The 72,089-nt window shown below is 41.7% G+C and overlaps 4 protein-coding genes across 4 annotated transcripts in view; all 4 read left to right on the plus strand.

Moving 5' to 3' along the window:
• Window positions 1-11,810: 11,810 nt before the first annotated feature.
• LOC310877473 (uncharacterized protein C14orf132) lies at window positions 11,811-39,522 on the plus strand. Its single transcript, XM_083791348.1, has 2 exons — window positions 11,811-11,922; window positions 38,904-39,522. Exons 1-2 carry the CDS (start codon window positions 11,896-11,898, stop codon window positions 39,138-39,140), a joined length of 264 nt encoding a protein of 87 aa, XP_083647474.1. The 5' UTR covers window positions 11,811-11,895; the 3' UTR covers window positions 39,141-39,522.
• Window positions 39,523-64,198: 24,676 nt separating this feature from the next.
• LOC310877370 (B2 bradykinin receptor-like) lies at window positions 64,199-66,384 on the plus strand. The gene is made up of 2 exons (XM_083791198.1): window positions 64,199-64,404; window positions 65,097-66,384. Exons 1-2 carry the CDS (start codon window positions 64,385-64,387, stop codon window positions 66,130-66,132), a joined length of 1,056 nt encoding a protein of 351 aa, XP_083647324.1. The 5' UTR covers window positions 64,199-64,384; the 3' UTR covers window positions 66,133-66,384.
• Window positions 66,385-66,429: 45 nt separating this feature from the next.
• LOC310877371 (B2 bradykinin receptor-like) lies at window positions 66,430-69,082 on the plus strand. The gene has a single exon (XM_083791199.1). It carries the CDS (start codon window positions 67,568-67,570, stop codon window positions 68,612-68,614), a length of 1,047 nt encoding a protein of 348 aa, XP_083647325.1. The 5' UTR covers window positions 66,430-67,567; the 3' UTR covers window positions 68,615-69,082.
• A 2,021-nt stretch (window positions 69,083-71,103) lies between these two features.
• Window positions 71,104-72,089, plus strand: part of bdkrb1 (bradykinin receptor B1) — a gene marked incomplete at both ends in the record, with an annotated part of 1,095 nt that continues 109 nt past the window's right edge. The window contains one exon of the mRNA XM_083791644.1: window positions 71,104-72,089. This exon is cut by the window's right edge and continues 109 nt beyond it. Coding sequence (XP_083647770.1) covers window positions 71,104-72,089 — 986 coding nt within the window.

Genomic DNA, 72,089 nt, shown 5'->3' on the forward strand with positions numbered 1-72,089 from the left:
TCAGCTTTTAAACTTATATTGCAGATTAATGTGACTTTTTGAAATTTTTATAATGGAAGTCAAAGTGATTTAGATGTGCACGCACCCACACACAGGCTATATTCAACTGCCAATATCTAAAGGAACGGAAACGAAGTATTGCAGTGACACACTTTCCCCCCCCGATAAGGATGGAGACTCTCGTTCTTTCTTTCAGGATGTTCTGAGTTTGCATTTGTGTCATGGGGAAAAGAAGAAAGCGCTGGCGGTGTGGCAGACTGTTCTAGAGAAACTCTGGCAACGTTAATGAGTTAAATGTCAGTGATCACTGAAGTCAGTAACTCCAGTGGGTGACATTAGCTCCCCTGTATTCACTCACCTCACTGTAACCATGGGTGTGTGTGTGTGTGTGTGTGTGTGTGTGTGTGTGTGTGTGTGTGTGTGCGCGCACGCACACAAAAGGTTGATGACCTTTTCAGTGTGCTGCCATTTAATAAAGACTGACAGCCTTTTAGAGAACACTAACCATTCATCTGGACTCCTAGATTAGGCCTTCCAGCTAGACTACACACTGATCAAATCATTGTCCCCAGCCAGTTTGGCAGTATAGGCTACCAGCAGAGAACACAAAATCAATATTTCAGTAACAAGGATTGTAGATATTATTCTGGAAAAACATATCCAAATCATACCGTCTACCATCTATTTAAAAAGAAGAAAACGTGATATTGAGATTCAGAAAAAAACAGTTCAAACTTATTTTTTCAGGGAAAGTACATTTGGCTGGCGGAAGGAGATAATGTAGGAAGTGTTTTACATGAGTCAAGCCCCAACACACAGCACACAGGGAAGGTTCACCAAGAGTGCTCAGCCACACTCATTTGGTGACACGTTTTATGCACCACTGCAGCAAACACGAGAAATGCATACCGGAAACAGTGCAGCGGGGATAAAAGCAAGCATACCGGTATCGGGCACACGCAACCACTCTGTTCATCTGTGGCAGTCTATCATCCACCCAGCCTCATGTTCCTCATATTAAATATGAAGCAATTACACGGCTACTCAATCTTGCACATGAGGAGCTAAAAAGGGTTCCGGGGGTTTCCGCCCTCGGGGAAAAAACTCCAGCAACAACTGATCATGTGGGGATTTGGATATAGGCTGTGTGTGTGTGTGTGTGTGTGTGTGTGTGTGTTCTCTCTCAGAGAGCCATTATGTACTAGTAAAGCTGCGTTCGGTACTAGTACAATACTAGTTTGTGCTGTGCCAGTTCTCGCCGCGCCCGTTAGCGCAATTCTCGTCTTTGCATTGACTTTGTATGTAATCGCGCCACTCTAACCATCCAAGTCTGAACGCACCTTAAGAATTGATGAATTGACAAGTTTAACCACTTAAGTCTTAACCCTATACACAAACTACAGTATACTTTGTCGCAAGATGTATAGCAAAGATAGCCTATCTAACACCTCACAAAGCATTGCATCATGAAGTGTTGTGGGCTTAGACATCTGCTCTTTTTGCTCCTTTTGTAAATTTTTGAAAAATGATGCCAGGTTGAAAGTCGTTAAAACCCTGCCACCCTGTTGGCCAGGGTGGCGTGAGGAAAGGCCAGTGTGCCACCAAAATCAGTACTGGGCATGATGATGATGGGGCGCATAAATGTGCTCAGCATGGGCACATGGAACATGGGGACAATTTATTTATTCATCTTCCCCCTCAATTCAATCATATGCAAATTCCTCTCGAACAAAGAAAAATACAAGACTTATTTTCACCTGACAGTGAGGAGTTTTACCAGAAGGGCATAATGCTCCGCTCCCTAATGAACAGGAGCCCCAAGTATAGGAGTCGCTAGTGTAGTGACAAAGAACACAAACAGCTTCCCACCTGTAAACACAGCGAATTGTGATTGCTGGACAAGCCAGATGCATCCAATGCTTTGTGTTTTAATTGTTGTTGTAATTACATTTAACCATCTACTGTGAGCTCTATATATTTTGTCATACGACAAATAGCGAAAATTATGATGCATTGTGAGGTTAATGGTTATCGATTGCTGGCCATTTTTAAATGCGGTTGAAATGTTTTTATATAAATGGAAATACATATTTGAACAATTCGAAATTTCCCAAAATATGGATGCCATGGTTAATGTTATAAAAGCTATATACTGTACAAAGGGATTTCAGATTTTTTATTTTAGATGATGAAATGAACACCCTACATGGGCACTGAAATCCTTAACTTTAATACTTTCAGCGCCATTGCCGCACATCTAGTTAAATTGAAGCCTATTTTTTGACACTACGCTTACCGCAATTGCTGTTGATTAATGGCAATTGCGCTTTTATAGTGCATCTTGGCATGAATGTGCTATTAATGTCTTGGACATTATTTAAGTGTAGATGAGGGATATACAAATCTGGGGCGTTAAAGCTTTTCAGAAAAGCTTTTGCTGTCAGATTTAATTTCCCTGGTGCTGGTCCCAAACAATGACATGTCAGATCATGAAGAATTGTACTTAACTAGTTCTAGCATGCCATTTATGAAAGCTTTTATCTTTGACAAAAGTTTCACAGTGACCTACAAATTACTTGGGCAAAAGGGCATTGGTTTGTGAGTGGGCGCCTCACCTGTCATCTTTCCCCTGTGAATGTTCCCAAGATGCCTTGTGACATTCTTTATGGTCCATCAATGCTTGCTGCAAAAGCCATAACCTAGCCTAATGTCTCTCCGATACGTGCCATGCACACAGACATTGCTTTGTTGGGAGTCAGCAGTCTGAATATGTGATCCAAGTATTAAGAGGAGTGGTGGATGTTGAGAACAAGACGTGAAAGGTGAGGTCATCTGCTACTGGTGATGGCAGGGGATTGCAGATGCATGTTGGCAGTTACATATTAAGACTCCAAGAGATGGGCGCCGTTTATGGTTTATGCCAAGCAGGGAGTACAAAGCCACATCTGACACGCTGTTTGGGACTGCCAGGGTGTCAACAGACGGACAATCAGACACTGACAGCCAGGCAAAGCTATTTCTATTAACTCACATGGGGATTTCTGTGACCCCAAGGGATAAACTCTCCCTGTCTCTGCAGTGACCCATGCCTTGTAGCAAGATGATGAGGCAAGCACAACTGGCCCTGCTTTGATCAGGACTACTTCTCTCCCTTCCAACAAAAAAGAAAGCCATAGCATGTCATGCAAACACTCTTCACGATCCACTCACTGTGTGTGTGTGTGTGTGTGTGTGTGTGTGTGTGTGTGTGTGTATTCTAGGGTTCAATTTATCAATCTAATGCAAATTACAGAAAATGTAATTTGTTCTAATCGTGTACATCTAACTTTGGAATTAAACTGTTCAAAAGACATGAGACAAAATTTGACATACCTCATGAAGCATCCTAACTCTTCACTGCATCAGACAATGTGCAGATTCCCAGTTGCCACCTATAAAGACAGAATAGGCTATGTTTAGATTACACCTTCAGGGCCCAACAATGTCAGCAGCAGTATCAAAACTGCAGTACTAAACAATTTTTGAGTGGCGCAACCACTCCTACATCCAGCAATGTCCGTGTACCTAGGTAGGTAGGTACCTGTGTGTGTACCTGTATGTATGTATGTATAAGTGAGCACGAGTATGTTACTTATTTATACCAGTAGGGGGCACCAGAGTACAGAGAAGAAATTGGAACGATACAGAGAAGAAATTGGAACGATACAGAGAAGAAATTGGAACGATACAGAGAAGAAATTGGAACGATACAAATTGGAATGATACAGAGAACCAATAGACGGGAGTTGCACCACTCGGTTCACACTGGTGTGATTTTTAGATTACGAACAAATTAATTTTGCGTTTAGGACTTCTATGTTGTGTGAGATAAAACATGAAGTATATATATAACATCATTGCATATGTCATTTTAAAGTGAGAATGGAAAGACAAGTCACGTATCATCTGGTTCTGATGCACATGAAAGTACATTTCTTTCAGGCATTGTAACATCCTTCCTTGAGCTTGTTGTTGTATGTCAGAGTGGAGTGAATCTCAAGGCATTGTGAGCTTGTAGATCTACAAAACCAACCAAGCACAAGCACTTTGGTGTTCTCAGTGTAAAACCTTATGTGGAAAGGTATTGTTCCAACATAATTATCACCAAAGCTGTATGTATACATGATGTGTGGAGTGTGGTCAACACGTGCAGCGCATAAGAAGGGAATGCGTATGGAATGGATGCACAGCATACACAGAAATATACCTTAATATTTTATGTTAAGAAGAGAGTGTGTGATTCTTATAGCACTTATTTCATAGAGGTGACAATGTCTTATCTTGGATGAAAATGACTTGTTTGCATGCTCCACAAGACATACTGTGATCTGTGCTGCAGATGAAAGAATACACAATGTTATGGTGATCGCCTCGATGAATTTAAGATGATGGTGTTACAGGTTTTTCTATAAAACAATGTATTTTTCAGTTTTTAATATTTGTATTAGTTAAAAAAAAAAATCACATACAGTCACATACTTTACAAACCTTTACAAAAAGACATACTTTACAAAACTGACCAACAAACAAAATAAATAAACAAAAAACATTGGGAAGGAGGGGGGGGGTTCCTCCAGTTCATCTACGCCATCATCCACACCATACCATAAAATCGAAACAAAAAGAAACGCAAACGAAGACAGCCACAGTATTGCACATGCCTTAGGCCCGTTCACATGTCCCAGTTTTTTCCCTTTCCCCCCCTATCCTAGGTCTATCTATCCAATCAATGGGGCATTGGGCCTTTAGAAGGATCCGAGAAATTTTGGCAGGAAAATAATCTAATAATGGGGCCCACACCAACTGAAAGGAGGCTTCGTTGCCTCCATGCACTGCACATACTGTAGTCTCTCATGGGGGAGCACACCGAAGATCTCTCTATACCACATTTGTACAGTTGGAGGCTTATCCTTAATCCAGTTTATCAAAATGCATTTTGAACAACGTATTTTTTATTTCTATGGCTTAGTATTTAATAGTGGAATAGTATTGTCAAAATAATCATGCATACAGTAGCGTGCGAGCAGCATGAGTGGTTCACACATCACATGCACGCGCACCATTATATGGGTTACTAACTACGTGACGTGTCAGGCAGCTGACCAATTTGGCAGTTAGTTTAAAATAGTACAAATAGCCGATCTATACAAGCTAACAACGTGTCGATGTAGATTGGCTAGTTGAACAATTGCAAAAATACGTTTAGGGATAAGGGGTAAATGTATTTACCTAAAATAGCTTATCTACAAGCCTGACGTCGAGACACATTTAGTAGATTTGTTTTCACTGAATGTATGCCTTTTTTTGCAGTATGTTCGCCTATTATGATGTGCGATAGGGATGCTATATGGTTCAAGTGGTTAAATGGACAGGGAGTACTATTTAGCAGAGCCTAAATGACCCTATGGGAGCCAGCCCAGGGCAGAGCCAGGAGGGGAAAGAAGCGTACCACCTATGTAGACGTGCTGCGGTGCGACAGCTTGGCTGACAACACTGCAGAGCTCAAGAACCCGATGTTGGATAGGAATTTGTGGAGGGCAGCGATCCAGGAATCCCGAGTTGGTGTTGGCTAGACCTCACTCTCGCAGCAAGAAGAAGAAATGCCAAAATCAAACGGTAATATTTACACCTCGATTTGCATTATGAATCAAATGTTTTACAATCTATACAGTGAGATTAACTGACTGAATTAAGTTAAAGGGATAGTAGCCTATAATCAATCTGTGAACCTGAACTTTTTTTGTATTACACTTTATTTGAACCCATCTGCATTGGTCTATCTGCTCTTCTATTAAGACATGTGAACCCTGGTGGACAGTGGTGCTATTGCCTGAAACTCAAAGTGTAATATCTCTTCACAATATTATGTTCCATCTTAAATCAGTGGTAGACATTTTGTCCCAGAAAGAACATAGGTACATTTTAAGGATTGCAGCTTCAACACCAAATGTGTCATATGAAATAATGTTTAACGGTCACATGCCATGCTACCAATTAGGCCATATTGAAGATAAAATCTGATCCCTTGTCTGTTGCAGAATGACCCTGACCGATACCATATTGTTATCCATAAGGTTTATGTCACACAGTGTACAACAAACGCAGTAAAGGAAATTGAACCACAAATGGATTTCTAATCTAAAAACAACTGCGCATTCCCTGGTAGATTTGATCAGTGAGATAAATAACGCATCGTCCTTGGGTGCGTGTGATGGCAACGCGGCCCTTGACCTGTGGGGTGATGTGACTCCTGGCTAATAGCACTCATGACAGAAGAAAACAGCGTCCTGTAGGTCACAGCAACAAGGCAATCCCAGGAGTAAAGCATCACAGGAAAAGCATGCACGCACGCTCAACTGAGTGTGAAATCAAGAATGCATTAGGAGCAACACAATCTGGTGTGAAGCAGTCAACAAATTGCCGGTTGCCTACTGCCTTGCTGTCAGTCACATACTGTACAGTGAAGTCAGATTGATCATAGCTACTGAACACAGTATGAGTACAGTACGCTACAGATAGTCGCTACATTTTTTAAATAATATAAGGCTTTGCTACTATCTTCCATTTGTCAAATATGTGTATGTACTATATGTGATAATGCAATTTGCTACTTGTGAGATGATATGAAGCTTGAGCTTTGAGTGGTATTACATTACATCCACAAACGTTGCCCTTCAAATGTCTGTAAAAAACCCAAACTGACACAGACTACAGTACCATACTTTCCTCAGAGAAGAAAGAAAGAAATAGCATAGATCACATCATCAAAAATAGGAAAAAGAGATGGGGGGGGGGGGGGGGGGGGGGGATATTTTCTTAACACTCATCAGTTTGTTTGATTGATTGATTGAAAGTTTGTAGAATGGGTACAGTTCAACGAAAGTACAGGTCAATACAAAAACTACAATACAACTACAATAAAAGCATTAAGACTCGTTTACATCAGGGGTTATCAAGCCGTGGGTCGCGACCCCTCAAGGGGTCGCCAAATTATTTTGGGGGGTCCCCAAATTATTATTTATTTTGCAACCGAATGGCTGGAAAATGGAAATGAAGAGTTTACATAGTACACATAGCACATGCATACATTTCCTTAAAGGTGTAGGGAAACGGTAATGGTGGGCATTTTATTTGGAAGTTTCAGACGGTTTCAGCTTGAAACACTGCTCTGAAGTTTCTGAACCAATCAGAGCGTCGCATCCCTTCAGGCGATGGGACGGTAGCTAGGGACGGTAGCTATGCTATACGCAGGACACATGGTGTGTGTTTGTTTACAAGTCAGATAGTCAGCCAGCTGTACCAGTTTACCGTTATGTGGCTTATATCTACCCTATAATGTTTTCAGATACATATTTTAGCGTGATGATTAAGTTGAAACCGAGTAATACTCTATCTGGATGGTATCTTGAATAGGAATAAAAACAGAGGATTTCTGTAATCAGTAGCAGCTGTGTTGGACCGTGTTGGACGGATGTGCAGATATGGAAGCTTCATTTTTAATCGGCTTTTATCGATGTGGGCCTCGACACGTCATCACGCAGTACGTTTTCGTTTTCAGGAAGTAATTAAAATTCGATTTTTATGGACCTTTGATATAAAAATACACAAAAATTAAAATGTACCAAAGTTTGGGCATCCATTGTTATGTAATGCTCATATGAAATCACGAATCACGATACATGGCCAAAGCATGGGGTCCCCAGCCAAAAACGTTGAGAACCCCTGGTTTACATCAGGGTTGGTCATCACTTCCAGTTTCACTTGTTTATCTGGTATCCTGTACGAGTCCTCTCATGGTGTGCAAAGCAATGTAATATTCACTGTATCCTTGCATATTACCCATGGTCAAACAAAGTGTATGTACGTGATGCATTTCTATATCAGCAGAGCATTAATTATAAATGACCTGCCTTGTTGCTACTGTACAGTAACTAAGACTTACTGAGAGTACATTAAGTTGAGAAAATGGCTGAAAGCACAGGTGTGTGTGTGTGTGTTTGTGTGTACATGTGAGCATATGGCTTTAGGTGCAGATGTGCTGTACAGTATACTTGTAGGCATATATGGGCCAACCATTTTCCCATCTGCCCATGACATTAGTTTAAAACCCATCATGTGTGTGTGATGTTTCATGTATTACAATTTTGATTCATTAGGGATTTTGATTGATTGTTTTTAACATCAGCTGTCAGTCAAAATAACACACACAAAAATAAAAATAACACTCAAGAAAAACAATAGACATTTTTAAGAGAGAATGACATGGACTTGGCCACGGAGGCCTTGAAACACTGTGTGTGCGTGTGTGTGTGTGTGTGTGTGTAAGTAAAGGATTCAATGTATCAATCTATTGCAAAATACAGAAAATGCTACAGTAATAATAAGCTTTGCCTCAATATGATTGTGAAAAGCATTTTGACCGAGTAGTTTAGTGACAAATTATTGTTCCAATGGTGCATCTAATACATCTAATTTTGGAATTAGACAATTCAAACGACACGGCACAACATTTGACATACCTCATGAAGCATCTTCCCTGCATCAGATGCTGTGCAGATTCCCGCTGTGCAGATTCCCACCTAGAAAGACAATAGGCTATGTTTAGATTTCAAACATAAACCAAATCAACCAAAAAGGTGTCTAATCTATAAAAAGACATGAGATTACGCCTTCAGGTCCCAACACTGAGATGCAGCATGTCAAAACTACATATTAAACTTTTTCACATTACAAATTAGTTTTGCGTAGGACTTCTATAGATCACGAAGTCTGATGTCAATAACGGTAGAGGGCGCAAATCCACAGGTTCATGTACTTTTTATTTGATTGTAATCCCCATAGGGGGATTTTAGACCGCCTCATATGAACTGTTTGAAAAATAAACATGTCACCCCGGCCGTTACACTCATATGGATATGAAGAATCAACTGAATGAGAGAAAACTCTATTGTTACTGCTACTGAATTAGTTACATTTTCACTAGAAACAGACTATCATATATGAGTGATGAGCAAACGATACAAAGACACCTCCCTGACAATAGCGCAGAGACAGCTTGTTTATTTTTGGACAACAATGCTTATATATGAAACAATTTTAAGATGACTCCATGTTATTCTCCATAGAGAAATTACTTCCGTGAACCAGGGGATGAGCGAGTGACGTCAGGACTTCGGCGCTCTATGGGAGAAAGATAAAACGTGAAGTATAGTGGGCGGTAGTAGATCAGCGGTAGAGTGGCCGGAAGAGCTGTGAGGTTCCAGTTCCATCCCGGGCTCCAGCGTTAGTGTCGAAGTAGCCTCGGAAACCCAGACATTTTTATTTCAGTGTCGAAGCATCCCTGAACAAGACGTTGAAGCCCCAATTGCTCCCGATGTGCAGATTGGTGCCTTGCTGCATGGTTTCCTCCGCCATCGGTGTATGATGTGTGCGACTGTGTATGGATAAATGTAATACACAATCTAAGTTATAAATGCACCATTTACCGTTTACCAAGTATAAGTAATGACCAAACGTGAAGTATAAGTAAGATTATTGTAATGACATTTTTAAATGAGAATGGACAGACAAGTCAGGCATCAGTGAGGCACTCGGTCCTAGTGGTAAGAGGTGGGACTGCAGACGGACCCGTGGAGTTATGACTAGGAAACCCCATACAGCTGGGGTTTAACATTGAGCGCCCGTTTGCACTTCCGAATTTTGGACACCAAATGTTGGTGCCCAAATCTAAAAAAGAATGCAGAAGTAGACGGTTATTTTCCGGGTGCTTCAAAACGCCACTGAGCAACTTTCACTGACATGAATAGCGGGGGACGCGGCTATCGCTCCAGTTCAATCTATATCCTTGTGTGTGTACAGTACATGAAAGGCCTGACATTTTTTCAGGCATTGCAAATTTGCAACATCCTTCCTTGAGCTTGTTGTGTGTGCGCGTGTACGTGTGTAGAGTCAAATCCAGAGTGTTCATTTAACAATCCAGATTCCAGACGGTGTAAAAATGGTCCACACATACAGGCCTGACAAGATAACACTCAGTCACCTGCAGGCATTCATAGACATTGAGCAGGCAAGACTATGCAGCAAAATGCAATTTGAGTATTCATTTGACTCCTGACCACTTTTACACTCTTAGTTCAAAATGTATTAAAGCGCAAATAACATGCATTTTAAAACTGCTTTTAATATTTAATATCATACTGTCTATGTCCCTCAAACTTATTTCTAATGGTTTGAGCCTCAATCACCACTCTGATATAACCAGGCCTTGTCATTTCTTTCTGGACAGTTTTAGCTGCAGTACCACAATGTCCTGAGGTGGTGGGGTGCTGATATGCAGATTATTTAATATTTGAGTCATAATACTGATGCTAGATAAACCCAGGCTTGTTTCCATTCCATGCCAGCTTGGAAAATCAACAATGGTGGACATTGTAAACAAAGTGGAAATGCACATTTGGAACTGAAGACTGAAGAATAGGAGGAATTATATAAGTAGGGTGACATTGATGACATCACGATGAGGCCAAAATCAGTTGAGCTGTTCCTGAGAGCAATTTCCATTAAAACACCCATATGATATGAAAGCCTGATTGTTCAAAATTGGTTATTTGTGGGGATAGAAAACACATATGGGAGCCCCAAAACCACAATTTTATGTTATAGGTCCTTTAAGCCTTCACCTCATTTCAGATGCGTTCTGCAATTACAGACAGTAGAAACATGCATGTAATTTACAGGCACATGCAGCCCAGAAACACAGTTTGCTACTTTGCTGCTTGTCATTTTTTATTTTGTACATTATATTTTGTATGCCGGGTCCCGGGATAACACACATGTCCCGAACTCTTCTCCCTTCTGGCTCCAAATCTATGGAATGCACTTCCCATTGCAATCAGGACTGCATGCAGTCCTCCACCGTAGTCTGAAAACCCACCTCTTCAGACTCCATCTTAGCCTGTAGCACTTGCCCTAGCCTTAACGACCTAACAGGCGTATGCAAAGTCTCAATTTATGTAACTTAGATAGCATTTTATGTAGACATACTGTGGCACTCTATGCATAGTTTCATTATATAGATATTCCACTTAGGTTCTTAGCAGGCTTATGATTGTTGATGACAATTTTGTCATGTATTTGATATATTACCATGTTTTGTATTTGTTTACTGTAAACACTCTGGATTAAAAGTGTCTGCTAAATGCCTCAATTATAAATTGTACAAAAATGAATAAATGCAGCAAGAAGAAGTAGGGAATAAAGAAATAATCCAAACCAAGAGGGAGTGTGTTCTACAATAAATGTGAGCCATGTACAACTGTGGAGACCTTTATGTACTGTATGCAAATCTGGCCCTCCAGAGTTCAATTAAAACTCTGGATTTGAATGTGTGAAGTAGTAGGTACAGTAGCATAAAACCTGTACAGCATTTTACCTTGATTCTTCATATCCTACATTGCATTGCATGTAGCAGACAAGATAGGCAATAATACAGTGATTCTCAAAACATTAAAGTTTGAGAACGTGTGTGTGTGTGTGTGTGTGTGTGTGTGTGTGTGTGTGTGTGTGTGTGTGTGTAGGGACTAGGGAAGAGAGAGAGAGATTCTGACTTACTTACTTGTCGCCCAATGTGCATGGTAACTGCATGTCCCTCAGTGCCTCCTCTCCTCTGCTGACTTCTGTTATATCCGTTTGCTTCGCTGTGGGGAAACACAGCCACAGCCTCCATTTCTTCAACATGTTCATTACTTAAAAGTCGGTACGAACTTGGGGAGAAAAACAAAACAAAACCGCGGTTCCAAATGAGATAAGCATTCACCCATATATTCCGGGGTGCCTTGGTTTGAACGAAGCAACAGTATGGACCTGTCATTCATGGCTGCGCAGGTAAGCTAGATATTTCATTTTTCCTCAATCAAGAAGACGAGCTTATCTAAACTTATTTTTGCCCGTTAAACACGAATTATTAAGGCGTGGCCGGCGTGGCACGTCAACAAGTTCCTGTTGTCGAGGCACCTGCGCGCGTTGTCTGACCAGCTGACATCAATCGTTTTTAATTACGGGTTGTTGGTGTATGTTGTTTGAGTAAGCCTTTGTTCTCTACCGTATACCTTTTTACAACTAGAATTTTACTACCGCCTGTGCGACCTTTTAAAACAGCGAGGACACGTGCCATATGCATGGCACGCGCAGTGCGATTGAGCGCTGCATGTTATTTTGACAGCATGTGTTTATTTCGTTTTTGTCTGAAAGTAGGATATACTCTTTAAGAATTAAACAGAATGAGAAAAGCATATTATTTAAAACTTGTGACGTATTGTTTAACAGCACGTTAAAAAAAACTTTAATAACGACGCGTGAATTATAATTTTCTGATCAACACTGTTGTGCATAGGGCGGCTTAGCCCTGGTCCAAGGCTTACAGCGAGCCTCTCTCTGACGCCTTGTGGAAGTACCTTCCACAGCCCTCTGGTCATATTTCCACTCCCGTGCGCTGTTTTTCTAATACCAGCAAATAAACAAAACGACGAAACCACTCACCGAAACAAAGCCTGCTAGACCTTGGTAAAAGTCTATTCTCGAACCTGGGAAGCGTCTCAGGTCCCCAGTTTCTCTCTAAAATGCACTTTGTGCCATTTTAATAACGCAATGTACCCTGAATTTAATTGGGTAACGCTATCCTACACTCGCGAACCGCCAGTAATGTGATCCTGGCGGTTCGCGAGTGTAGGATAGCGTTACCGTCCTTAGATTCAGGGTACATTGCGTTATTAAAATGGCACAAAGTGCATTTTAGAGAGAAACTGGGGACCTGAGACGCTTCCCAGGTTCGAGAATAGACCAAGGTCTAGCAGGCTTTGTTTCGGTGAGTGGTTTCGTCGTTTTGTTTATTTGCTGGTATTAGAAAAACAGCGCACGGGAGTGGAAATATGACCAGAGGGCTGTGGAAGGTACTTCCACAAGGCGTCAGAGAGAGGCTCGCTGTAAGCCTTGGACCAGGGCTAAGGGCGGCTACTACTATATTTGTTCCATATCCATATGATTCAAATGTTCTATGGATACCGCTATTATCAATAGGCCTATTATGACGTGTGAGAGAGCAGTTAAAGTTTTAGATTTGGGGTAGGCCTATTATTAAAAACAACATGCTGTGACTTTGGGAGGAGCATTTTGCATTTGGGAGCAAGTTTGCTTTTATAGTTGGTGGCTTTTGGAAAACCTAACCCTAACCGGGTTTCTGAATGGCGATGTTTCGGAATGGGGGTCTGTCAGCACCCTTCGGTTACAGTTTCTGGCCTGTTTGTCATGTAGTGCCAATGCCATCCAGCTCCTCCTCTGCCACCTGTGTACATTTTCCAAGCTCCAAGGTACCATTTAGAAGCCAAAATGAATTTCAAGCTCCAGCTTGACCTGTTTCTCAATGGCGTAGCTGCATGTGAGGCAATATCAACTATAATGGAAGAGTGGTTTAAGATGTGTATATTGATTACTTTGTGGTTATTTCATGTAAAAAAAAACAGGGGTCATGTTAAAAAGAGGTCAATAATTAAAAGAGTTACTTAAATTACTCCTTACTCAGCTTACCATTGTAGATGTAGAGAGTGTTCAAACTCATTCACTTGCTGAAGCGAAACAGTGTTTCACTCAGGCTTGAAAAGTTGCTGTATGTGACATTTATTAAATTCCCCCTTTGTTAAATTTCCCAGGTTGGACAGGCATTCAACCCTGCTCCAATTTTGATTCTCGAGACTCCCAGATTCATGTAGCCACTTTTCCACATTGACAAAATTACAATTGTCTCTTATTGTACTAAAATTCCTTTTCACATTTACAGTATAAAATATTCACATGGCTGCCTTCACCTCATGAATTTCATTCTTTCACAAAAGTGGAGCCTAATTTAAAAGAAGTTAGATTAATGTAAGAGCTTGTGAGTCAGGCAAAAGTCCCCAGTCTTGAAGATTGACTTTACAGTGGGTGTTTCAATGTCCATCCATCTCAGTTATGCTCTACTGCCTGCAAAGTGAAAACCACTGGACCTTTGCCGTCACTTTCTCTAAAATATGACAGATAACAACATAACTTCTCTATTCTGAACAAAGAATAAAAGTTTTTGATGAGGCCAACTTTTACATTAATACTAGTGATTTGTTTTTCTGTACTGTTGAATGAACAATGGAGACAGGGAACACAATACTGTCCTTCGGGTTAAGGGAACAGATAATATGCAAGAAATAGGTAAATCAATGCCTGAATTGAATGACAGAATTAGGCATCTTGAAGGGAACAATTTAGTTTTCCTGTTTCTTCACCCTGCAAGACAAAACATTCTGGGAATGCCATTTTACAGAATGCCCAAATAGTCGCCGTTTATGCTGTTAACTTAAATGGCCCATATAGTTCTTTCACTGTCTGCATTCATTCCTTTCCTGTTGTTGACAGTTTTGTCTAATAGAAAGGCAAAGTAGCTAAATAGATCGAACAATGTGAGCTTTTGTGTGTCCCGAATGATTTGCATATGGCAGCGATGCCTCGCTGGTTACAAATGAAAAGTGCATACTTCATTAGTTCTAAAGTGGCGTCCTCAAGCATTACAAATTACGAAACATGGATTAATAGGTGGGCGTGGGAATCACAATACAGCTGCCGAATATAAAGTTGAGAGCAATGAGGCACTCTGTTCAGTCTGTTGTCTCCGAAGTGACAACATTGAAATGTTTATTAGAGTTTTCAGGGAGATTTTATGAGTCCCACTTCAACAACGCTAGGAGTTATTATTTTGTAATTTTTACAAATTGCAGCATTTACATAACTCCCATTTCATCCTTATGGTTATATTCATGTAGAAAATGTATCTGAAAGAAATAAACACAATTCTAAATATGAAAACTTTAATATTGGCAAAGATTTATGCAAACAGTGCAAAGTATGCAAACAGAACAGTATAGGCCTATAAAGTAAATTGAATAGCACCAAAATAAACAAATAAAATAGGAAGTAGGATCATAGGCTAGTGTTAACCGGGCCAGGTTCAGTGCAGGCAGGCTCATGGTACACAGAAATAGGATGAGTATGTAGCTGCTTAGTGGGCTCAGGACAGGCAGGTTGAAGGGCCACAAATCCAAGCCTAATAGACTGCTGAGCTGTCTACCAGCATTAACAGAACTGGACTGCATAAAGTCTCTGAGCTTTTCATTGTTAATATTAAGGTGGGGAACAAAATGACTCACCCATGGCGTCTCATGGAACCACCGCTGTTGAGTGGAAGCCTCCTGGTATAGTTTGTTATGCTGGTTAGGGGGAGAGGCCATGAGGTGAGCCACCACCAAAATCGTCCACCCTCCTCTGGAAAAGTTTTAGCTCTGCTGGGTTCATTGTGGCCAGATCATTCTGTGACGGTGGCAGAAAGTTGAACCCAAATGCAGAGCAAAATTAAGATATTTATACACAATTGGAGATTGTGGAAGGTTGCATGGAAAACAAACATGGAGGATATGGAGAGCAGTCCAGGCAGGCAGTAGAACAGGTGAGCTGGGTTCATGAAAGGTTGTGCAATGATCTGGCGATGAGTGGAGTGAAGACCAGGGTTTAAATACTGTCAGGGCTGAAGAGTTGATGGCCGGCAGGTGTGTCAATTGAGTGCGATGAGGTGACCACAGACAGGTGTGCCAAGGCTGGAAGCTGGGAGGAAAGCCGATGCCCACACACAGCCACAGTATGGCAACACAGAGCCACATACTGTGACATTTTAAAGTAGGGTGAGATCTTGCAAAATGATCGTGTCCATGGATTATTTATTTTTTTACCGCTATTTTGATTTTATTTGTATTATTATTCTTGTTACAGTACAGTGCTGAGTACAGTGTCCCAGGGACCCCCGGCACGGGACACGGATGGGGCCATTATCAATAATCTGCGCTTGGGATGCAAAACGCACCCTATTTTTATCTCTAGGTTAATAATCCCAAGAATATGCACATGCATACCTGTACTTTACATATACCACTCTCTGACCACACGTTTGACCATTAGCCTATAGGCTATCTTATAACAATTCAAGCATGTTCCCAATTCCCATACAGTAGCCTACAGTTTTTATTTAAGCCAAGGTATACAGTACAATAAATCATTGGTTCTCAACCTATGGGTCGGGACACCCAGGGTGCTCTCCACATGATTTTCCCCAGATTACTGATGTGCAGTGACAATTGTGTTAGTTCATTATTTTGGTGGGGGGTCACAGCCTGAAAAGGTTGAGAACCACTGCAGTAAGTCATAAGTGATATTGATCTAGCTCTATCTTATTATGTCTTGGGTCGGAAGCCTAGGCAGACAGAGTTAACATTTTGACTGGGGGTCCCCCAGGGCTCTATTGTCCGCTCTTTGCCAAAAATAGTAAATCTTATAGAATCGCACAGTGCTTTGCAATGCATTGCAATCGGCTATTTTCGCTAAATGTTCACCCCATAATAGTGTAGGGTTCATGTGGTGAGACAGGGATCCAGGCTTGTCCAGTCCTGGTTCTGTTTGCCAGTTTCAGCCATGCTTCAATTGACAGATCTGTCACATAGAGCAGCATCCCCCTAAGGCCATGTCTATCCAGGACTGCAACTGGCCTATTCATCATCTTTGCTGAGTGGGGGACACTGTCACTGTCTCTCTCTCTCACATGCACGCACGCACGCACAAGCATAGTCAGCACTCAATCACACAATATTCAAAGGCATGGTGTTTTGTATTGTGGTTTGCTTATGATTTATTGTTCTGGTTTTGGAGACACTCTACCTCACTGGAGCATCCATCGCTTTCTTCTCTTCTTAAGAGTTTCACCTGCCTCGTTAAAGAGAACAGACAATGGAAGGATTGAAGACGGGATTGAGGAAGAGGTTGACTCTTATAAACTTATAAAGGTGTTATTATAGTACCAGTGCATTTCCCACCATATCCTTCTGAGATGTGTCCAATGGTGTTTGCTATCTGAATGATTGTATTGCACACATCTCACATCCAGCTCCCCATAATTTGCCTAGTTACAGTACATCTTATTCAAACTCTCAGACAATATTGAAGGAATAGTTCCAATCTGATTAGATTTACACCCATACTGTATCCAGCAGGTGACTAAGGAAAGAGTATGACAGATAAGCAATGTTAGACCTGGGAAAGACGTACAGTATGTAATGAACAAAAGGCAATGGTTGGAGATGCATTAACTGTAAGAGAGCAAGATTAATTTTGCATAATACCCCTGGTAAAATGAATAGATAAAAATGAAAGTTCAACAGTTCACAGACCCGGTTATTTCCCTATTAAACATGCTTTAAAATGGCAGGAACCACTAGCCCAGTTATCTGGCCAATTCTCATTCTGTTCCATACTGGCTAAATGGCATTACATAATCATGTTATCTCGATGCACATTCTTCATGCTGAGATTGACTTGTCTTTTTTTTGCTGGTCTTATTTAAAGGGTGTAATAATGGCACTCCAGTCTTTTCATCTATACGTGTCATGGAGTTCATGTCTCTGGTGTTTTGAGTGCTTTCTGGGGAGTTTCTTTCATATGTCATACAGTATACTAAGTATCTTTTTGATAGTTTTGAACATTGAGAAAAAAATGCCTAAAGCAGACCAGAGTGTGCAATAAGCAACACTCTGGTGTGTCGATCAATTCAATGTGATCCAGTTGTCTTTCACTGCTGTCTATGAAGTGCCTATTGCATTTGTACTTGAAATCTGAACATTTATGTTCAGATTTATTTATGTCCATTAACGTTGTAAATGGGAAAAGTGCGTAAAACAGGTTGAAGTTCCGTCATGACAGACAAGCACCATGAGAAACATGGCTAAATCGTCTCGTATACTTAATTAAAAGCCAACTTTCCGAGGGCAAGTGAACGATTGCGTTCCAGATTTCATTCTTTGTTTATTGATTTTTCTTTTCAACATAGTATTTATTCACTATGCAATTATTCACATATATCCCCCCCCATACCCACATGGCAGCACAAACTAAACAACATTTTCAAAGAAACATCAGGATATGTCCATAAACACATAAATAACCTGATTTAAAAATCCATAACAAGTTATTTGCAAGCTCTCACATGTGCCTTAATGGCAGTGCATTATCTGTCTTTAAGATAGCATTGGAGATAGAAATGCCTTAGAACGAAAGTGATCTTTCAGAAAAGTTGCATTTAATATTGGCGTACCGTAATTGGCTACTTTACGTTCTAAGGGGTTGTACTGTGTATGGTCCGGGAATAGCCAGATCACAGCTTAGCAGAGCTGCAAGAATCCTGCTTTCAGGTTACTTCCAATCCGTTATTTGCTGATGCGCTTTCATTGTTTTGGCAATTATGAGTATCTTAGTGTTTACCAGCTGCCTGTCAATGACTGTAGGTCTATAATGGCAATCACAGGAGTTGGTCAGAATAATGAGATGGCAGCCTGTTTAGCTACGGTATTTCCTTTCAAAGTGGGGAATCATTATCTCATGTATGCTAGCAATCGAGTAAGCATACTGTAGGTAATGGTGTGTCTGTATTTCACACAGATCACTCTTGCTGCAGGGGTCAAGATTATGAAGAGCCTTGCATGCGAGTTCTAGTCGAAGAGGACTAACCCATACGACTGATGCCTTCGTTCGTTACAACATATTTGCTTCACGGTCAACAACATCTCCCAGTTATTTTCACATGCGAGTGATTGCATATTGAATCAAAGTCCCAGAGAGAGGGAAGACAGATTTAATGGGCTGTGACAGGGAAGAATGAAGTAATATTATCAGTCCTCCTGATAGGCTCCCAAACCACCTCACCACATGATACATCTCATATTACCGTACTGTACCTCTGATATTCAGCATGTATAAATAATGCATTTATCCATGCTGAGAAACTTTTGGTAGCATCTCCTTTTGATTTGCATTACTTGAGGTATTATTCTTGGCATAACTGCGATTCTGATGAATCTTAGACATTTTGCATATTATTGCACTTCCAACATTGCCTTTAGCCATCTTGGAGATGACTTATGCAAAGCACATAATGGTGGTGAATGTTAGCCAAATGCTTAATAGCTGCAAGTTATTAGAGGATGGTACAGATACAGACAGTAAGAAATTAGAAAATCAAGAAACAGTGATGAAATTATGTAATTGCTATATGTCAAATATGATGACAGCTCATCTGATCATTGCTGTAAGTGGTAACCTATTGCAAACATTACAATGTGCCATTTCAGAAATTGCCAGTATATAATTAAAGGACAACATAAGTGAACGCGGATGTATAAGTTTAGCTTTCCATTTTAGCTCCTGGAGCCTGCTACAAGTACAACCCCTGAAAACCTTCCATGCTGTCAGTAGGCCAAGGAAGCAACTCTCAAATGAGTTTATGTTATAAATATGTAACTTTAAAAAATGTTATAGTTGCAGTCACAGGAATTGAGCTAACCGCCCGGGCCCATACTGTGGTCTTTCACTTTATTTCTGTCTCTCACCATTCCCTTCCATTGCAAAGGGGCTGAACATCAAATAATGTATTTGTCATCTCTATTCTCTGTGCAAGATTTGTTAGAAGTCAGGCATGAAGACCCTGCCTTCAATCATCTATGAGTAGCAGCAATCTACACTATTTTTGCAATCTGGTCACAACTCATTTTCTGAAACTAATGTCTTTATCCTGGATTATGTAATAAACTCCTCTGGTACAGTATGGCAGTCTGATAACTGATTGTATGGCAGTCTGACTGTTCACTTGTGGAGACTCAGTCTGCTAATACAGGTTCCCAATTGACAGGTTCCATTTGTTCCTGCCAGTGCTCTACGAAACGTAAATGACTTCCGTCTCCTCTGTTTGACTCTCACATCTGATCACATTTTTACATATGCATTTTATATACCAAAGAAATCTTAAATATTCTGTTGGTGTTGATACATATACAAATGCGTTTCCATGCTTTGTTGGTTAGTACAAGTTTATATTTGTTTACCTATTCTGATGATGAGATGGGTGCGTATAATTCATCTTATGTCAAAGATTTACAGGAATTTGTGACTAATTCACGTCTATACTCATGTCTATAAAGCTTGGAGCCTGTGTGTCTATATGATAATGTTGCATTGAACTCCCTCCATCAATGTCTGGTCCCTGAGCACAATGTGCACCATGTTGGCAATGCACATTTATCTCGCTCTCTGGCTAGTTTCCATTAAAATTCATCTACATCTTTTCACCGGATTTCCCCCTATCCCTTTCCCCATTCTCTCTCTCTCTCTCTCTCTCTCTCTCTCTCTCTCTCTCTCTCTCTCTCTCTCTCTTTCTTCCACCCTTAAGCTATTTATAGAGAAGTGAAGCGGTGAAACAATACGTTAGCTTATGAGTTTTCTTTCTTTTCTTTTTTCTTTTTGAACATTGAAATACAATATTGAATTGCAGGTCTGCAGGAAGAGTGCTGAGCTTCTACAACCTGTAGTGTGACAATGCAACATGATCACAACACTGTGGCATGCAATATGCATGCTACATATTCGCTGTAGTGTCTGATGGCTGTCTTGCATTCACAGGGTGTTTTTTTCTGTAAGATACACTAAGCTTGTACACGTAGTGAAATAACGGTCATGTAATTAGTACTAATTACCATATAAACAACCGTTTTTTACGGTCCTCTGTAAATTAATTTCACCCGTGTTTTAAGGTATCTTACCGATATACAGTAGGCTACTCACGCGTGTGTGGCTGTGTACGTGTCCTGTCTGCCTCCTTCTGTGTGATATATCCATCTTAGATTGTGAGAAACGGTGCGTACGTCCACTGAGTCATGGACAGAATAGCCATGTACAACTACAAATAAAAAACAAACAAAAAGCATAGTCTTCAATATAATTGAAAACTGTACAAGAGAGTGCAGCTTGTATTGTGTATCTGTATTTATATCTGTGATAATTGTATAATTTGCCTTTTATGTATGCATACTACAGTATACACATGCCACTTCCCCCAAGACACTAGCAAACAAACACTACACACGCATGCACGCGCACGCACGCACGCACACACACTTCACACTTGTGGATACATACCATGTAAAAAATCATCAATGGTTAGCCTATACTGTACCTATACGCTCCCTGTTTCCCAGCCATGCTACTGCAAGAACTGTAAATGGGTCAATATGCAGTAGAACACCCATGATAAATTCATGGCACCCCATAGGAAGAATGCATAACCATTCATAAATGTTGATGTCAACCTACAGCATTATAGTTGGACCACTATATGCAATGACATAATAATTTAATTTAACAGCGATTGTGGCAAGTTAATGCACGGTGTGGAGCCATTTAGAGTGAACACATCACGCCTCCAACCAGAACCTGTATCCTCATCACCCAGCAGGTGGTGAGGAACATTTTCACCATCAGCAACTTCCTGTTATCATCGTCCCCACCACATTTATTTGCTCACAGTATGTTCACTATGTTGCATCAATAAATCTGTATGACAGATAAGATAAAGTACAGCACAGTGGCTTCATTAAAGGACATAAATTGCAACACATACTGTAAGAGAGAGAGGGAAACGATGTCAGAAGAGGTTATCTTGAGCTGTTGTTATTATAAGCAGATCTGACATTGAGCAAAGTCCAGTCTTTCATTTTGATGATGTTTCCAGAATTAATTTCAAAACGCATTCAGAAGTGAAAGTCATTCAGCACTCGCTCTTTGAAGCGTTGTGTAAAATGTTGCGTTGTGTAAAATGTGTGAAAGTGAGCAACTTGCACACATGCAAGTTGCTGATAATGCTTGACACTGCCTACAAAGTAATCTTCTGTTAACTTTGTCCACACTCTTCATCTGTCTACTTTGTAATGATTGCGTTGCGAGAGTGCATGTGTTCTAGCTCTAGCTAACACCAGCTCAGGGCTCCTGAATCACTGTCCTCCACACTCTCCTATCTAGGATCAGGGTCTTGAGCTCTACAGTGTCGTTAGCTAAACTGTCATGCTGCAGTGCATCTACGTACAGTAGTTGGTGCACATCTTGCCTTTCCTGGCTTTGCCCTGGTTTGGCTCCCACAGTGTCAGTCTGCTTCCCACTTGTTCCGGCACTTCTGCCTGACGCACTGCGCAGCCAGCCTCATCCTTCTCTCTCTGACTTTGTCTGTGACCCATGGTAGGTCCCTGTAGAGCACCACATTTCTGATTTGGTCCGTCCATGTGACACTTATGCCATTCGTAGCATTCTTATGTAGACTCCATCCAGGACCCTTTCCTTAATCCTGTTGTGCTGATGGAACCAGACAGTGGCCTTGTGGTTAGAGTGTCCGCCCTGAAATGGGGAGGTCGGGGGTTCGATCCCGGCTGGGTCATACCAAAGACTATAAAAATGGGACCCAATGCCTCCCTGCTTGGCAATCAGCATCAATGGGTTGGATTGGGGGTCAAATCAACTAATGATTCCCTTCCCCTAGGGTAGGTAGTGGGTACCCTCACAAAAAACATGCAATAATCCTGGTCTTTAACTGCCTCCCCCTGGCCAGCCTGATGGAGGGGAAAGGAGCTGGTTGGAATAACATGTTCCTTCCACGCACTACGTCCAACCAGGGAAACTCCCCCGTCAGGTGAAAAGAAGCAGCTCCGGACTCCTCAACTCATGCATAGAAGGAAGCATGAGGACTGCCCAGGATTACATTAGATAATTGACACAGGGGTGAAAAATGGGTTAGAAAATCATGGGAGAGAAAAAAAAAAATATTGGGGAAAATAGCAGACCTAAAAGCTTGTAGATCAGCTGTTCAACAATTGTTTGACAATGTTTCACCAGTTTTTATAGTATAGTTTGTTGATTACTTTTGATGTAATGGCCTTTGTATTAATAAGGTCATTAAATTGACACTTAACTGTCATCTGGGCATCCTCTCAAAATCCCGACCCATCTGATTTATGTCATGACATGCCAGTAGCACTACAACACACTGCTTGTACATCAGCTATTTTCAGTACACTACAGTGTAGTGATATACTGTATATTTGGCTGTGAATCGTGTAGTGACTACAGCTACACGATGCACAGCCAAATATACAGTATATCATGCAATATGTGTGTGTTTGTGAAAGTAACCATTTTTGAGTGGATGATGGTACTGGTAATGATGATTCCCACACAGAATTCCAGTCTTTAAATAAATAGATAAAATTGAACATTTCATTTCCTAATTGTGTGAACAAACATGGCGATGGTCTTAATTTTTCCTGATCATAGACGGACTCAATGATTATGTAGAAATGTCAGCAGTGTGAAGGATGTACAGTGTACACACACATGAACAGGACAGAACACCACCATGAATCACACGACTAGAGTGGCCCTGAGGAGAAGTAATTCATCATCCTCATCCCTTTGATAGTTTCAGACATTATTTTTAATCTATCGGACATATTATTGCCCTCTGCTTTGCAGCTTACAAATGTTCAAAGTGGTTTGGTGTTTTTCTGCTTGCGCTGAGTTCTTACTTGGAGTGGAGATTCAATTAAGGGCTTCAACCTCCGCCCCTGAAATGCCTCTGTGCTGCAGAGTGAAGGAGCGGGCGTGGATGTAGGGTATGGAGCTGTACGGGTGGGTGGCTGACACCAGCAATAGATAAATGAAGTGAGCCTTGGGTGATTTTCTTCTTATCCATCCACTCCTCTTATTGCACATGACTTGGGGAAAGCTTTCCAAATGACACACACTGTCGCTTACAGTGTTTTATGTATCCCTCTACACGTTTCCACATTTTCAAGCATCTAGGCGTCAATTCCGGTCACAGTAAACATAGCAGAATTAGTGCAGATATCAGTATTGGTATAGGAGACTGTTGCTAGGTGCTCATAAATGCATGCGGTTTGGGTACAACAATCTGATGTCATGCCCTCCAGTATCTCATCATCAACCTTCGACTGTCGTCCAGATCCTAGATGCCACGTCTTTCCAACGGGTCCTGTCAGCCATTGCTACTCCCAGTTCTTGGAATGTCAGTCCTGTGTCCCTGGAGATTGTGTCAGGATATGTACAGGTATGAGGCCTGGTTCCTCTGGACGATTGGGGGAGCCACCATAGCAGGATATCTGATATTACTTGATCCAGTATCTAATCCATGTGCAATCCTTGGTTCCAGAATGAAATGCAGCATGTCTCTATCAGTCACTCTCTGGTTTGTCAAGAAAACCCATTGTTTGTTGCTAAGCACTTTCCTGCGATAGTGTGAGAGTAAAGATCTGATTGAGTGCCAATCACTTTTACAATCACAGACGCATTCTAATCACAGATACTGTACACACACGGATAATGATTATGATGAGGCTGAGAAATATTTTTCATCCACAGAGTAATGATAGACCTGTTACTACTGTTAGCAATCATCTACTGCTTGTGGGAGCTCTATTAGAATGTGATTTGATTGTTAATGTCTTGTCTTTTTCTTCTGGTAATTAACAGCAGGCATTACAGGAAAACAAATTTAACAAGTCTGAAATGTACCCCTTGATCATTGTTTGTCAATACCAAAGAGTATGAACAAGTCATGATTTTATATCTGCATTCTCAGTAAATCTGGTCCTCACAGAAGAGATTTTTTCAATTATTAACCTTAAAATGGAACACTGAATGAATGCTTTCAGGAATTACATGTTGTTGCCCACTGGACCATGCAGGATGCCTCCCAGACTTGACACGTACTGTATGCTTAACCAAGGCGAACTGTAAATAGTTATGACCTTTGCCAGCTTTACAGTAAGCATGAAAGAGATGCCATATGATGATCGGGTACGATTTAATAAAAAATGCTCATGATGTGAAATAGTAAGTAAGGAGTCGACCAAAAATAGCAATATTGCACTGCAAGCAATATAGTCTCAAAGGAATTAGTGTGTTAGATGTGTTTCTGGGTGTAAACTATACTTTAAAACACATGCTGCACATTGAATCCAGTTTATGCATAATTAAAATATGTGCTCCCATGAATAATGAATGGATCTATGTTGAGCAAGATTGTTTTTCCCCTGAAACTTTAGAAAGCCATCTTATAATAATATAATTATATTCTAACTATGCTTAAAGATGACTATAATGAAAGTGCAAACAGGTGTTTTTTTCTCTTTCTTTTTTGTTCTCCACTAAAGTAATACCAATTTATAGTTTATAAAATGTATTAGAAATTGGAGAAAAGAATTGGCTATATTTATTATTTATACCCCTATAATATACACGAAACATAAACCACAATTTATAATTGGACACATAATAAGCCCCATCTCAAAGACACTGTAGATAATAGATGTTGCAGGCTTAATTGTTTTGGGAGTTTAGGAAATCGACTGCCTAATCTACAGTATGAGGGCAAATTAGGTTATTTCAGAGTCAGACGAAACATATTGAGGAATGTCAGATAACAGTTAGCACAACTTAAAAGTTGTTTCCATGGAGCAGAATTCAAAAGCTTATGATTGTTTTCTAGATGATTTAAGATGGCGTGACTGATCTGAGAGTTAGATGACACTAGTAGGCCTGCTCGATACTTGATAGCTGTCAGTTTCATGATAGTCAGTGGAGGAGTAGAGAGTGGGGTGGGAGCACGCTACAGTATGTCATCAGCCAGCATATGTCATCCCCCCACACGCACACACGCGCGCGCAGAGATGGGCAGTATTTGAAATACATGTATTTGAAATACGTATTTGAAATACTTTTTTGTATTTTGTAATTTGTATTTAGCTGGGATGGAAGATGTATTTTGTATTTTGTATTTAGATTAATTTTTTGACCCAGTATTTGTATTTTGTATCAAAATACATTTTCAATGTATTTTGCCCATCTCTGCGCGCGCGCACGCGCACACACACACACACACCTCTTTCCATCTCTCTCTATGCTCTGCAGCTCGTTGGCACTCTAAACTCTGTAAAAGGATCTGGCTGGATCTTCCGGCTCTGGGGCGTATGTGATCTTCCGGCTCTGGGGCGTATGTGATCTTCCGGCTCTGGGGCGTATGTGATCTTCCGGCTCTGGGGCGTATGTGATCTTCCGGCTCTGGGGCGTATGTGATCTTCCGGCTCTGGGGCGTATGTAATCTTCCGGCTCTGGGGCGTATGTGATCTTCCGGCTCTGGGGCGTATGTAATCTTCCGGCTCTGGGGCGTATGTGATCTTCCGGCTCTGGGGCGTATGTGATCTTCCGGCTCTGGGGCGTACTGTATGTGCTCAAGAGGGCGCTACATTTTCCCGAGATTCCTTGCGAAGCATGAGTGGAAGCTTATCAAGCTTCCGCAAGTGTGAAGTAAGTCCCGGAAAAGACCCGCTGTGATTGGCCAGTAGTCACTTGAGTGGCAGCGAGAGACATGGAGGAGTCGCATGAGTGACGTACAGTACGTCACTTGGGCAGCGACCCAGCGTGTCTTCAGCACTCTTCTCTCTACTCTACGTCACTTGGGCAGCGACGCAGCGTGTCTTCAGCACTCTTCCTGCACACTTCCGCCCCCTCTTGCACACATATGGCTCCAACGAACTGCAGCGGCCAATGAGGCATCTATTTTTTTTAATCTACAGTATAATCTAAACCCCCTTTGAGAGGTCAATGTGTACGGACATTGAGGGCATTTGGGGGTATTTCATCAAGTTTATGTATATTATACAGATTGGAGATGAGGATGCCCGATGATTAGATAACTAAGATAGAAAACTAATCAATAATTGAGTTGCACTGCTGTCATAGTTTGTTGATATAATATATTATTTAATATATAATAATATATTAAATATTTTTTAATACAGCGAACCACAATGGAAACAAGTTCCCATGACTTTTTGCATTAACCTTTTAGCCTTAATGTCTGACTCTACAGTACCACGAGCTGTTTAAGTGTTTATATTTCTGACTAAATATGACTACAAGCTGTGGACAGACACACAGACAGACAACAGATGAATGCATGATCTCATAGATAAATATTATGGAAAGACCCATCTTCCATACTGTCGGTTGTGCCCTACTGCATCACAACAAACAATTTCATACAGAGAGAGGTTTAATCAGCATTACATCAGCATTACATCAGCAACAACTGGCTGACAACAATTTACAATTTACAATTTAGGCATTTAGCAGACGCTCTTAATCCAGAGCGACTTACAATAATCAAGAACAAAAGCATGGGAATACATCACAAAAACATTTATCATAAAACATGCGTAAGCTAAGAAAGTAACAGTGGAATATCTATATTATGAGACTATACATATAAACTATATATATATACTACTATGCTATACATATGTACTATGGCGTGCTATGACTATATACAATGCAATTATAGTGCCGTCTACTATGACTATATACAATGCAATTATAGTGCCGTCTACATAACATGCTATAAGTCTGTATCAGATGCTATCTAAGTCTACAGAAATGCTATCTAAGGGGGTAGGGTAAGTGCTATGGGCCATGATGGAGTCTAAAAAGGTGGGTTTTCAGACTACGGCGGAAGATTGGGAGTGATGCTGCAGTTCTGACTGCAATGGGAAGTGCATTCCACAGTTTTGGAGCCAGAAGGGAGAAGAGTTTGGGACGTGTGGAGCGTTGTCCCGGCGTTTTTAGTGAGGGTACTTCCAGCTTCCCTGCGTTGGCTGATCTGAGTGCGCGGGAGGGTTTGTAGGGTTCAATCATACTTGCAAGATATGGGGGAGCCATACCTTTGGTTGCCTTGAATGCCAGCATCAGAGTTTTGTATTCTGTGCGGGCAGCGACCGGGAGCCAGTGGAGGGAGCGGAGCAGGGGGGAGACATGTGAGAATCTTGGCTGGTTGAAGACCAAGCGAGCTGCGGCATTTTGGATCAGCTGGAGAGGCTTAAGTGCACATGCTGGTAGGCCAGTAAGGAGGGAGTTACAATAGTCGAGTTTTGACAAGACTGTTGTCTGGATTAGGAGCTGGGCTGATTCCTGGGTGAGGAACGGTCTAATTCGTCGTATATTATAGAGTGTGAACCTACAGGATCGAGTGACAGCTGTGATGTGAGCTTTGAACGAGAGCTGACTGTCCAGGACAACACCGAGGTTCCTGGCTGTTTGGACAGACGTTACCAGGGCGTTGTCTACGGAGATAGTTAGCTCCCGCATAGGGCAGGACTTAGCTGGGACAACTGTCTGTCTCGGTTGGAAACACTGTGTTTTCATATTGCACCGGGTGCATAGAATTCAAAGAGCTCATGTCGAATGTGACTCAGGTTGTTTTGCTCTTTGAGTGGGCTGCTTAAAAAAAATCATGAATTGATTTACATTTTTGGCTCCTGCCAATGTTGAGAAATAATCGGATATTGTCTAATATCTATAATAAACAAATGTCAAGACCAGACAAAACATGGCAAACATAATACTATTGGAAATTGCTTTCAAAGGAAGCCATATACCAGCCAATGTAAGTAAGGTACTGTATACCCTGTAAGATGGGCCTCTTCTTAAATCTCTTGACTTTTTGGAAAGATTAAAGATTAAATCCTAAACCTACTTTAACCCTCGGCTCCAATTCCTTAATTAGTCATCCCCTCAACATTTTACTGCTGCTAAGTGGTGTGTGCCTTTTTTTCTACGTTGATAAAGTGTATTGTGCAGCACAGGGAGTCAGGATTCAAACGGGACGGCAAGACTATCCCAAAGCTGTCTGACTTGGTCTCTTCATTTCTTGCAGATTCAGTCTCTCATACACTGTGTCTCTCTCCTGCTGTTTGAGTGAATAAAGTCACATGATTATGAACTGACCTGAGAGATACTCATCTGGCAAAAAAAAAAAATAACCTTTGGTTGGCCACAATTTTGAAACATTCATAGCAGATGGGTATAGCCTTAGGTCAGGGGAAAGGGGTATTTTTGTCACAGCATTTTTGCACAAATATGAAATGTGTCCTTTGAATTTAATAAGGGAAGATTAGCGAAATGTGTGGCAAATCTGCAAAAATAATTCTTACCACTAGCTTTCTTCACAGATTTGTTCATAAAGGTGTCTACAATCACATATCAATTTGTTCCAACCAAACTCCCTTGTGACAGCTGCTGAAAGATGGGGTACCATTATTAACCAATATAAGGCAACATTTTCCAAATTTCATTATACTTTATTATACATGACATGTCAAACTAAGGGGTTTTCATGATTCTAAATCCATTGCACAAAAAACAATGCCTAAAAATGCCCATAGCCGTCATCACAAATGTGATGAGGTCAGCACGTTGGGACCTTCTCATTCCCAGATGGCCTTTCTACAAATTCAACTATGGGCACCCGATTTTAGGTCATCACATTATTCCTAACCTTTCCCTTAAGACAGTTTTTCTAAAGCTTTTTGTTTCTCACTACAAATGTTTAATAGACTTTGCTAGTGCATTAAATTACACTGTATATCATCCAGGCATAAGGGTACGGTCACACAAACTATCCAGCTTTTCAATGGGACTGGAGCGTTGTGTTGCCCTTGAACAGCTTTCTGTGTTTTGTGGACACCTTTGTGTTTATGCCAGGGTGCCTCCATTAGAGGAAAAAGTGTATTTGAAGCAGATAAATCTTCGAGACTGTTGCTGTGGAGTGGAAGACGGACCGGAATGGCAACATCAAGACAAAAGCCACTGCAAGCTACTTTTTAGGCCTGCAGCCATAGTTCGGTGTGACTGTACCCTAATGGTGGAAAATACAAGTTTTAAGATATGCATTGTTGAAGGTTAAAAAAAGAAATTAAAACAAATCCCCTGTGCTGAAAAAATCCTATTGAGCCGATAGATAGACTGACTCAGGTTTGTAAGTAAGGATCACTTGTCCGGCAGAGTACTAGTTCAGGAGGAACGGATTGTGTGGCCCTGGTTTTTCCCTAATGGGACTGATCGAGGGTAGCTACGGAGACGTAAGTCGAGATTTGATCACCCCGGCTGGGTCACCTGAGTGAGGGGTATGATGTTGGGAGACCAGAAACCCTGATGACCTTGGGATACATCACTAAGGATACGGCCCAGGTGCATCCATGTATGTATGTATTTTGTTATAGGGTCACACTATTGAGTTATAAGATTTACTAGAAAATTCTGCTGGGCTGCTGAGGGAGGGAAAAATCAATGAAAGTGTTGGCTGTAAATCTGGGCGGCAGAAACCACTGCAGGTCTTACCTGTTCTCTCTGGTTGAGCAAGCCTCTGTAAAACTGATGGAATTCTCCTGTCAGATTTACAGCAAGACTAGGTCAATATGCTATGTAAGGCAGAGGCTAAATCTATAGTTCTGATATATTGACCTCAATTGTGTTGAATGAGCACAGTAGTTACTTTGTCTTTTTGCCTGACTGGGGAGTGGTCGAATAATCCTTTTTCTTTGCTAGTAGCCCACCAGGCAAACCAGGCATACTTAATGAACTGGTGGTGGGTGTGGCCACATAAAATCATAATTTTTACACTTTCTCACTTTCTCCTAGTATAAATAATCACAGTACCTGGTGATCATGTTTTAGGGGGGGGGGGGGGAAATATCGCGGCACTCCATCTTTAAGGTTTACATGGTGATATGCACCACATCACTCTCAGTCTCAAGTATGTTGAAACAATAGTTTTTCTTTCCCTTTTTGTGGGTAGCGATGTGCTTCTGTGGGTAGCGATGTGTTTCCCCTCACGGTTCAATCCAATTTATTGTAGACTTGTTTGTTTGTTTTGGAGCTATTTCACAGAGCACTTGCCACTTACTGGTGGCAACATTCCCATAGGAGGCAATTACAGTCCATTCTATTTCAGTTACTGTAATCACCAGCTTTAGCTGGCATGGTGCCAGAAGATACAGCTGGGACAATAAATCAAAAACATGAAAGCAGAGCAGGTGGCATCGTACAGTGGCATAAACTTTGCTTCACTATTTTCTCAGTTTCACCATATTTCGTGATGTACTGTATCCGTATAGCATGTACATTACTCAAGACCAAGTAGGCATGAAGAATGTCCTAAAAGTTGTTCAGGCTCTTGCTTTTAAATTGGAAGAAGAATGATCCATCCATCTTCAACTGCTTGTCTGGAGTCCAGTCGCAGGGGCAACAGTTCCAGCAGAGAGCTCCAGACTTCACTTTCTCTGCCAACAATATCCACTTAATCCTGGGGACTCCCTAGGCATTCCAAAGCCAGCATGGAGATGTGATCCCCCCCCCCCCATCTGGTCCTTGGTCTGCCCGGGGGCCTCCTTCCAGTGGGATGTGCCCAGAGGACCTCTTTAGGGAGGAGTAGGGATCCTCAGGAGGCATCCGTACTAGATGCCGAACCGCCTTAAGCGGACTCCTTTCCAAGTGAAGGAGCAGCAGCTCTACCTGAGTCTTTCCCACGTCACGTGACTGGACTTCTCACCCTATCACTAAGGGAGATGCCTGCAGCCACGCTTCTGAGAAAACTCATTTCAGCCGCTTAATTGTATGTATCCATGATCTTATTATTTTGGTCATGACTCATGACACTTCATCAACATAGAAGGGGAAATATTGGCCAGAATGGTCACGCACTAATACACACTGTATTATGTGATGTGAGCAGCAAGCAATCACCTTAGTCTCTCAGAGTTAAACTTTCACTGATCAGTGAAGTTGAAGCTACATCACGGTTTCCAGGAAACTTTGATAAGTTGTAGCCTATGGCTTTATTATAACCCCTACTCATCCATGCATGTTTGCAGCCAGGCATTGGTCTCCTGACGGTAATGCTTGAGATGAGGCAATGAGCAATGAGGCCATCATCGCCGCTTAAGTGCTTGGAATGCCCCACCTCAGGGTTTCTGTTTCCTTCCATCCCATTAATGCTTAACCGCTCACTGGGATAACCTCATGTGCCCCGACACATGCAGGGAGCTGTAAACTTGGATGACTGGTTAGAGAGGTGTGTTCAATTATGATATTGTAATATAGGCTACAGAGGGAAATACATATTTAATTGATATCTAATATTAAGTAGGATTGTGCATTTCTAAAAATGTAGCCAAGAACAGTCTTTGAAGAACGAGAATGTGTCTGTAGGATGTCTTGTCATTTCTCACCACCAAGGACCAATGAATCTGGAGCAGAAGAATGCTTTAAAGGGGGATTCACACTGAGTCCGATTGATTCGAACTGTTCCCGAATACGATTGCCTGGTCCCCGCTGGCCATGTGTCACATTGGCCTTGATTCTTCCACACCCGAGTATACTTAGTTCATTCAACTGTATTATTGCAGCGATCTGTATCCAAGTACACTTCAATGGGTCCCGATGCGGTCCGCAGAATTCACACAAGTGGTCCGGAGTGCGCATCCGGGACCATATAGTGAATCCCCCTTTAAAGACGGCAGGCACCCTGGCTGGTAGTCCAGTCTGGCAGTGTGCTGCGGGTTCGACTCTCGATCCCGACAGCCTTTACTGCATGTCACCCCTCACCCCTTAAAAATATATAAAATAAAGGTGATTAATGTGAGAGGGAATTTTACCAGGAACCGCACGCTAACCTGCCTCGGAGAGAGCTGACGGCGAGTGTGGGGAGACAAACCCTTTTATACTGTTTGGTGGTTTTGTGGTTGCGCAGGTGCTCGAATAGGTAGATGGGGAAAGTACCGCCCATTCAGTATGTGGCCCAGCCTAGCGCTTCACTATGCCTCCCATGCCTTTTCTCTCCGGGGAGGTGCAGGTATTCTGTTATTTAAACCAGTCACTGCTGTTCCTTGAGCAGAGACACTGAGACAGATGAAGAGTGCCAGCAAGCTATGGATTCATGACATTCTTGGGTGACGAGAGTTATTTGAAAATATTCATCAGCTGATGATCTCCCCTGTATTACCTGTGAGTGGGGAGTGTTGGCTGAGGAATGAATATCAACATCCTAATACATCCTGATACTGGGGGGTCAAATTATGACTATCAAAATATGACCCTTTAACCTAGAACTGGAGAGTCTGGATTGGTCCGATGTGCTCAGGAGCTCACTAGTCGAAGAAGCATGGCTTGGCTTTAAAACCAAATTTACATCAGTACTAAACATCATGGCTCCTTTGAGAACCATCAGGGTCAAAACCCGCTCGGAGCCATGGATGAATTCGGACATACTGACTGCAATGAAAGCCAGAGACAACAAATGCTCTGAACTTCTTAAATGCAAGTCCATGCTAGCCAAGCGCTTCAACAGTAATCTCCAGACCAAACTGTGCAACCTAAAAACCCAGTGTAACAAGCTAAGAAACGGTGTAATTGCCATGACCAAATCTGCCAAATGTAACTTTATCAATGATAAAGCCGAGGAAATCAAAAACAATCCTCGGGAACTCTGGAAGTTACTAAACAACCAACTAGGCTGTGGTCAGAAACTAAAAACCAGGTTTACTAACATAAACATCAAATCGAATAACACCCTCATCACTGACAAGCTTGATGTAGCCAACCACCTGAACATCTTCTTTACAAACATTGCAACAAAGCTGGTTAGCAAACTGCCCTCCCACTCTGGGCGTTTTGGTGTAGAGCACATCAAAGCCTTCTACAAAAACCTTGGTGTTTGTAAAGATGATTTCAAAATGGCAATGGTAACAACCGAGGAGGTACTTAAAAAACTGAGTGCCCTCCAACCCCACAAGGCCACTGGCCATGACAATATCCCCTCCAAATTTCTCAGAGACTCAGCCTTTTCCATAGCTCCAGTCATCACCCACATAGTTAACCTCTCCATCAAACAGGGACAGGTCCCCCAAGATTTTAAACTGGCCAAAGTAACCCCCTTGTACAAAAAAGGGAGTAAATTAGAACCCGGCAACTACCGCCCTATTTCTATTCTAAGCTCCATCTCGAAAGTGATGGAAAAAATAGTCTATGAACAGGTTGAAAAGTATCTTGCCACTAATAAATTGCTGTACGAGTTCCAATCTGGTTTCAGAACATCCCACTCCACTGACACATGCCTCCTCTATTTGAGCGACCACATCAAACACGAGGTGGACGCTGGAAAATACTGCGGCATGGTCATGCTGGACCTCCAAAAGGCTTTTGACACCGTGAACCACTCCATACTGGTTAACAAGCTTAAAGCTATTGGTTTTGATAGCACATCAGTGAGCTGGATGCAATCCTACCTGGAGGGGAGAGAACAGATGGTGGAGGTGAACGGAACACTGTCCCCTCCCCTCCCAGTGAGCTGTGGCGTCCCACAAGGAAGCATACTAGGGCCTTTACTGTTCCTAATATATGTTAACGACATGACTTCAGCTTGTGACTGCAGCTTGTTCCTGTTCGCAGATGACTCAGCACTGCTGGTCTCGGACAGGAACAAACTGCAGGTTGAAAAGACCCTCAGCTCTGAACTCGGTAGAATCTGCACCTGGCTCGCTGATAACAAACTATCCTTACACCTGGGAAAAACTGAATCCATCCTCTTCGGATCAAATAGTAATCTCAGCAAGGCAGATGGCTTCTTGGTTAGAGTGGGTGACAATATTATCACACGAAAAGATCAAATTACCTACCTAGGTTCCATCCTGGAGGCCAATCTTTCCGGTGATAAGATGGCCACCAACGTAATCAAAAAAGTCAATCAAAGAACAAGATTCCTTTACAGGATCTCCTCACTGGTCAGCAAAAACACCTTGAAGACCTTAACAGGAGCCCTCGTACAAGGTTTCTTTGACTATGCATCCACCTCTTGGTACCACAGCACCTCAAAGGCCCTTAAAACAAGGCTCCAGACCTCCCAAAACAAACTGGTCAGGCTCCTACTTGGCCTCACCCCCCGAACCCACCTCACCCCTGCCCACTTTGACTGGCTGGGATGGCTTAGGGTCGACGACAGAGTACAGCATCTTGCAATGGGTCTGGTCCACAAGATTCGATACACCACCAAGATACCCATGTACCTGTCTAAATACTTCCTTAATGTAAACGAAGTCCACACCCACAACACCAGAGGGAGTGCAACAAACCATGTACAACCCAGATTCGGCACAAACAAGGGACTAAATTCTTTTCGCTCCTATGCCACCAAAATGTGGAACGCCCTACCAACAGTCATTAAGACATGTGAATCCCTTGACTCCTTCAAAACCGCTCTCAAAGGGCACCTACGGATGGCTGCAATTCGAAACTGGCCTCTGTAAAATCTGAATCCCCCCCACCCCCCCACCCCATTTTCCCTCACTGTATATTGTATCTTTTCCCTTTTTTGCTTCCCATATGATGAATTTAGCTACATAGAAATGTCTATTTGTAAATGTTTGTATGTCTTTAAATGTTTTGATGGATTGAACAATGTGGACCCTGTTGTAAACAAGTGTAATGCTTAATTGGGTCGTCCACTCACAGTTGACAGTCTTTGTATTGAGTTTGTGCTTAAAATGTACTGTAAATTCTACAAACTGTTAATAAATATTTCAATCAATCAATCAAAAACCCCCCCAGTCAAAATACACTTGAAATAGACACTCATGTTTTCCAAGGTGTGATTTGGGGGGGGGGGGGGGGTACTACCTGTGAGTGGGCTGATGAATGAATATCAACATCCTAATGCATCCTGATACTGGGGGGTCAAATTATGACAGGCAAATCCTAGACCAACTTACCTGTTAATGCCCTGAAAAGGAAGAACGTTGATCGATGATATTTAAGACCCCCCCCCCCCATGTTGTGACGTCATTGAATATCCAAAGTCGTCCCGCACATGCACTCACGCAATCCAAAGCATTTTTAGGGCTCAGATTGAGATAAAGGACCATGTTAACAGCTCATTACAACTCTAATCCGAACTCGCAAGTGGGAAACCATTGTTGACATGTTGAGATGACGCTCTGGACTGAAACCCGGTGCATCACACAATCCCTTCCCCCTCAACTATAGGTTCAGAGAGCATACGTTAAAGACTGCCTGTCTGCCTGACTACTCTGGCACCAGTACCAAGAGATGGTAGCATGTACCATCGCCGGTTAAAGAGGCAAAGACAGGCAGACTGGCTGCTCTGTGAGTACAAAACCATTGACGGTCACATTGTTATTGCGTTATCAATATTGGTGAAAATAATATTTTGAGACCGATTCGATACCGATATATTTTTGTGGCCGATTTCGATACGCTACCGATTTTATATTGTGAGTCTCTAGCGTTTAAATATTAAGTTAATATGTCAACTTGTCAAGATATCACAGATGTGTCTTAATAGCCTAAAGGAGACATTGCTGGAGGAAGATGTGATTCCTTGCATGCGCAAAAGACCAATTTCCCCTGTGTCCAATATCACATTATTAATGCTGCTTGATGGTTGCACACTTTCACTTTTTTGCTGAGCTTTGGGTAAAATGTGGGGGCCTGGGGGGTCAATTAAGTTGTGTGTACATAGCCTATATTTGAGAGAGCGAAAAAGTGAAGGAGAGAGGTGGTGAGCAAAGGAGCGCAGCTCGTGCAAGCGAGTTTCTGTGTATGATCCCTTCGCTGTACTTTTAGCAAGAGAAAGAAGATGCAGCTACGGTTTTATCATTGTGTTGGCGATGGGTACTTCTCAACACCCCTTAGCTACCTACTCTCATACAGTGGACACACACACACACACACACTCAACCAACAAACAGGGATGTGCGTGCGTCACACACACACTCTAGAGAAGAGTGGATTTAGTTGTTTCTGCTCTGATGGCCAACCAAGGTTTGCATGACTAATTGTCCCAAGCAATAAATCACTTTCCCCTGCCACATGTGAAATATTCATTCCATGTTAATCAAGCCCTAGTTCCTGAACAAAAGTGCACGAACACTAACACTAACACAAAACGGAAATATAGAGAGGGTGAGTGTAAGACCTCTCCACATGTGAGAAACCTTGTATATATATATATACTAAACATTGATGCTGCTCATTTCCTCTGCAATGAATTGCCCTTGTGTATGAAATGTGCTACACCTTTCTCTTCAGTAGGGCTTCCTAATCCTAATGCATGACTATTAAAATGAATGAAGGCATATCTCAAGTATAGGCAGTTTTTTTTGTGTATATAAATTGGATGGCTCTTGGCTCTTTTTATGAAAGCGAGCTATAGTGCTCTCAATCTAATAGTGGCATGAGCATTATTGTGACCACAAGTCTCATTTACTATGAAATCGTTCATTTCCCGTCAGTCACCTCATGATCCCCATACATGGGAATGCAGTCACCTCATGATCCCCATACATGGGAATGCAGTCACCTCATGATCCCCATACATGGGAATGCAGTCACCTCATGATCCCCATACATGGGAATGCCCAATATAAGCTCAGGTCTTGTGACATCAAATTACATCATCAGGGATGGAGATTCCTGATGTCATAGTAAATGCGACCTGCTGTCGCAATTAAGCCCATATATGGAGATCCCTGATGTCATCAATATTGGCCAATATCGGCTCAAACCTCAAACCCTTAGATCTCCATATATGGATATATGTCATAACTTGTTCTGACATTCCATATGTTGATCCTTCCCCATCAATCCTTCCTTTTCGATGTCTCCATTTTGACTGATACCTGTCCATTCAAACTCTTCAGGCCCGAAAAGTAAGGCCCGGCCCTACCTGGGCCCTCATCAAATCCTGTACACTGTCCCCGCTACAGCACTACCACCCTTAGATCTCCATATATGGAGCTGACCTGTTCTGACATATGTTGATCTGACCTCATCAAACCCTGTACACTCCCAAGACATGCTCCTTATATTGGCCAGTACAGAATTCATTCCATGTTCATCTGACTCCTCATGCCAAAGCACCAGCGCTCTCCCTTGCAGCAGTTTGCCGTCAACGAGGCGGATGCATGTACGTGACCTCGCTTCTCACCCTTAGGCGTCTTACTGGAAATAAAGTGCTTTCTTGATTGGAAGAAATATCTTAAAAAGAGACACAATTAAGTTGACAAATGACACAAACCTCCTTATACTTTGGTGGGTAAATTCTTGCTAGTGCTCCTAACCTTTTGAGTTGGGCGCACCTTTAAATGGTAAATGGTGCATTTCTACAGCGCTTTTATCCAAAGCACTATTCATAGATTGTGCATTACATTCACCCATTCACACACACATTCATACACCGATGGTGGAGGAAACCATGCAAGGCACCAACCTGCACATCAGGAGCAATTGGACCCCAATTGGGGAGTGTTGGCTGATGAATGAATATCAACATCCTAATACATCCTGATACTGGGGGGTCAAAATATGACCAAAAAACACATTGTTTGAAATAGACACTCATGCTTTCCAAGTTGTGATTTGGGCTGGGAGGAGGAGTAGGACTAAGGCCCTATACGTCTCTCTGGGGGGGGGGGGGGGTACTACCTGTGAGTGGGGAGTGTTGGCTGATGAATGAATATCAACAATGTGTCTGTGTTTCTTTGGAGACCAGAGCGGTGAGGAAAGTAATGAGGGAGCCGTGAGAGGGGGAAAAAACCTTTGTGCAACACAAATTACACAACCCCTTTGTGCTGTGAATCTCACTTTGCGCTTACGTTCTATTTAACTACCACATTTGGAGTTGGACACATCCCATGTGCCACTGGTCGCCTTAATAAGTGGCCCATAGTCTCAGGGGCCTATCTCCTGTATCTGTAGCATGAGGCAGCTTGATGTAGTACACCCCCTGGACATGACGCCAGTATGTCGCAGAGATTCAGTCCAACAGTTGATGCTGAGTGCCAAGCGGAGGCATTGGGTACCATTTTTATAGTCTTTGGTGTGACTCTGCCCGGAAGTTGATCCTATTGATGCTATTACATTTATTTGTACTCTCTGCTCTACCTTCCTCCACCCTTCTCTCCATCTCTCCCTCTCTCTCTCTCTCTTCTCTCCTCCACTCCTCCCAGATCCCGGTGATGACGGGAGCCTTCATGGACTCCTCCCCCAACGATGACTACAGCGGAGAACACTCACTCTTCAACTCGTCAGCCAGCGTCCATGCCGTGGCCTCCGCTGCATCAGTACAGGGACAGCAGGACGAACAGCAGGCCATGTCCAATGATGCCATTTGGCTCTGGATCGCTATCATTGCCACCATTGGAAACATTGTGGTGGTGGGCGTTGTGTATGCCTTCACCTTTTGATAAGCACATGCACTCGCAAAGTTGTGAGTTGTACAACAACATACTATATTGTCCATATCCTTTTTCTGGATGTCTGGATACCCGCCCGCTCACTGCACTGAGTGATGCCCCCCTTTACAGAAAGACAAACATACTTCTCTCATTTTGTCTCTTATTTTACTTTTGGTTGACGTGGGAGCCCTCAGCCCTGATGATGGAAAACAGTTGATGGCTACTATACCTGGGCATTCGTTATTGCCCTCAGCATCCCACATTGTGCAATGATTTATAATTAACATAATTTTGTTTATCACATAAATGAAACCCCCCCTTTTTTTTAAGCAACAGGAAAATAACTTTTGATCAACACTTTAATTGAGATGATAAATGGCCTGCATTCATCAAGCGCTTTTTAAAGTCGACAATTCAGATGCACTTTACAATGTACTTAACATTCACCCATTCACACACATCACAACGACAGAACACTGCTTCACGTTACATGCTATGGCACAAGCAACTTTGCAAGGCACCATCCTGCTCGTCGGGAACAGCCAGGGGTTTAGTGTCTTGCTCAAGGACACTTAACGCAGTGACGAGGGGCAGAGGACTGAACCAGGAACATTCTGACTCTCAGCCAGCCACTGTACTTCCTAAGCCACTGCTCAGGATAACTGTCAACAAGGAACTGCCCCAACTAACTAAATGGTTATCCTGCAGGGGAAGGAGACAACTGAAAACATGGCTGACCATTCCATTATGCAGTCATTCTGTGAACCAGAATGGTCGCTCTTTTTTGTGCCTGAAGATACAGTGTTAGCTTGCACTGATTGGTCAGCTGCCATATTATCCCTAGATGACACGAGAGCTGACGAATAAGCACAAGCATGACATCGTTTTGGATACTACAACTGCTCTGAACATAATTACTATATAGTATACATCTATTTCACCTGTATGAAAAGGCTGTCTGTCCTTGCACAGATTACAGTATATAAACTATGAGATGTACTGGTCTGGTACCTCAGTGTTTCTCAAACCTATTCTTGTCAAGGATCCCCAAATTATTATATAACATGGTGAATCTAATTCTGTACACCAAGGGTTCTCAAACCTTTTTGGCCAGGTACCCCTTTGTTGGGGAAACATTTTTCCAAGTAGCCCCTCATCTTCGCAACTTTTGAAATTGCTTGTGTGCAAAACCTGACGGCACACTTTTCAATTGGATAAACATAATTGGAATGATACAGCATAAAAAAATAGAAAATATAATAATAATACATCCCCCCCCAAAAAGGAATCTGTGAATTATTTCGCAGACCCCCTGGCTTATGCATCGCGGTCCCCACTTTGAGAACCGTGGCTGTACACAAAGCCCTCATCTCTGTAAATATCCCCCACTGTAAGTAATCTCTAACAAGAATAGGATATGTCTGGCATTATTATCTCCATGTCTCCTGTCTGTCTGTCTGTCTATGTGCAGCACATAGACAGACACATCGGACAGCACTCTCTCACCGTCAGACTTTGCATGCATACTTCCATGGCAGAGATTCCACCCTCCACTCATAGACCTGGACTGACGAACATAAACACACAGGCAAACTGAAACATACCGTATACAGAACACAGGTGTGCTGTAATGCCTGGTCTATACACATATAAACTATAGTACATATATTCGCATTGGTCAATTACTTTAAACTTTAGTCTTTAGACATTAGACTTTGTTGTCTAGGGGAATTCCCCATGTAGAGACAGGATGTTGGCCCGTTGACTCTCCTTCAGCCCCTCTTCCGGTAGTGCTCCTTTGTTCCTGATAACATCAACAACTATACACGTTGTAATCTGTCTTAAGAGATGAGTAACATGAAGTATAGGTGGAACAGTACAGTAGGATGGGCTGAATAAATGCTTTTGTTTTGTATGGGTAACAGCCTTTTAACCTTTTGGAGTCTTCGGTAACTCCATTTTGGTTGCCATTTGTGTGGTGCGGGTCGAGTCTACTGTCGAGGGGCCACGGTATTTGAAACTGTATTTGAAAGTTAACAGACAGACCTCTGACATAATATAAAGAGGTCAAGAAATGTAAGATAAAACTAACCCGACAACATTTCTGATATACCCCCAGCATCACAGTTTGAAGGCAAAAGAAAGAAAACAAGTCTCAATAGACTCTGAAACTAAGAAAGCCAACCGGTAAGACATATTGTAAAAAAAAAAAACACCCGTGTGAAGTGAGTGGTGCAACTCCGTGTGGGGGTCCCGGCGGGGTCCCGGGAAGTTCCAGACCCACAGGAACGCACCCAGGGTGCCGGGCTGGTTCCAGTGAGCCACCCTGCGTCCGAAACGGTAGAGAAATGACAGACTTACCGTGTGGGGGTCCCTCTACTGTACTGTACTGTACTGTACTGTACTGTACTGTACTGTACTGGCACACCCGAAATCATCATACTGTATAGTTAATATGTGTGTGTTTGTGTGTGTTAGGTTGCGCACAGGTGGTGAAAAACAACCAAGCTGTTTTCGTGCTCAGACCCAGCCAGCCAGCCAGCCACACACATAGTGCTCAGACCCAGCCAGCCAGCCACACACATAGCTCCGGAAGGGAGTGGTTGCACCACTCAAAAATAATGAAACTGCTTACGATAATGTACCGTAATTCCTTATTCACCTGGTGAAGTGATAAAACAGACTCACTAACAGACCAGTGGGCACAGTAAAGAATAGCACAGCAGTGTATCCAATGCTGAATGAGATCTTCCCTGGTAAGGTTTCTCAAATTCTCCTTTTCCTGGGATCTAACTCAATTGGCTGAACTTCCCAATGGCCAGTCTAGATCTGTGCCTGGCTGCCTGCATAAAATGTGTAACTTCCAGTCTTCCTACAGTAGCCTATTCATACTTGGGTAGAACATCTGCTAATTTATTTTCAACTGCAGATACTGCAGAAACTACTGAGTCACCTGGGGTTTTAGAAGTCTGTCCAGCCTTCAAATTACAGTATCACAGTCCTACACTAGCCCTGAAGTTCATCCTCAGACATAATCCCTCCTGCTGTGTATCAGGTCATCTCGATCTTCCATACGTCTGGCAAGCTCGCCAGATATATGGAGCCCTGTAGTTGTTGAGTTATATACTATCTTTGTCAAAAATTCAGCATTTCAGATATTTCTATTATTTATAATTCTCTCTCATGTTTAGACAGTAATGCCTCCTTAGATTATTTAAAAACAATTTGGGAAAACAATTTAGGAATATCTATCACTGACGAGCAATGGTCTACATCCCAAAAATTAGTGCACTCTTCTTCAGTATTCGCCAGGCATGGTCTTCTGCAATTTACAATATTACACTGATTACATTTTTCAAAGGAAAAACTCAACAGAATGTATCCAAATGTGAATCCAGCTTGCGACAGATGTGGCCAGTCGCCGGCCACTCTAGCCCATATGTTCTGGCACTGCACTAAACTAACATCGTATTGTCAAAGTATATTTAAATCACTGTCAGATATTGTTGAAAAACCTTTTGACCCGGATCCACTGACAGCAGTTCTAGGAGACAAAAGGCCCGGGGTCAAACTGGCTACTTTCCAATATAGCATGGTAAAATGTGTGACTCGGAAGCAAGCACAGGTTGCGACTCACACTACACTTATGAAAGATGTTGTGCACTATTTGCAATTGGAAAAGATAAAGTTTGAATTGAGAGTGAAGACAATTTTTACAAGACTTGGCAACCCTTCATTGACCATTTCAATAAGTGCACGCTAACCCCTCCTACACAATAGTGTTTTTTCTATAATCCATGGCCATCAATCCCACTTTATTATTATTATTATTACTACAGAGCACACTCTTTCCAAACCATGCTAGAGTCTAAAATATTCTTGGCTCACTTGTGATTTCTCCTCATTCTGAGAATGGGGGCGAGTATAAGACAAAGTACTGGAATTAAATCCAAATATGTCTTAAATGTAAGACAAAAATATATGAATACATAAAAAAAACAAATGATCTGTCAATAGCAGTTTAATTTTGTATACTTAATCCGGTCGATTAAATATCTGTGTTTTAAGTTTTTTTCATTATGACCCTAGGAGAATGGTAGCTGATTATGTAAGCTGTTAAGGTTGAATGCTGTAAGATGTATGTGAAAAGTATAGATGCATACTGTATGTACATAATGTTAGTTCACACTACACAGCGAAATCATTTTAATTTAACTTACAGTATGAGTGTGAAAGTTTACCCGGAAATGAATGCAGATGATTTTATTGTGTATGCTTTTGTTTTCTCCCTCCATACTACTGTATAACTATATAAGGACATAATTATGATAATCCAGTCCCTGAACATACTGTACTTTACTTATATAACACTGAGAGAAGGTCTTTTCAAGCCTGTCTGTAAATGTATTTTTTAATGTGAGTGATTAGAATTATTGTAAATCACATACACAATGTTATTTTCTGAATTACTGAATTACTTGATATTGATTAATTTTCTGTTGCTGCATGAAAGGAGCAGTCATTTACACAAAAAGGACAGTGTGTTAGAAAAGCCAAAAGAAAAAAAAATAGAAATTTAAACTTGATAGGGGTTCAGATTTATTTAACTTAAGCTTTATGAAATACTTGCCATTAATATAGTGGTTGCAACTGTATTAATTGTTTGCCCGAGGCCCGTGGTGGGAGTTCTGCTCTGGGTTTGGTGAAATATTAAGTAGTTCCGGTCATTTTGTGGGGGGGCACAGGGGGCCACACATTAAAACCTCTTAAACCCCAGGGGGGTCCAGGAGGGTTGGAACCTGAGACCTTGACCAGCCCCATTTACCCGCTGAGAGCTGTTCATGAGGTGGACAGCCGCTGCCCCCGCCGGCGGGGGATTGGGGCTTTACATTTATTCACAAAACATTTGTATTGTTGACCTATTTCTAAAATATATCAATACAATACAAATTAGTTAGTTTTGTGAATTAATGTACTTTTACTGCGCGGCCCCAGTGCCCCCCACAAAATGACCGGAACTACTTAATATTGACCAAAACCAGAGCAAAACTCCCACCACGGGACTCGGGCAATCAATTAATACAGTTGCAACCACAATATTAATGGCAAGTATTTCATACAATTTAAGTAAAAAAATCTGAACTATGCCTTTAAGGAAAACCTTTGCCTGGAGTTGAAATTGTACTCAGTGTTTATTCATGTGAGAAGGTTGTTGTTCTTTTTCTGTTCCAAGCTGATATAGCTCCTGGCTATACTCCTGCTGAAGCTAGCCCAACTGGCAGACATCACCAGTCCATGCTGAAGCATCAGGCGAGATTGATGCTGTGCTTGGATGGCAACATCAGTCATTTTGACAGAGGCACATGTTGTTTATGCACCACCTGAAGTGGACTGGATTCCACCTTCAAAGTCTTGAACTATCTCTCTCACTTTCTGTCTCTTTCTCACTATTGCCCATTCTTAAGGTATGGTGAGATTAATGATTTACAACAGTGACATGAGGCTCAACTGACGCTGAGGTGGTTCTGGCTCTCTCTGGTGGTGGTGTCACTCAACCAATCAGCATGTAAATAAGTCTTTCTTTTGAAGAAGAAAGTGTGGCCTTTCTTTTGAAGAAGAAGAGAGTGAAGAGAGTTCCCCTTGGGAAGAAGAGATGCTGCTGCTCTTGTGGATTTTAAATATAGCCTACAGTACATTTGTCACACTGGAATTTATTACCCCTTTGCCCAAGGTGCTTGCATTCCATGACTATTGTTGTTTTTATGATAACAAGGATTAATAGCTCCTTTTTAATCCACAGTAACATACTGTATGTAATCATTTAATACAATTACATACAATTATAATATAATTATTATATAGGTCTGACTACCATTTGTGGTTCAGGTTGCTATTGCTAATTTCTCAGACTCTGCTCCACAGTAGAGAATTGAGGTGAGAGCATTAAGAGATCACCTTAACAATACTACGCCTGCTCTGCCTTCACCTCGCTTGAATTACTGTGCCATATACTGTAGCACCTTGCTTTAAAACATATCTGAATCAGCTTGCCTCACTTTTGCCACAGGCTTCTCAGATCCCACATCAGCAGAGATGCAGATGGAGGTGAAGTCGGCCGTGGATGATCTTTGAACAACCTTTACATCACTGCTGCTGCTGCCTGCTATGCTCTAGATTTGCATGTACAGTACTTTATTCAATAAAACGCCCCAGAGATCTAGCTACAGCACAGCCACCTACTGTACTTCCACAGACAAAACCTCAAAATCTCAGAGGCGCCACAAAGGAGCCCAATGAAGTGGATAACCATTGACCTCGCCTTGGCTAATCTATGCAAATGGTTGGTAATTATTGGGCTTTCAGGTTTCGGTTTGAGGGAAATCCACAGTGGCTATGACTCCATTTATAGGCTGTATGCGTGTTGAGACTGTCCTCGCCCGTTAATAATGCATGGTCTGGTTAATTTAAACGTGGGATAAGATTAATCAGTCTGAAGGTATTGTGGAGAGGATGAAGGAGGAAGAGTGGGGGAGTAGAGAAGAGCAAAGGAAATTGGAGAAAAGCAGAGGCGTGAAAAGAAAAATATATATAAAAAGGAGAAGAGAGGTCTTGCTGCACCAGGAATTGGTCCTGAGCCTCCGGGATGCAACACCCCACCCCTGTCCAGTTGTGACTGACAGCTCAGTGATGAGGTGCTGGTTATGGTAATGTATGCCAAGCCGCTCGGACACATCTTGTTAGACTGTCGGTTCAGAGCCACACACCCAGCAGGGCATTTATACTTATTGCTGTACAAGTGGCATAACATAGTCCACACATTATCATCCATATGACGACTACGAGAACTTATCTGAGGTGCCACCACAGCGTCATGTTTGTCAAGTCTCCAGCAGCTCCAAGCGGAGAGGTATGGGAAAGCTGCAATGCAATGTGAGGATTTCCATTACTGTAGAGAGAGTGTGCAAGTGTTAACGGTGGTGGTTGCGGTGGTGGCACGGGCACACTGAGAGACAGTACAATATATGTGGGAGTGTGAGGGGGAGAGTGACAGGGGACTGCTCCCAGATGGTCATTAGGAGCCTTTATTCACAACTGTCATCTGCAGATCCCAGCTTCTGTCCGCCCACTCTTGCCACTGATAACACACACAATCTCTCTGGCACAAACCCATTCTCCAACAAACACCCAAGCAACATATACTGTGTATGGTATGGTCGTGTATACGGTTTTACTTTTTATCGTTTAACTTATACAGCACTGTTGTCCAATATGTTTTATCATTTAACCATTTTTAGCCATTTGTTTCCATAATAATAGACATCCATTTAATCAAACCTCTCCTGTATTTGTCTCACCATTTAAATAAATAACATCAAATCATTGATTAAATTATGTATCTTCAATACATCATGCATTATTTTAAAACATTTTGAGGAAGAAATGGCACAGAAGTCAGAATACCAAGCCAGGGCACATGGAAGCTCTTTGTCTGATTCTCATGCAAGGACCATTCACAACCATATCAGACATAGTAATCAATATTTTGTAATTACCATCCACTGGTGCTGATTTCACCTTGTGAGTCTGTGTACGGGTGTTTGTCTGTGGTCACTGGTCAGATTTTGTCAATGGGTTCAGTGTCATAGTTTTTCAACATGCAGTCACAAAACTTTACAAGTGTGACTGTGTATTTGAGATCACAATGAAGGATGAGTTTGAATACAGGGCCAACAGATTAGCTTATACTATTAGCATAACATTGATAACAAGCATTATTTATTATTATTATTATACAGATACTAATTATTATTATTATTATACAGATACTAGTTATTATACTATTAGCATAACAAGCATTATTATTATTATTATTATTATTTGACCACTACTTCCTTTTTTTTTGAGGACCGCCCTGAGCATACTGAGATATATTAAAAGGGCATGGTTAGGTTCATCTGTTTCTCCAAACTCCCCTAACGTTGTGTTCCTTTGTGTCGTATACACACTGATATGGCATCACAGCTCGCGTGATCCCTTTGCTGGAAATAAGCTAGAACTGCTTCACAAATCAGAATTCATAAGTAATTATCACATATGTGGTATAGCTTTCATAGATCATAATGCAATTATTTTCTAATAAGCATTATAATGGTTAAGAGGATGGATTACTTGTGCTCAACTTGGGGTCCAGGGGTCTTTGAGGGGATTCCAGGGCTAAAGGATTGATTGTTAGCATTTTGGTCTGTGCATTTATACCCTCTCAGATGATTTTGCAGTGCACTACTGCATTGGGTCCCAGAGATAGCAATCGTATCAGACTGGCGGTCCTTGAAATTAAAAAGGTTAAGAATCATTGGCATAGATTCACACGATTATTATTCTAAATAGAGCTAGAATTGGTGGGATTTCTTTGGCTTTCTTTGGATATTGTTGCAAACAGCACGTTTGGAACAAGCTACAGGAATACCATACCACAAATCCAAATGCATCTTACACCGGCTCTGGAACAAAAATATAAAAATATATAAAGCATTTGTTTTATTTACAAAGTAGCCTATACCCTACAGTACAATATCAAGAGCATACAGACATAGGAAAAAACAGCAAAAACAAATTGCATAAATTAAATTGTAATTGCTGGGGCTATCGGTTTGCCTGTCTTAAAAACTTTCCCTGGTAACGATGGAAAGGTCTGTAGTGCTAAAGTCATTATTCAAGGTCGAGAATACATACGGCCTGTTTCCAGATTCTTCCCACTCCCTGAAATCACTGAAGAAACTAAATGAACGTATTTGCTGCACAAACAAATTACCACAGATAAGCTGTTACAAACTGGTTCACTTCACCTCCGCTCCACAAGGAGAATGGTCCAGGGATAACTCTCTCCTACTTCTGAATTTGTCTTTGTCTGTCACATGCACAGCAGGCCTGTGTGTTTGCCATGTCTGTGAACTTGGTTTAAGGTAAGTTTCAGTGTTTTGGAAGTGTTTCCTTCCATTATGTTTAAGAATAAAATAATTTGAATGTTGGAATTATTTAATATTAGGAAATTACAAAATACTGAGAGTGCATAAATACTACCATTTGTGCAGAGTTATGGTGTTCCACGGTCCAATGCGGGGGTTCTCAAAGTGATGACCCCAGAGCCCTACTGTATATACATTCAGCTATACTTTAAAAAACAATTGACCTTGTTTGGAAATCTTTGACATTTCTTCAGATGGTGGTCCATGCATGGGCAAATACACATTCATTTAGGGTAACATTCATGTAAAAGTTTGAGAACCACTGATTTAAAGGCCATATAGTTATTTGATGTTTATCTGGAAAGATATAACTTGTTTGTTTCTTTGTCTTTGTTTACTTTGTAGAACCATGGCAATCATCATGTGAAACATCACTATTTAAAGTGGATAATTGATCCCAAGATCCTTGTTTCTTGGTGGTTTGTGGCTCCAGTTAGAACTTTAAAACACTTGGTTTGAACTTTGCAGATGAGTTGGTGGTGAAGAGGGGGCATGTTTTCTCTCAACTTTGTCAAAGGTCAAGTTCACAGTGCATATAATCTAACTTCCGTCTGGGTGTATTTGTATTCTGTATTTCAGATTATAGAAAAAGGTATTGGCTTTATATTTTTAAGTTGGGCCATGAGCCCATGACTCCATTCAGCAGCTGACGTAAGAGTTTAAAGTGCCATAATTTTTGTATTTTTCCAGTTTGTCATGTGTCTATGAGGTGACCGTGACAGTACTTAATTAGACACCCTGGAGTCGTGTATTAAATTTGTATTTAGGGTTTCTTCCTGGAGGATGAACCCTTGACAGTCAAACGGGCCAATGAAATAAACAGTATGCGATATCGCACTATCGCACTAATCGTGGCACTCCATCTTTAACATTGACCGAAAACACCCAGGAAACCGGCAACTAAACTTAGCTGCGGAAGAACCAGCTAATATTATTGAGTAATATAACATGGCAGCCTACATTTTCTTTTCCTAGCAGAGCACCAACTCCTCCTGTCAAGTGGCTCTGTGGTTTGAGCAGTCATGTGATGTAGGCCACGTACAGAAGCTGAACTCAGGAGGTTGTTTTTCCAGCACTAATTATTATTGTGATACAAGAGGTAGACAAGAGGTCCATTGAGAGTATATAACGGTGAACTCATTAATCACTTTCAACTTGGCATTCCTTTACTGAGTATGCAGGTGAGAATGGTTAAAGATTATCATCTTAATACAATTGTACAATGAAGATAAAACACTGTTTCTCAATGTCAACTTAGGGGACAGAATGGACCACTGAGAGTGTACAAATGCAGGTTCCATTTCAGACACTGGAATTAAATGCTGTAGGGCGTGGTTAAAGTGCTGACCGTATTGGACCCTGGCCTGCAGTCAATGGAAACATCCTGGATCAGGCTGGATGGCATGCATGTGGGGTGCACATCTATTAAAGATTTTGCTTGCCCACTCCTATGGCTGGATGATGGCCTAATCATGAACTTTACAGAGTAGTTTCTGGGAGGTTCAGGAATCCTTATGGGTTACCAGGGGAGAGGGGACCCCCCAGCCAAATGAGGAGTTGTTTAATTTAAAACATGTATGGGGCACTATTGAATTGTTTTAATACACTATTCAAATATGTTTTAATATCACCACTATGACATTTAGTTAATTTATTTTAAGCCAAAATATATCATTGACCTTTCCTGTTTCTTGATGACGTTAATAAGGGTGATTAAAACCTTAAATGTAACCTGCATTATGGTGTCTTGCGGCTCTTGCCCATATGTGTATTTATTGTATCTTTTCCCTGTTGCTAATGATACACTTTTTTTTGTTCTGTGTATTTTTAACCATACCTCTGTTAATTTAGACTAATTATGATTAATTGAGTGCAGCCTTATGCAACTCTGTTTGACTGTTTGACCTTAAATATGCTAATTTTAGCCATTTTAATTGTACCTCTGGCAGAGATCAGTGCCTTGTTTTGTTTTGCTTTTCTTTGTCTGGGATTATGTTTTTGCTTTAATTGGAATTTAAAGCATGATGAACTGCATGTGTGAAATCGTTCAATGTCTTAAAGGATGTTTTGACTCACAAAATGCTCAGCATTCCTTTCTATTGAAATGGAATTAACAGAAAGGTTTTTCAATGAATGGAAGACACGACTATGGGGATAGAGCGGTGCCCTTTGGCCGCGCTGGCCTACTTGGAACAATACAAGTTGGAAATGCATGCCCCTACACCCAATTATTACTGTATGGCTGTGTCCCTTTTATGCCCATGGAGTATATATGCAGATGTCAGAACATCTTCTGTCCAGCGCTTCTCTCGTTGTCCTCACCACCTTGTAGGACAGAGAGTTGATCCCGTCTGTTGCTGGGATCAAGCACAGATAGTAGATTTCAATGCTTTGCTTCCACAACATGTTGTGACCTTGCAACTATTTTCGGTGAGCATTGCCATAATACACAAAGTATAAATCCGGCTTAATTGTGCTCACTGCAGGCTGCTCACTTTTCTTTTGGAATATTAGTAAAAAGTTGTTTTCCTTCAAATGTTTTCAGTAGTCTCATGGCAGATCCCTGAACAGTGTTTGAGCTGTAACTGTGTTCAATAAGTGTGTTTTGATGCTAAATCCATTAAATAGTTAGGCAGAAATGGATGTGACCTATCAACCCAGTCTCCAGCATCCAGGGGAACTTTAGTTTAGTGTACGACCTAAGGTTCATGAGTTATAGGCCAAAATGCAAAGTGGCCTGGTACCGTATAGTGCCACCATGAGGCCCATATCTGCTCCCAGTTCTATCTCCAAACGCGACGGCGCTCCGTGCGGCTGCACGCCCTCGCGCAACATTGATCTGTGCTGTGCATCAACGTCAGCTTCTTTCACCACCTTCAATATGCTTGCATATTTTTTATTGACTTTATTTTCACCAATGTTACCCCCTAGCATTGCGCCGCAAATTATTTCTTCTGATTGTCTACGCCCGATCATGTGACACACATCATGCAATGCATGTTGCGTTACAGCCGGGTGCATGATGAGAAGCCGGACTGCCATTATCTAATTTTATGGGTCATTTTTTGGCCTACTGGGAGTGTGCATGCAAAGATTGACGGCACCCATCGATCCAACAGTGTCTGAGTCTGAGATTAACTGTGCACACTGCACAGACACACAGTCACACACACACACACACACACACACACACACACACACACACACACACACACACACACACACACACACACACATTCATAAACAATTGGACACAAGACATAGTCTTCGCCTCCCAACCTAGTAACAAAGACAAACAATTACTGAATGTACTCCTTTAAGAATCAACTTGTATTGTCCTCAGCAATCTGACAACAGGACAGGAATGACCTGACTGTGCTGTTGAGAACCTGTCTGTTCCCAGGTGAATGGAGCCAGGGTAGGAGTTCGCAAAAGCATTTTGCTCTGCCTCCACCTACGACCCACAGATTGACTAGTGAGTTACAGCGGTTAGCTGCAGATTAATGGCCAGAGTCTATGTTCATCCCTCAGAACGTCCTTAGAACAGTCTGTGTTAGGTTGTTACATGAGCACTATTATGGACCTGTCTGATCAAGGTGGTTCCCACAAGAAGTCGTTAACTGTGGTTGTCAAAGATGCGTTGTACAAGGATAGAGCATAAAGTGCAGTTTACTTATCAACTCCACAATGTGACAATGTGGTGCAATGTCAATGGGATGCAGTGTGAAATGTCTTCTAGCTCTCCACAGGAATGATGGGGCATAAACACCTTGTTGAATTTTCTATTTGATTAAAAGAGGTGTGGATGTGACACAGGATGTCAGAGTGACATGTTGATTTGTGCTTCATTTACATATAATCTATAATCCACTCTGACACCATTGTGATGAATGTTTTTGTGACAAACTGCCTGAGTGCACTGCCAAGATGAAGTGTTATTGTTTGGTTTATCAACTCAGTGACAGACAGTTTTCAGTGCAATAGGACAAAGGCTGACAAAAGTGAGTATGTAAAGGATGACGTCACGTCACAAGCGTTCATAAACAAGGGGAAGGGGAAGTTGTAACGTCACAAGGCGTGACCATATATGGAGGTGTGACTAACGGGAGATGCAGGTTTTCATAGTAAATGCGACCTACAATCGCAATAAACTAAAATAGGGAGGAAGGGTGCAGAGTAAAAAGATTTTTGGGATGCAACCATAGCGACAGACTACTCTAATTGATTTGGACAAGCACCTTTGACTCATGGCAATTATTTTGTGAACCTCAGTGATCATTGAGTGTTTGTTTCTGTCTATTAAAAGTCATGACAGAAGACGACAGCATACTATGTCTTTCGTCAGTGTTGAGATATATCAATTATTTTCTTGTGATTAATTTGTTACAAAATGTTAAAAGAAATGTGTCTAATTGATGTCTGCTTTCTGCCTCTAAACCCCATGGGTTATGGTGAGTGGTGTGCTCAGTATGACAGAAATGGAAAAGTCTTACATTTAATCCTGTGGGCTCATTGCTTCCCGATGCAGCAGTAGGCACGCTGAGTGATGCTTCATTATTATTAATCACTTATATGGGTTCAAAATTACTTGTCAGTCAAAAGGCAGAGGCCATATATTTTAGTTAGTGTCCCTGTTGGTGTTGGATGGTCTCTCTCTCGTTTCCCTATTAAATCTCTCTCTTGCTCTTTCTCCTCCGCTCCTCGTGCTACGTACTTGCTCTATCCTTTCTAAGGCAGGACAGAGAAGGTGTCTTTGCCTGTCAACTCATATAGAAAACATCCTTCGAAGTTGATTTATTTGGATGCTGCCCTTTGAGCGAAGATGAATGCAGCCCTGTCCACCTGCGCCCCATTGCCACATCTCTGCAATACTCTACACAGTTAATTTATAGATCTTCATTTCATTTTACCTTTACAAAAGGTGATGTAAGCTACTAAAGCGGATTGAGAACACATTGTTCTTCACAATAGTGACCTAGTTAGTGACTAACTACAGAGAAAAGGAGTCCTATGTCCTACGTTAGTCCTATGCCTAGTTAATACAACATTACATATTGTGAAGTTGTACGTTGTAGATTCGCTATTCTAGATATTTTTGAAATATTTATTTCAAAATGTACATCATTCCCCAATGGGTTTTTGTTGTTGTTGTTTTTTCTCTGAGGACTGGAATAATGTGATTATTTTTTAAACACACATGGACCTGGCCAGAACAGCCATGTGATCAATTAAAGCAGTCGGCTCAAGTGCCTCAATCAGGGCATGAATTAACAAGCTTGTTCCATTATGGCAACCACCACCACAACAACCCAAACCCCTTCTGAGAGAGCCTGCCACACACGGCCAGATCGAGTGTCCCATTTGACATCAGCATGCAAAACATGTCTAATGTCTATCACTATGGAGACTGACATGTATCACTATCGGCTCGATGCCTCCCGTGGCAGGCACGGGCTCACCCTGGTGACGCTCACTTACGGGGCTTCTGGCCAAAATGAAAGTGGAAGCCACTCTGGGGGCTATGATTAATGCATGATTATGAAGAGGGGAAGGCGGCAAGAGACACACAGAGAGGACCGACTGAGAGACAGACAGAGAAGGAGGCAGAAAGACTTGAGAGAAGAGCATGTTAGTTGTAGAGACGGGTGGAGTGGTATAGGAATCATGTACATTGACATGCAGGGGATGAAAAGGGCCGGGTTATTGGTTGTTTTTGTATAGTCTGCAAAACATTAGTGAGAAACTGCATGTGTTTTTCCCATGCAGTCCCATCCACCACTTGTGATTCATGACACTGACACAATAATAACATTTTAAAATGCCAAGACTACAAACCTGCTATTCTGTGCATAGGCCTATAATCAAATCTGACTGGGCCATCAGAATAGCTTTTCCCCCCCCATCACAGTTTAGTTCACCTTGCAGGTTGATGGAATTAAATCTGTACACCACAAGCTCTGTCAGAGCGAATCATATTGCAGTTGGCCTTAAATAAATCAAATCTCTCATGTTGGTGTGTGTGTGTGTGTGTGTGCGCGTGTGCATGTGTGTGTGTGTGTGTGTGTGTGTGTGAGTGTGCGCGCGTGTGTGTGTGTGTGTGTGTGACACCATGCGTGCGCGTGTGTCTATATACTTTATGTCCAGTGGAGGGCACTAACTGTCATGACAATTTGACTCTGAGCAGCATACAAAGTTATCCACAGATCCGTGCAGTTAGAGGTAAAACACTTTTTGGCCAGTTATAGCGCCACCTTGAGGCTGAGTTGAAATTGTTCATGTGGCATTTCTTCCTCGGCCTAGTGGGAATGTGCGTGCACAATTTGACGGAAATCACGTGATGTGTTCATGATTTGCAGCATTTTGTTTGAAACTGAGCACTCCTGTGAACTTTGGAAGCCAATCTTAACCAATCAGGATGGAGTCTGAGAAATCTGAAAGACCCTTTTTGTTGAATGGCTCTAGAGAGACTTTGTACCAATTTGCGCGATGTTTGGACAAAATCTGTAGGTGTACTGTGCAAAAACTTGTTTTGCACAAAGCGGCATCCTGGTGGCGCTATAACAGGCCGTTCTGGAAAGTTTGGGGCAGAGGTTCATCGTTGGCATCCAGGGAGTGTGTGTGCAAAATTTGGCATCGACCGGGTTAACGGTGGCCAAGATTAGCTGCTCACGGACACACACACGGACGGACGGAGTGCAAAACATACACTCCCCCCATGCCTTCGGCCTGGTGGAGACAAAAATGCTCATCATGGATCTTGAATCAACTCTTGGAACAAACATTATGATAATATGCAGTGGTGGAAAAAGTACTTAATTGTTTTACTTAAGTAAAAGTATCAATACTGCAATATGGAAATACAATGTTACAAGTAAAAGTCCAGAATTCAAAAGTAAAAATACTCACTGTGAAGAATGTCCTGTTTCAAGTTTTCTAATTTATAAAAAATCTTTTGAAAATAGCAGATCACAATAGAATAGAAAATAGACAATGGAAGCTCACAATAGATCACAATAGAAGCTCACAATGCGTTTGAAAATCTAAAAGCTCACAATTTGTGAGCCGAAATGTATGGCTGAAGTGGTTGATGTAGGTTTTGTAATAATAATCAAAATGTACGAAGTAACTAGTAACTAAAGTTTTCAAATAAATGTAGTGGAGTAGAAGTACATTATTTGGATCTGAGATGTAGTGGAGTAGAAGTAAAAGGTATTGTGAATTATACTTCAAAATTGTACAGTAAGTACAGTAAGTAAATGTACTTATAGTTACTTTCCACGCCTGATAATATGTCAATGTCCTGACACAGAAATTTGCACAGTGAAGACAAACTTTCCTCTGCAGAACTGTTGTGCATTAAATAAATATAATGCATACAGAATGTTATTCCTTTGGAAGCTGCATTATAGAAGTTTGAGGTCAAAATGGTAGTTAACAAGTCTGCAATCACACTCCTCATAGGAATCTCTAATATCAAATATACAATGTGATGTTTGTAATAATTTGTATCTTTATTTGGTGAGCAAATTCAGTAAGCTGTTACTGCAGCCATGTCAAGGTTTTAATTTTTCTGTATCTGTCCTTTTGATTGATTGATTGAAATATTTATTAACAGTTTGCAGAATTACAGTACATTTCAAGCACAAACTCAATACAAAGACTGTTAACTGTGAGTGGACGACCCAATTAAGCATACACTTGTTTACAAGAGGGTCCACCATGTCCAATTCATCAAAACATTTAGAGACGTACAAATAGACACTTCTATATAGACAAAGAACAGAACAGGAATTCATCATAAAGGAGGTAAAAGGGAAAATAAATATATACAGTGGGAGGAAAGGGGGGGGGGATTCAGATTTTACGGGGGCCAGTTTCTAATTGCAGCCGTCCGTAGGTGCCCTATGAGAGCGGTTTTGAAGGAGTCAAGGGATTCGCATGTCTTAATGACTGTTGGTAGGGCAGCACTTTTGGGGGCGCTATAGTGTGTTCTATGTGTTGAGGGTTCTCAATTATGTGACTTGGTTGCATCTGTGCTTCTGGTAATTAAGCTTGTTGGTTACACCTGTTGTGAGTGAGAGAGGGCAGAAGTCTCATGATTTCATTGAAGGAGAGAGCACTGCAGATCACATGAGAGCTCTGTGCAGAAGGAAGAAAGCAAAGTACACCAGAAGAAGTAAAGTAAACTAGGAGAAGTAAAGTGAATGAAGTAAAGTGAACTATAAAATGTGAAGCAGCAGAAGAAAGTTAAGTTAAGTACACAAAATGAAGTAAAGTAAAATAGAGAAAAGAAGAGAAAACAAAAAGGATTTTCAAGAAAGACTGAAGGTTCCAAGTCGATATTATGCCATCTATGCCACTTCATTGTCTGTATAAGGCCAAACAAAAGGTTTTACTCTAACGTACCTGTACACAAGATATAACAAAGTGTACAACCTTGAACCTTGAGTTATCCATTGCAAACATGAGGTTCCTCCTATGTTTACTTGTCACACTTCAATGGCTCCATAAACATTCCCTCTTCCCAAAAACAGCACTCAAGTTCGATTTATGTCTTGCTTATAATGACGGTTTTTATTATAAAATTATTAAACATTATCTACTGGTAGTTGATATTGATGTTACTTTCAATTCCACTCTATACAAAAAACAAGTCATCAAACATCAAAAAGTTTCTATTACTTCTGTTCAAGCGCATGCTATGAGGAACGACATCCGGTGCCTTTGCGTGACTCACAGGTCGTGTGAGTGTTGGATACTTGTGTTTGTCGACAGGCTCTGGATCATTGGACTGGTGGTCGGGTCCCTTCTCTCAGTAGTCGATTGAATTCTGCTGGGCGAAGTACAACAATGTGCAAACACAGCAGCAGGATTTGTGAGTTGCTATGATAGGAAAAGGATATCAAATGGAACACAACCACCCTAAAGACTAATAATTGTGGGTATTCCTGCACTACCTGCAAGTGCATGGAGTGATCTTGGTACATAGAAATTGATCTATTGAAGATTCTGACTTTCAAATGTACATAATCTTTGTTTTGATTGTATTGTTGTATTGTGCTTCCTGCTTTGGCAATGTAAACGTATGTTTTCTCATGCAAATAAAGCCCATTGAATTGAAATTTGAATTATCTTTGAGTGGCCTCTCTCTCTCTCTTAACCCGGTCGATGCCAAACTTTGCACACACACTTCGTAGATGCCAACGATGAAACTCTGCCACAAATTTTCCAGAATGACCACCAGGAGGTCGACTTTTGTAAAACACTTTTCTTTGCTAAATTACTCCTCCAGATTCTGTCCAAAAATCCTGCAAATCGTTACACAGTATATCTCTATAGTCGTGTGCTCAATACGGATCTGGATTTGTTTTAATAGTGGATATTACGCAATTATTTGACGTTGTGGACAGGAAGGGAGTCATGACTAAAATGCAGGCATTTCAATAAGTGGTGTAGGGGCGTTGAGAGCCCACTGACTTCAAGTGTTCCATAATACTGTATCCTTCCTGTGATATGGCAGTGGCTAATCTGAATGTCAGATCTTGCGCCATCCTCTCATTCCCGTTCTGAATCGCTTACTGATGATTCACTTGTTTTGCGTTTTGAAAGTGAGTCTGGACAGGACACACACACACACACACACACACACACACACACACACACACACACACACACACACACACACACACACACACAAACGCACACTTCTCTACGTGCACAAGCACACACACTTACTTCTCTTCATCCTTGACTTTGTTTGTAGTTGTCTGTCCATGGATATTAGCCCAGAGTCCCAGACACATGTTGTTGAGAGCAGGGGGTTCAATTTGTCTCAGATATCTGCAGAAATGGCCAGATGTTCCACAGTCTCATGAGTGGTTAGACTTGGTGACTGCGGGCCTGGCACACTTCCTCCCTATAGGAGGAAGTGTGCCCACTCAGCCGAATGGGCACACTTCCTCCGAAGGCAGGAGGGTGGGCGTCAGCATTACTTAACTAGGGAAGAGAAGTTAATCAGACGAGACAGAAAGCAGACAGCGCAGGGCTATGAACTAACTTTTCTTTTATGGAGCTGCGTAAATTGTCGTCAGCTCGTCCAGACATTATGTTATACTCCCATTCTGCCAGAATCACCCACACAGGCACTTAACTAACCACAACAAAATAGAGTTGGTCTGTCTATTTTTAAAGGATTTTAATAGGCCTTACAATTTATGCAATAGTAGTAATTCATTGTCCATTGCAAAAGAGTCACTTTGTACAGATAAAGCTGATTTGCGCGGGCAGGTTCACGGGTATCCTAAACAAAGGAAATTTAAGTTGAATGGCCCAGCATTACTCACAGTCTCACACACAGTATTGAACCCTTTTGGACGAAATGTATTATTGAGGAAAACCAACTGGGTAAGACAGGAACGAGGAACAAGCCAAGAAAATGTTCAAAGAATATAACAAAAGCCTGTTCTATGATATCATTAATTTTCCTTACAGCTGATGATAATAATTTCAATGAAGCTCGTAAATCTGATCGATAGTGTGTTTGGGCATCAGTGTAGTGGTTTAAATATAGCCTCTCATAACTCACTGTCAAAACTCAAAACGTCAGGGCCTGAAAATCAGAGAGGCGTGATCAGGGCGACAGGAATGAGGAACAACGCCTTTGACCAGAAACAGTTTCTCCAAAATAACTCTGTTCACAACAGTCATTGTATACAATACCAGCTGATTTGTACATTTATAACGGCTGAGGGGAACTTCATGGTGGGCCGCAAGTGAGGATTTATGTCTTGGCACCAGTGGTCCAGAGTATTTTATAAACACATTACAATAAACGTATCTTTGTTTATCACATTTCAGTGTCAGTAGTGTGTGGAAAATGAGAGATGGCAAAAATATACTTGTGCCTATTTGCACCTAGCTGTAACCATCTGAAAATGCTAAACATTTTACAGTTGGGTCTTATCCTTGATTCAATTAGGCCTCGATTGGTCACCCAGTATTGAAATTTTAGTATGATGACAATTATATAAGACGTCAGCTACTGTATAAACACTCCACATACATAGTAGCTTTATTAATTCAAGAACATACAGTGAGTGTGTTGTGCCCACCACAACAACAATATGCACTTGTTCAACAAAGTACCATACTGGTGTGGTCTGCCATGTGTTTACCCCTTTGACTACACGTGCACTTGGCACTGCTTCTGACCATTTTCCAAGGCATACTGTATTTTATTAGATTTCTAAGGAAGCCATTGGATTCCATTCATTTTAACACGGTATGAAAATGAACTTGTAGAATAGAACTTGTAGACAATAGACAATGTTGAAATGATCTCCGCCAGGCCGAGTATGGACATTGCATCATGTATACGGGTTTGAAGCCACCCGGTTCATTGAAACACATTAATGTATAATTCCCAGGAGGTTTGAGTGTTTGCTCAGACCGAAAAATAATTAGAGGGAACATTGCCTATAAGTGTATCAAAGTAGCTCAGGCTAATATCTCCCTTGGTCTTCCCCTTTGCCTGAGAGGTCAATGTTTGGTGGAGATCATGCCGCGGTTTGTATCTAAATGGTAATATAATAAGGACATTTATTTTGGGCTGTTTTTGATTTTGTTTTTAGACCGGACAATAGAGACATGGGAAATGAGAGAGAGGGGGGATGACATGCAACACAAGTCTCCAATTGGAACCGGGAACGTTGTGATTATGTGGTCAGTGGAGCAAGTTCAAATTTAAAATGCCTTGAAACGTTTTAGTTGGCTGACGGAATTGTTTGAATAGCAGCAATATTTTGTTTTGTGTTCTGAAAGGGTTGAATGAAATGTATTCTTAGTTGTGGTTGAAAAATCACACCTTTGTGAACTGAGCGGATAAACAAATCATCGAGGCCGCTTCACTCATATGCATATGAAGAATCAACTGACTGAGATAAAACGCTATTGTTACTGCTACTGAATCAGTTACATTTTCGCTAGAAGTTAGAACCACAATGCTTATAGTAGACAATATTAAGATCACCCCATGTTATTCTCCATATAGAGAAATTACTTCCGTGAACCAGGGGAATCGAGGGGATGAGCGAGTGACGTCAAGACTTCGGCTCTCTATTGTTTGTTGAATGACCTAAATGTTTCATCTCAGGTTGATGATGAGAATTATTAAAGTCCCATTATATAATTTATTAGATTATATCATGGTCGGCCCGGACGCTCAACCGTCACGGCACCTGACGGCACTGCTGAGCCAGCATGACGGTGTTCGACTCCCAATCCCGATGGCCTTTGCCACATGTCTTCCCCCCATCTCTATCCCCATTTGTCTACTTTCAACCTATCAATAAAAGGCAGAAAAACTGAAAAAGCCAAAAAATATATCTTAAAATTTTAAGATTACCAGGACACTTGGTAATCTGAAAATGGATACTATTAGCTTCAGCAAAATTGGAGACTTTATAGTATACCGTACAGTATATTCTTATGTCTGTCTGAAATTTCTTTATTAGGAACAATCCCTTGAGATGAACCATCTCGTTTTCAAGGGGGTCCGCAATATGGTTGTGGAATACCATGGAGAACCTCACTAACTACCCAATAGACAAGAGCTTTTGTGTTAGCTCTGGTCTAATGTATTTCAAATTGCTGTGATGTATAAAAGCCTGTAGTAGATCCTGGTGGTACTGTAGGTGTAGGCTGCTCCTCCTGTATTTATTGTATTCAATTGTACAACATGAGTGCAGATTGGAATACATGCTAAATAACAATCAAGTAGCGCAATCATTTGACCTCATGTAGATGTTTGAATTTGTTAACAGCTTATTGTGAGCAGTGCAGAAACGTTTGTTCCACACCCATCCTGTCTGTGTTCCTCAGAGTCTTATAGGTTTCAGCTGCTGTAATAAAGAGCACATGGGTCTAATATTAAACAGCCACATGACACACATGACACATTTTTCCACACTTCATTTCTGTTTTTGTAATTTGAGATTACAGACCAGTAGAGTTGTGTTATTCACTGCGGTTTTCTGTTCCCCCTTTCCTTGAAATTGAATGACATACAGTACAGTAATTGTTAGAAAAAACAGTAGCCCAAGAAAACTATGATGCCTCGACGGATCGATGGATATATGAGATGATGAGATGGGATAGATACATATTATTAATCCCAAAAGGAAATTAGGATGTGAATACATTTTCAATAAGCAAGAGACAATACAAAAACAGTTACAAACAACACTCTAAATACCCTTAACACTTACACAACCCCAAACAAACCCGCACCACACATGAACTCATTCACTTGTATGCAAACCGACACAGTACCACGAAAAACACTAGTAGTTCAAAATCGTTAAAGATGGATTGCCGTGATTTTCGTGTTTTATCCAGTTTTTCATGTGTTTATGAGGTGACAGTACTTCATTAGACTCCATGGTGTGGTTGTTATGTGCAATGAATTGTATTTAAGGTTTCTTCCTGGAGGCTGAAATCTTGACAGTCAAACGTGCCAATGAAAAAATAAGAGTGATAGTGACATTACAGTGCAATATCATCACCTCCCCTAACTTACTTACTTACGCCTATAGCCCAACTTTGGGCATTGGCCAAATGGCCACGAACAAGAGCTCTCCAGACATCCCGGTCCTGTGCCATTTTCTCCAACTGTCCCCATGTGTGGCCAGATCTCTTCACATCTGCATCCAGGTCACGGCGCCAGGTTTTTCGTGGTCTGCCCCTATTCCTTCTCCCTTGTGGGTTCCAGAACAGTGCGTATCTTGTGATGCTAGATGCAGGCTTGCGAAGAGTGTGGCCGATCCATCGGCAGCGCCTTTGAATGATTTCTTCCTCCAGCGGTTGTTGACTTGTTCGCTGCAACAGTTCCCGGTTACTGATTTTATTTGGCCAGCGAATTCGGAGGATTCTTCTGAGGCAGGTGTTTATGAATGTCTGGATTGTTGTCATGGTGTTTACAGGTGTTCTCCAGGTTTCTGCACCGTACAGCAGGACCGGCTTCACCATAGAATTAAAGATCCTGATCTTTGTGTTTGGAAAAATTATGGAAAGCTGCTCTTGCCTTGCCAATTCTGACTTTTACGTCGGCATCTGTTCCGCCCTGTTTGTCAACAACACTGCCCAGATAGGTGAAGCTCTCCACCTCATCTAGTGCTTCACCTTCTAGTTTGATGGGGGTAACGCTGTCTGTTTATTTTGAGGACCTTGCTCTTTCCTCTGTGGATGGTGAGGCCAAGGCGTGTTGAGTTTGATGAGACTATGTTGGTTTTCTCTTGCATTTGGTGGTGAGTGTGGGAAAGAAGGGCCAGGTCATCAGCAAAATCAAGGTCATCTAACTGTGTCCAAGGTGTCCACTGGATGCCATTTCTTTTCTGCGCTGTGGATGTCTTCATGACCCAACATGATGGCCACCAGGAACAGAAAAGGTGACAATAAACAGCCTTGCCTCACACCTGTCCTCACGTGGAAGGCATTTGTGAGTTACTGCCCGTGTACCACCCTGCAGGTCAGCCCTTCATAGGAGTTCCTGATGTTGGTGATCTTCTCAGGTACCCCATAGTATTTCACCTCCCCTAACCCCTCCCCCTTTAACATACAACAACATCTGTGGGTGCGGCTTCAGTTCAGGTGGATTCACCACCCATCACCACCCACCAGGCAAACCAAGCATACTTAATGAACTGGTGGGCATGTATAGGAAATTATTTATATCTGAATGTATCTATGTATCTGATGTTTTATATTGTATGTACCAAATATCCCAGAAGAGGATGTGTCTTGTGGTTGACCTATGTGTTGTCGAATATAGAATCAGCCTTGTGCATGTATAATTCACTTACTAGGATGTACACATTATTATAACTCAATTAACCATAGAGTGAAGCAAACAGACTAATTGGCACACACACAAGCACCCACACGCACACACACGTACAGACACACCCGTTATGTTCAGGATCTATATATGATCAATGCAAACAGACGAGAGCCAGTCATACGAGCCACAACGAGACGCCGTCATCCAGTCAGAACGAGAAGCTGAGCTACTGTTCAAACTCTGTTCAACTCTACCAACTCTGTTTAACTTGGTGACTCCTTAGCAACTAATAAAATACTTGCTGAGTATACTACAACATCCTCAAGCCTCGTCTTTTCAACCTGCTGGCCATAAAATGAACCAATACATGTCCACATAAAAACTACATTTTAACAAATATTGTACACTTTTTATTGCACGCACGCACGCGCGCACACACACACACACACACACACACACACACACACACACACACACACACACACACACACACACACACACACTTTGAGTAGCAGGTGAGTTGCGAACCCCCAACTTGTTTTTCATGATTCTGTTTGTGCAGTTTGGCTCAGCACCAAGAAACGGAGGATGTGTTATTTATTTTTTCTTTGAATGTTCCAGAGTTGAAACAGAGGTCAGAGGTGTAGATGGTGATCAAGAATGCTGATAGCACAGTTCCTTGCGGTACACCATTGCTTCTGCTTTGAATTACCACATACGGTAAGGCTGGCAGCCTTGTAGCTGAAGGTGTTGTGGCCTGTAGGGTGGGTGGGTGGGTCTGTCTGTCTGTCTGTCTTATACAATATTGTATATTCTCTGAATGTACAACACATTGTAAACAACAAAAACTATTTAAAAACAAATCAAGTAAAAAAAACATAAGGGTAACCTCTGTCAACAAACTCCACCAACAGCAGTTGGTGGAGTCTGGTATCTTTACACTATAGCCTCTCATTAAGCTCACTTCGAGGTTCAAAATACAGCACAAATGAGACATACTATTGTATATAAAGCCCAAACAAATCAAACTACAAATGTGTGTTTGGCACCACACTTGAGAAGTTTGGAGGAGATGGTGAGTGGAAAGAGAGAGAGAGAGACTAAATCATCTTGTTCTTGAGTTACATCCCTCCCATGAGGGAGGAGAAAGTGTGTGTGAGAGAGGGCAGAAAATCCTTTTGTTCCCCTTGAATGACTGGGGTAACCTCTTCCTTTAAGAGTCATTCACAGACACAGGCAGAGGAGAGTAGGGGAGTGTACTGAGACTTACTGTAAATCGCTCTGGATCAAGAGCATCTCCTAAATGCCTAAATTGTAAATTGAGACGCACGGGACAGAACAGATAGAACACACCACCCCTGGACCTATACAGTAGGATACACTCATGCAAGATGACTGTCCAGCCTACCAGGTATGGAGAAAAACTATATTTGTTTTGCATCGTACTGTTGTGTGCTCCAGATTTCATTCTATGGTTGTTATATACGGTACATTTTATACAACTATACATTAAAACTGTTAACACTTAGTAGTGTATGAACATAACCAGACCTTGTTATTTAATCCAAAAAACACAAATATTAAGGTACATGGGCTACTACTTATTCACCATTACTAGTTTATTATTAGCATGCCTATTGCCTATTGGCTCTTTATTTAATTATTTGTAATTATGAAGCACTTATACCTTATTCTGCATGACAATATTATTATCAGTGACAGTGACATGTTTTAGACTTTTCCCTCAATAACCTGTTGTATTGTATTACTGATGTAGTGAGATGATTGGGACAGTAACATGGCACTCCTTGAGGTGACAAAAGAAACGTCCAATCCTACAATCGTATGATTCCATGTGTTATCATGTTTAACATGCTACTTTACTTCACTCTACACTATATATATTTAACATATGTTTATTAATTTTCTTATTTGACATAGAATCTTCAAACAATTATTGACATAACTCTACACTATATTAATCAGCTTTGAACAAAGGTTGTAGGTGAATTACCTCCAGCCAATTAGCCAAACAATGTTCTTGTTCTCTAATTTTTGAATAACAATTATGTTGTATGTCTTCTTGTCCACACCTCATCACAGTTTACCATTGGACTTTACCACATCTTTCTACGGAGACCAAAACAACACCAATGGCAGTGAGTGTTCTGAGGACGATGCCTGGGATTGGCTCTACACCATGCAACCTACCTACATCCTGACTGTCAGTGTGCTGGGAATTCTGGGCAATGTGTTTGTGCTGCTGGTGTTCTGCCTCCACAAGAAAACCTGCACTGTGGCAGAGATCTACCTGAAGAACCTGGCTGCAGCTGACCTGCTCCTGGTTTCCTGCTTGCCCTTCTGGGCTGTCAATGTGGCCAATGAATTCAATTGGCCATTTGGTTCTGCCATGTGCCGTCTGGTGAATCTGGGCATCAACATGAACACCTACTGTAGCATCTACTTCCTCGTTCTAGTTAGTGCAGATCGCTATGTGGCGCTGGTGCACACCATGTCCCATGGGAGGATGCGCAGGCCAAAGTACGCTAAACTGGGCTGTGTGCTGGTGTGGGGATTAGGTGTGATTCTTGGTGTTCCCACCCTTGTCTTCAGGGCTGTGGAGTACCTGCCTGAGTATAAAGTCACTGCATGCTACCTGGCCTATCCCAACACTTCCGTAAGGCTGGTCTGTGACACGCTGTTGATCATATTCAGCTTCCTCATACCTGTGTCCATCATCACCTACTGCACCTGCAAGATCATCCATGCTCTGAAGAAGCAGACGGTGGAACGGTTCAATGCCGAGAACACGGAGAGGAAGGCCACCCTGCTGGTGCTGGCGGTGCTCGTGGCCTTCCTGATCTGCTGGGTGCCCTTTCACATTGTCAGTATCTTGGACGTGCTTCACCGGGCTGGGATACTAGTGGGGTGCGACATTGACTATGCCCTGGACATCTGCAACCAGATTTTCACTTACCTGGCCTTCTTCAATAGTGTCCTCAACCCCATCCTCTATGTCATTGTGGGGAAGAACTTCCGTAAAAAGGTCAAGGAAGTGTTTGAGCAGCTGACAAGGAGGAAGGTGAGAGTCAGTTCCACAAGTTCAAAGCAGTCCGCTACACTAAAGACCCTAGCATGAACGGTTGTTCAAAGAATGACAATGAAGGAGCACTGGTAGCCGGAGCAGACTTTACAATTAAATGACTGTGGTAGGTAATTACATGGACAAATCATTTTTGTCAGAATGTCAGAACCTCATTTACTGTTTGGGGAGGAATTATATCAACATTGTTGAAGTCAGTCTGCGCTTGAATTCTGTGCAATATATAAAACCATATAGTAGTATGTTATAGGCTAAATTCTGTTTGTAAATAAACAACTAGAAATGTACATACTGTAGTGGCATAAAAAAACAATATTTTTGTTTACATTAGAACATAAACTTAAAATAAAAAGCTAACCCTCTGCATATATTTATATTGTGTGCCTTGTGGAATTATTCCAATGCATTTGGACATTGAGCCAAAAGTCTAGTGTGGAAGAGGGCGGAGACGGTTGACGGCTAAGTGATTTCTGGTGTTTCTGACTCATGTCTGCATGGCTTAAAACAAGGATCTGTCACAGATTTTCCAGTGGTGAGTGGTGACACAGGTCATATTCCTCCATACGGGGGCTGCATGTACAGTTGTTTTCTTTTTATGTCTCAGACTCTCATTCCAACCCCAACTTGTATTTGCCAGACATTGACTTAAGCCAGACTGTGGTAAAGGCACACCCCTCGTTGTCCCCAAAATGACTGCTTGCGATGCCAAACAGGAACTCTTCGTCAAGAGTCGGGCCGTGCCATTGTGTGGGGGTAGAGAATTGTGGAAACAGACCACATTCAGGCAGAGAGTACACTTAATACCAGTATTTCAGTGCCAAAAACAAATGGAGTTTTCTTTAACACATACAGTTCAGTACGTTGTTTTCTCTTAGCACAGTTATTGGTGGAAAGCTCATGTAGCACACCACCACTGCAAGAATCAGATTCAAGTGGTGAGGTGGCGGTATTTCAAGAGTGAGTTGACTTCAAGCAATTAGATAGTCAACTGTCAGACATCAAACAAACGAGGTTTGTGACTGTGTTTGTGTATGTACTGCATTGTACTGGGGTGCATGAACGTATATGTAGACTTCTCGTAAATTACTAGGCATAGAGCGGCGCCGCCTTCAGTCTATACATCACTCTGATTCCTGACAAGGAGCTTGGCCATCTGTTGCTACTGACATCCCTCTCTTGACAACGGCATGCACTGACTGTATCCCATTGATAGCAGTTCATTTTTCCCCACACACTCCATTAAATCCATTATGATCGAACTCACATCCTGAAGTGATTGTTGTTTACACAGTTAAAAGGGTTTGAGCACTGTTTTCCAAAATTATTCACCATAAATGTACGCAAGCATGAACTTGTCCCTTTGTCCATTTATTCCCTTGTTTTATTTATCCCCACTCCCACTGACTCTTTCTCTCTCTCGTCTCGTACGCTCAAACCTCTCCTACTGCTCTGCTCTCCGACAGCTTTCACAATGATCTCAAACTCATCAGATAGCCTGGAAAGCATTGTCTGTAACCATACAGACGGCTGGGACTGGGTAACCACCATGCAGCCAGCTTACATGTCAATTATCTGCCTTCTCGGCATGATTGGCAACTCCTTAGTACTCTGTGTGTTCTGCGTCCAGAAGCGCCGCAGCACAGTGGCCGACATCTACCTGGGTAACCTGGCGGCTGCCGACCTTCTCATGCTCTCTTGCCTGCCGTTCTGGGTGGCCACCGTCATGAACGACTTCCGCTGGACCTTTGGGCAGCTGATGTGCCGGCTGGTCAACACCATCATCTCCATGAACTACTACTGCAGCGTTCTGTTCCTCACACTGGTGAGCGTGGACAGGTACCTGGTTCTGACCAGACCGCTCTCCCAGGGACGGGAGAGGTGGGCTGCCTCATCCCGCGCGATCTGCGTGGGCATCTGGGTGGTCGGCTTTCTGCTCAGCTTACCTGCCCTTCTGTTCCGCACGGTGGACTTCATCCCTCACCATGATGTGGTAACATGCTACATGAAGTACCCCCACCAAGGCTGGAGGCTGCGCTACAATGTGATTGTCAATGTGGTGTGCTTTCTTATCCCCGTTCCTGTCGTGTTCTTCTGTAGTTACCACATTATCAGAGTCCTGCAGGACAACCAGGCGGTGAGAGAATGCCGTAGAGGGAGGATGACAACCGGGGTGGAGAAGAAGGCAGCTCAGCTGGTGCTTGTCGTCACGGCTGTGTTCGTCCTCTCTTGGCTGCCGTACCAGATCTTTACCTTCCTGGACACCCTGGATTATTATCACATCAATTATGGATGCACATGGGCAAATGTGTTGGATATTGGCAACCAATTAGCTACCTACCTTGGCTATAGCAATAGCTCACTGAATCCTTTCTTGTATGTGATTGTGGGGAAACACTTTAAGCAGAGGGCTAGAGAATTGTTTGGACATATGCTGTTCCGTAGGAAATTGAGGAAGTCTGGTCATACCGATGTCAAAGTTAACTCGTCCACTAAATACACAGTGTGTACCAAGGTATGACAGACTTAACTCTGTGTAAACCTCAGACCACATAGGGCAGCTAAAGGTCTAGTGGTGTAATAATGTTATGTTACTGTCAAGTGATGCATATATAGTCCAGTAATAATGTAATTTGACCTCAAACTAATTGCAAAAAACCCAAACTTAGCTGATTTTGTATCTTCAATATATCCTGAATAACTGCCACTTGCCTAATGTGCTGACCTCATCACATGTGTGATGACGGCTATGGCCGTTATTAGCCCAATGAGTGTTTTTATGCAAAACTAATGCTTGGAATGGATTCAACATCATGAAAACACCCTAGTTTGACATGTCACATGCTACTTAAAGCAAAAGGAAAATTAGAAAATATTTGCCTTATATTGGATGTCTATGGTTGCCAAACTGTACAGGCCATTTTCAACACTTTCCCCTCAGACAATTCAAGGCAACTTTTTTCTGTTATTCAGGATATATTGAAGATACAAAATCAGCTCAGTTTTTTTTTTTTTGCAATTAGATTGAGGTTGATCCTGTATTTTCTATAGAGTTCCTGTACTAATAGGCTAGTGTATTAAACACATGAATACTACATGTTGTAATAAAAAAATACTCATGCAACAGTTTTTTTCTTTCACCATATATAATATTGATTGGCATTGTTCGTGTGTGTGTGTGTGTGTGTGTGTGTGTGTGTGTGTGTGTGTGTGTGTGTGTGTGTGTGTGTGTTCAAGGCGAGTGGGTGAAGACATTTTAATTATACTTTTATTGTGCCCGAGTGTTTATTGCATGTTAATTCTGCTACCGTTTAAGAAAGCACAGTATCCCTTAACAAATAGAACTTAAAAGAGGATGTTGGCCCAGGCCGTAGCGTAACGGTCTGGGCACCGGACTGGTAATCCAGTCGCAGTGTGCCGCGGGTTCGACTCCCGGACCCGACACGGCCTTTACTGCATGTCATCCCCCCATCTCTCTCCCGTTTCCTGTCAGCCTACTGTCTGTCCCTTCAAAAATCAATAAAAGGCGTAAGCCGCAAAAAAAAAAAAAAAAAAAAGAGGATGTTCAAATGTAAAACTCAAAATGGCACTTACAGACAGTAAGACTAAACTGCAAACAAGCAGTTCCACATTTGGGTCATGAGAGCTCTATTGCATTTTATTTTCATCCAGTAGATATTTAAACAGTTTTTTAAAGCAAAATGATGGTCAAACTCGTAGGACCAAATAGACTCTCTAATATAGGCGATAGGGCCTTTCTGTGTGGAGTTTGCATGTTCCCCCCGTGTCCCCTAGGGTAGATACCCTCACAAAAACATGCCGTATTCCTGGTCTTTAAAACTACCTCCCCCGGGGAGCCTGATGGAGGGGAAAGGAACTGGTCGGAATAACGTGTCCCTTCCACGCGCTACGTCCGGCCGGGGAAATTCCCCTCTATCAGGTGAAAAGAAGCAGCTTGGACTCCTCAATCGTTACAAAATCGTGGGATAAAAATAAAATAAAAAGACAATGAAAGGAGAATTTACATCATATGTGTCTGAGCAAATCGACACATTACGCCTTGATGATGTACAATGATAAGAGTCCCCCTCACTTCATACGGGTGTGATTTTCTTAACTTCACATTTTGCATCCTGATGAAAGATAGGTCATTTTGTCATAAATATGATGTTTCGACAAAGTACTCAACTACTTAACACCATTTATTACAATTTAGGTATCATGTTGAAGATTTAGTTGTAAAGGCCTACTTAAGCCAAGTCTTATGATTGGTTGCTACTCTAGATAGTGCTCAGTCCTGTAAACCTTGCCTTATAGGTATGAATTATACAATAGTATCACTGGCAATAATACATTACATGTTTCCATCCGAGGATCAATGTTCCACTGTTGATTTAATGGTTATTTTCTCAAGTGTACTGCATTTTGAACCTAGGTTATCTCCAGCATGCAAATTTTGGCACTTTTATATACAAGTTGAATGATGTACGGTGTGCAGGCCTGGCCCAAGGGTGTGGAGGAATGTATGTGTATACAACCGTTCTCCGTCTGCTGTGAGGTTCCCTTCTTGCATCATCATTCCTTCTCCGACCAAAGGACACACACAGTTGGACTATTTCACAAGCGAGCTTGCTTCTTCACTTTTTTATTTTGTTTTTCACTTAAAGGTAAGACATTTTCACGAGCCTAGCATTTTACCCAGGAAAGAAAACTAAAATATTTAATTGTTTATGAGGTTAAACATTTCGCCAATGAAGGCCACATAGGCTGAAACGGTTTTGACCGCTCATGGTAATACATTATTTTGGGAGCATTCAAGAAGGTGTGCAGACCTTCTCCTTCTATTCGTTGTTGCAATAATGAAAGGAATTCTGAAGTTTCATTATAAATTAAATTAGCTTGTTGCCAATTTATAACAGAGCCTTTTATCCAAGGTTATTGGGAGGTTTTTCACCTCAGTCAATAATAATTCACATATAAGCATCTCATGTATTATCATTTTTGTAGAACATGGAGCCAGTCCGCCTTCTGTCCAGGATAATACTGAGCTGTGAAAACATCAGCGCCTGCCTCCCAGCCAACACCACTGAGTTTCCTCAGACAGACCTCGACCTTGTCCACACTGTGATACCTCCATATATCTTCACCCTGTGTGTGTTGGGACTTCTGGGTAACAGCTTTGTGCTGCTGGTGTTTCTGATCCATAAGGATAATCTAACTGTACCAGAGATCTATCTGGGCAACCTGGCACTGGCTGACTTCATTCTCCTGGCATGGCTCCCTTTCTGGGCACTGTACATCAATAACGAATTCAACTGGCTTCATGGAGAAGCCTTATGCAAGATAGTCAACTCCTCCATAATGGTTAATTTTTACACCAGTATATACATCATTGCCATGATCAGTGTTGACCGATACTTGGCTCTTGTGAGGACCATGAAGGCGAGATGGATGAGACGGACACTTTACGCCAAGGTGATTTGCGCTATCCTGTGGTTGTTCGGATTTTTGCTGAGCATACCTATGTTAGTTTACAGAAAGGTCAAGTTTTTTGACCAGTATAATTCAATGTCTTGTATACTGGATTTCGATGCCTCTTGGAAACTGGCCAACCAAGTCCTGCTAAATGTGGTAGGCTTTGTTCTACCTGTTCTGGTCATTGTTTTCTGTAGCTGCAGGATAATCAGATCTTTGAATAAGAGGATGGAGAGTGTTTGTTCACAAGAGGCTAAGGACAGGAAGGCCACTGTGCTTGTGTATGCAGTGACCTTGTTGTTCCTGATATGCTGGGGTCCATTTCAACTTTTCACCTTCCTCGAAACGCTCTTAGATCTGCAATTGCTGGACGATTTGTTGTGGTTCCAAACTCTAGATGTTGGACATCAGGTTTCTGTCTATATGGCGTTCCTCAACAGTGCCCTGAACCCACTGCTCTATGTATTCTCCGGTCAGTACTTCAGGAGGAAAGTTACCACCATCTACAGGAGGAAGAGGTA

The sequence above is a fragment of the Protomyctophum parallelum genome, assembly GCF_964188405.1.
Source record: "Protomyctophum parallelum genome assembly, chromosome: 20".
In the NCBI taxonomy this organism is placed as follows: domain Eukaryota; kingdom Metazoa; phylum Chordata; class Actinopteri; order Myctophiformes; family Myctophidae; genus Protomyctophum; species Protomyctophum parallelum.

Bases quoted from the DNA above. Each gene is read 5' to 3' on its own strand.
- LOC310877473 (XM_083791348.1), top strand. From the start codon at position 11,896: ATGGACCTGTCATTCATGGCTGCGCAG. The intron at 11,923-38,903 runs GTAAGCTAGATA...CACTCCTCCCAG, and splicing joins TGTCATTCATGGCTGCGCAG to ATCCCGGTGATGACGGGAGC.
- LOC310877370 (XM_083791198.1), top strand. From the start codon at position 64,385: ATGACTGTCCAGCCTACCAG. The intron at 64,405-65,096 runs GTATGGAGAAAA...ACCTCATCACAG, and splicing joins ATGACTGTCCAGCCTACCAG to TTTACCATTGGACTTTACCA.
- LOC310877371 (XM_083791199.1), top strand. From the start codon at position 67,568: ATGATCTCAAACTCATCAGATAGCCTGGAAAGCATTGTCTGTAACCAT.